Genomic DNA, 52448 nt, shown 5'->3' with positions numbered 1-52448 from the left:
TCAATTTCCGTCGATTCACGTCGATCCGCCCACCCATTTTCGACACCTCCCACACCATCGTATTCCTTGCATCGTTCCGAGTTCTCTGGTGATCTCGGTGTCTCCGTCGTCGTCGGCGTATGGAGGGGTAAGAAAGTTAAAGTTTTCGATGTTCAGGAATCGAGCTCTCCGCCGTTCACAATTGTGAACCGAGCTTGGTAAGTGTCTCAAAATGCCATAAAATAATTTTTAGAAAATTTTCCGGTATTTATAGGGGATCCGAAGACGCCGCACGCACCGCACGCGCCTCCCCCTGCGCGTAGGGATTGTTCTGTACCGATTAAAAGGAAGAAAAAAAAGAACTCTGGTGCTAGTTTTGTAAATATTTTTAAAATGGTACCTAATATATAATTAATTTCTATTAGGGTGATATTTGTGTAAAACCGTTGACCGTCGTAGACCACCGTTAACCTTCGTTGACCAGAACTTTTACATGCGTTGACCGGTCATTAAACGACCGTTAACTTTTTTTGGGTATACTTATCCTGATGTTTTTTGACGTTCTGAATCCGTTTTTGGGGTCCGTTTCACCAAATTCGAACCCGATAAGTTGTTTTTCACTGATTTATCACATGATTCGATCCGTTTTTCAGAATTAAACTCCATTTTTTTTGTAATTTCTGTTAACATGTATATGAGGAATTATTGGGAGATGATTTCAAGATAGAGGACATTTGAATGGAATTTTTATGGTCGATCAGTATGGCATGAAAATCGAGGTAATATATTATTATCTCTTTATGCTTTATGGAACATGTTGATAATGGATAAATGCATTGATATATATATATATATATATATATATATATATATATATATATGATTGGTCTATTAAGCCTGCTTGATTATGGATGGATTCGAACCGAATACAGATTAAGTGATAAATTATGAAAATACCCTTATGTTGTATAATGATAAGAATTGTCCCTGAAGTTAATTAATAACTCTGAAAAGGCGTATTGATCTGATAAATTTACAGATGTGCATAAGAAATGCTAGTTTTGCTTAAAAAATTTGGATAACCGATTTTTAACCCTAATAGGGTTAATGCAAAATATTAGAAGTCAGTTAAAGAACATTTCAAAATTAGAGAATTTTCGGGAAAGCAATTAACCATAAGATAGTTAAATTATAGTTATTTTCGTTAAGAGTTAATACCGAAATTATTTGGTTAAGAAATTACAAAAATACCCTTGGAAGGTAAAAATAGTCTGAGTTGACCATGAACGAGAAGGTACTTTGAGGATTCGTTTTTAACTCGATAAATTACAGAATTCATTATTAAAATCCTATATTGGTATAGAAAATTCCTGGTAACCGGTTGTAACATCTGAGAAGGCACTTGACCCGAAAATCTCTGAGTTATGAATAAATACATGAATAATAATTTATCGAGGGTGATATTTTGTCAGAATAGTTCGAAGGGACTGATATAAATGATAAGTTTGAATTTAATAATAAGATCAGAAGAAAGGATAAGAATGAATTATTGTAATACTCTGGATCTGTAAATTGAGCAAAATACCCCTGTAATGGGAATGAACAAGAATATCACCAAACTCAGGAATGATTGGATATCCTCAAGCTCTGAAATTAATGGAATAAAATTGAGAACCAAAATGACCAAAATACCCTTATGGCCTAGACTAAGTATATGTTTTGGATTAATGAAGAAATCCAAGTAAATATGGGTGTTGTACTACCTTTAAAAAGTTATGGAAAACAATTTAAGTGAGCCAATCAACCCTAATGATATATCAGTACCTGAACGGTATACACTTGAATGAGCATTCGTCTTCTCAAGTTTGACTCGATTATAATTTTGGAAGTATTCAACCCAGCTCAATTCTAGATCGCATTCTATACTAAGAAGGGAATATTCGTTAGACAAATCAACCATGAAGACCAAATTGATCTGAAAGGAAGTACAATATGTATCTGAAATTCAAAAACGTCTGAATTACTCTGGAAAACTCTGAACTAACTGGGATAGACTTGAATTCTAAATGAATAAAGTAAACTTAATGACGAAAAATTTAGTAAGTAATTGGATGAGTCTTGGAAGACCAAATGAACTTGTATGATGTACGATCCCTATGGGTTATGAACCAAGAATCAAATACATCATCAATTCTTGATATTGTTGTAATATGGAAAGAAAGTAAAGATTATGGTGATACATGTTCGATTCCTTAAGGTATATTCAGCGATGACTCTGAAGATGATCAATGGACAAGAATTGTTAGTATTAAAGAGTGAATACCCTGGAAGGGCATTGAATGGACTTGTCGATATGCATTAGTCTGGGAGTTGTGTAACTCAAGTTGTTTGATAATCCGATCGATCAGCATAAATTGTAAATGTCTTGAATCTTCGTTTCTATATCTTCATCTGAAATCACTTCGGTTAGGTCTGAACACGTAAGTAACGTTGAAGGAAAAGATTATGAATACCTCATTTGGTTCATTTGGGCTGAAATCTTATGAATTCAAAGTATATTTCTAAATACCCCTGATTGTTTGGGTAATAGAATCACACTCAGTAAATTTGAATATAGAATTATTATGTATAAAGGTTCCTGAACGTTTTCCTGATGCACATAAAAACATAGTGGAATTCTAAAGTATCAATCTGAAATGTTTGATTAGATCGGTTAGAAATTGATTCTATTCAATAAGGTATTGTTCTTGTAATTCGATCAAATTGCATAAGTTTTCTGTTATCCATACTGATGACTACAAAATGTCTCTGAATAATACATGGATTCTTTAGTGTGTTCCCTATATATTAATAAATTGTTTTAACATGGGGTATACTAAAATCTATGGTTACTGTTTTATGGATGCACCGACTTAATGGTGATGGCTTATGGATTTGTATCACGGTATAAATTGTATCTTGGAGATACTGATTTGTAAAGTACAACTCTGATTAAGCTGGAAATATTTTATGGACCTAATGTGACTCTTAGATAGGCTCTGCGGCCTTGAGATCATTCTCGGGTAGGCCTTGCGGCCCTAAGATGTGTTCTTAGGTAGGCCCCAAACTTTCTTGGATAAGCTCTCAGGCCCTAAGATGTTCCCTTAGGTTAATTATTTATACGATGGTTTTAAAATACGAGTTTAAAAAGCTCCACTACAGTATGGTTTATGAGATTTACTTAAATATCATTTGATTAGTGTACCTATTATGATTTTATCGTACTGATGGAACACACTAGACATCCTAGTCGATCTCTTGAAAAGGTGATACTATGAATGCTTCCTATGAACTGAAATATTCATGGATTCTATTCGATGAACTACCAGTGGAAACCTCAGATTATCCCGAAAATTTGTATATGTCAGATTAAATAAGAAATGATACGGCTTTCCATTTATCAACATGTCTTGCAGTATCATCTGGTAGTTCTGTATTACTGAGCTTTTTGAAGCTCACTCTATTACTCACCATTGCAGGTTAAAATAATTGTACCAGTGCAGTTATCAACTTCAGTAAGGGAATGCTTCCGGCATTGTTTGCAGAGTATGGTACATGTAATTAGGAGGCATGCAATTGTATTTTGTTTTAAATTTAAGTCTGAAAATATGTTTTAATTCTGCATACCGATTAATGATTTTATAAGTTTACATGTTTTAATAAAAGTTTTAAATTTTCTGAGATTTTTACAGTGGGTACACTCCGGTGGCCCTAATATGACACTCCATATCAAATCGACTATCTATATCGGTCTGAGGGGGTTACATTTAGTGGTATCAGATCTTTAGGTTGAGTCAAATATTATTTTAAATAGATCAACCGGTCGAATTTCAAAAGATGTCTGATCAGTACATGCCCCTAGACTACAATCATACTTCTCTGAGCCGGAACTCCAAGGTTGAGTCCCTATCTGTAATGAGCAAACCTAAGTTTTCATCCGTTAGAACTCTATCGTTTTATAAAGGAATACGAGTAACGTTTGTCTAAATTCTAAAAAGTACCACACGAGACATGTGAGAGTTACTTATATGAGAAATTCCGATCCGACTCTAGAAATAAAATTGGGATATGTTATCGCTCTATGAGTCTAGTTTTGTAACTAAGGCTGAATTGTTTCCGCAAGAATAAATTTTTTCTGATTATTTATTGGACTGAGGGAGAGTTTTGATGAGAATGTATACTCAGCTGGTTAAGAATTTGTAGAGGATGCGTACTTTTGGCAAAAACATTCTGAAACTATGAAAGAACTGATGGAAGTTTCATTTATGCAATATTGAGATATGAATGAATTTCAAGGACGAAAACGGTGAACTCGGAACGATGCAAGGAACACGATGGTGTGGGAGGTGTCGAAAATGGGTGGCCGGATCGACGTGAATTGACGGAAAACCAACGGAAATCGAGTTAAAACCGACGATACTTCCAACTGAAATTAACGACAAAACGACAAGATGTTTAAGGGGATTTGTTCATTGGTCGACAACGAACACAATGGTGGTTTCGGTTCGTCGAACGGAGGCCGGACGATGAGTAGATTGGACATCAAAGTTTTTGACCGGGGAGACGAAAAATGAGAATTTTCTCTGCAGAATTACACGGGGAAGATAATTATAATTGTCTCAAAAATAAAAAATGGTTAAACTATGAGTTTAGCCACTGAATTTCCTGTACTTTATAAAACGGTCTGCCAACTTTGAAATTTTTCAATTTTATCCTCAATTTTCTTCCCAAAATACCAATTAAATCTACCACTTTATAATTCTAAAATTTAACCTTAATTTGGGGTGATACATATTCGATTCCTTAAGGTATATTCAACGATGACTCTGAAGATGGTCAATGGACAAGAATTGTTAGTATTAAAGAGTGAATACCCTGGAAGGGCATTGAATGAACTTGTCGATATGCATTAGTCTGAGAGTTGTGTAACTCAAGTTGTTTGATAATCCGATCGATCAGCATAAATTGTAAATGTCTTGAATCTTCATTTCTATATCTTCATCTTAAATCACTTCGGTTAGGTCTGAACACGCAAGTAACGTTGAAGGAAAAGATTATGAATACCCATTTGGTTCATTTGGGCTGAAATCTTATGAATTCAAAGTATATTCCTGAATACTCTTGATTGTTTGGGTAATGGAATCACACTCAGTAAATCTGAATATAGAATTATTATGTATAACAATTCTTGAACGTTTTCCTGATGCACATGAAAACATAGTGGAATTATAAAGTATCAATATGAAATGTTTGATTAGATCGGTTAGAAATCAATTCTCTTTAATAAGGTATTGTTCCTGTAATTCGATCAAATTGCATAAGTTTTTTGTTATCCATACTGATGACTACAAAATGTCTCTGAATAATACTTGGATTCTCAAGTGTGTTCCCTATATATTAATAAATTGTTTTATTGTTTTAACACGGGGTACACTAAAATCTATGGTTACTATTTTATGGATGCACCGACTTAATGGTGCTGGCTTATGGATTTGTATCACGATATAAATTGTATCTTGGAGATACTGATTTGTAACGTACAACTCTGATCAAGCTGGAAAATTTTTATGGACCTAATGTGACTCTTAGGTAGGCTCTGCGGCCCTAAGATCATTCCCGGGTAGGCCCTACGGCCCTAAGATGTGTTCTTAGGTAGGCTCCGTGGCCCCGAACTTTCTTGGGTAGACTCTCAGGCCCTAAGATGTTCCCTTAGGTTAACTATTTATACGATGGTTTTAAAATACGAGTTTAAAAAGCTCCACTACAGTATGGTTTATGAGATTTAATGAACTATCATTTGATTAGTGTACCTATTATGATTTTATCGTACTGATGGAACACACTAGACATCCTAGTCGATCTCCTGAAAAGGTGAATGCTTCCTATGAACTGAAATATTTAATGGATTCTATTCGATGAACTACTAGTGGAAACCTCAGATTATCCCAAAAATTTGTATATATATCTGATTAAATAAGAAATGATACGACTTTCCATTTATCAGCATGTCTTGCAGCATCATCTGGTAGTTCTGTATTACTGAGCTTTTCGAAGCTCACTCTATTACTCACCATTGCAGGTTAAAATAATTGTATCAGTGCAATTATCAACTTCAGTAAGGGAATGCTTCCGGCGTTGTTTACAGAGTATGATACATGTGATTAGGGGGCATGTAATTGTATTTTGTTTTATATTTGAGTCTGAAATTCTGTTTTAATTCTGCATACCGATTAATGATTTTATAAGTTTACATGTTTTAATAAAAGTTTTAAATTTTTTGAGATTTTTATAGTGGGTCGCTCCGGTGGCCCTAATGTGACACTCCAGATCGGATCGGGCTATCTGCATCGGTCTGAGGGGGTTACATTTAGTGGTATCAGAGCTTTAGATTGAGTCAAATATTTTTTTAAAATAGACCAGATGGTTGAATTTTAAAAGATGTATGATCAATACATGCCCCTAGACTACAATCGTACTTCTCTGAGTCGGAACTCTAAGGTTGATTTATTTTTGGTATGTATTAGTTAATTTAAATAAATTAGTTTTTAGAATGTATTTACAGATTTGATTTATTGATTTGATAATGTATTGATTTAATATTTATATATTTATAGATTCTAATTCCTTGATTTTGTTTCCTAAAATAATCCATGATTTAGGTTTGGCACTAATATATTTATATGTCTATTATTTTGATAAAGTCATTATAGATTTAAATTCTTTGAAGGTAAACTTAAACCAAATCGAGAGAAATAAGAATTACAAGACTCAATTGCAAATAATTTTTTGATTTGAGGACCTAATCGAAAGGTTTTAGAAAGCATGATGTGTGCTTGAATAATTTATCCTAAATTAATGGAAAAGTGCCGATCTAAAGGGATTATATGGGTTGGTTTGGATAGTTATTCGGGTAAGTATATACATAAATTTTTTACCTAAATTTCATTTTAGGTCATTCTATTGTTTAGCCACCTTTATAATTTTTCTAAATCCTCTAAAATTCCAACCATGATTGTATGATCAGCTGTGACGGCAGTCGGATCGTCTTTCGAGATTAACACGGTCGCTTCAAATTTTGTACACCCGAAACTGGTGTGGACTGCTGGCGGTATTACACTTCTGATTGGAAAGTGTAGAGAGAACAACTTTAGAAATAATAATAGAGAGTTGTTGAGTGAGTTATGAAGCTGAATTCAATTCTCTATTTATAGGCTAGAAATAAGGGTATAATCATCCAACAAAAAATCATATTAATATCTAATTTTAATTATGGAATTAAACCCTATTATAACTGCTAAAATATACTGATTAATCTGAATCAGATCAATATTCAGTTGTTATAACTCCTGAAATTAAATCATGTAACTCCTGATATTAACAGCTTGTCTCTCCTTTGAACAAAGCTGGAAATCAGCCAGATACATCTTAACGTTCTGATTTAATTTAGGAAGATAACTGTTAAATTTACTTAATTTTACTTAGTTTCAGACAGCTAATTAATATGCTATTATCATCTGAAATATTTGAATTTAAATAGTCATCAGTAGCCTATAAATATTATATGATATTATCTGTGTGGACGTGGCTTCGGCACGTACTACCACGAGACGGACGGACGGCGGTGGCCGTGCTCGATAGTCTCCTTGTTCTCTATCATGCAACAAGGGAGTAGAGAATGCAAGCCTTAAATACTCATCCTCAATAGTGTTTCCAACTCTATGTAGGATTGGACATTACCAACATCCTGGAAAATTGATGTACTTCATTGCAACTTCACGAAAATATAATCAATTTTTTTATAAAAAAAAATTTGTAAATTTGAAAGTTTAATCTAAATGTTGTATTTGAGATTTGGTTTGTCCATTATGGTATTCTCGAAGAATTAGAATACTCAAATTGTGAAATAAGTTCTCATTACTTTATCTTCCCCGTTGCAACTTCAAGGATCTGAGAATAAAAAAATAGTCTGTTCTACCACAATTTTGAAAAAAAGAGACATTATCTTTTGTCGATTCTGGCACAAATTCAGAGAAATGAGACTAAAAGATTTTCGTCTGCTCTATCATGGAGAGGCAAGATTATGTTGATGAACTTTACCTTAACTTTGGAGATATTGGACCTGCAAAACCTTTTTTTCTTTCTAATGGTGATCCACGATGAAAAATTAAAATGTTTGGATCCGAAATAACATCCAAAAGAGAGGGTAAAAAGGGTGATCACGTATGCAATGGTATCATAAAAAGAAGAGTTGCAACAATTATTTTCGTTACGTTTCATAGATGAAAACACTCTGATTACATTAACATGCATAATCAGAACAACAACATTGGTAGAAACGATTATTCATGATTGCGGGACAGTCGAGACCTACACCAATTTTAATAGATCAGAGGGCACCTGTAGGTTTTGGTTGTTGGAATTTTACAGTAATTTTTTAGCAGTTCGTTAAGATAAGCGTTAACATTGAGGCTACGGAAACCAAAGACTTGGAACTTGACCATACCACAAAGGCAAATTTGCGCATCAGCAGCGACCAGGTTTGAAAGGAGGTTGCAACATGGGCTACCCTGACCTCCCTCGAGAATCTCCAAGGGCAATGTTGAAAGTAATCAAAGGTGGGGCTCAACTGAATTGTTTCTCAGCAGAATTTTTAAAATTGGGGGCACCGCACATTCTCATTGACAAAAGGGGCACCGAATTCGGTGTCCCAATATTAAATTAAAATAAAAAATGGTTAAATCACACATTTAGCCACTGCACATTTTAGGGTATTTATAAGATTAGTCTTAAGTTCCAACTATAAATACCCTAGCCCATTTAGCTTCAAAATCATCCCAAAACATTTCTTTCTTCCTATACTAGAGAGCTTTCTTGTGAGTAGTGAGTATTTTGATAAACACCTGCAAATTTTCTCTCTTAGTAAAAGATCTGCAGCAGCCCGGAGACGTAAGCACAATTGGCTGAACTCCGTTATCAATTTTCGGGTATTATTTTTCTGCTTTTATTTCGCATTCACACTAATCTGGTTATAGGGAAATTACTTGTACTCGGTTTATTTCCTACCAACTAGTAATCAGAGCTTTTGGTTGTGAATTTTGTCAATTTTTCTGCAAGGTTACTATTCATGTGAATAGTGATTTTCGTGAATAGTGAAATTCGGTCGGCGATACGAGTTTGTCGACGGAGGTGTTCTAATACACGGCGGTTCGCAAAAATTGTCAGAAACGATCCAAACGAAGCCAGATTCGAGTGGGAGCGATGGCTGCAGACGAAGGGAAGGTGAAAATTGAAAAGTTCGATGGTGCGGACTTTGGATTTTGGAAGATGCAAATTGAAGATTTTCTATACCAGAAAAATCTATATCAACCCCTCTCAGGAAAACAACCAGAGGGCATGAAGAATGAAGACTGGGCTCTTCTCGACAGACAAGCTCTCGGAGTTATCCGACTGACGTTATCCCGCAATGTTGCTTTCAACATAGCAAAGGAAAAGACCACGGCGGGTCTTATGATGGCTCTCTCCAGTATGTATGAGAAGCCATCGGCCTCAAACAAAGTTCATTTGATGAGGCGATTATTCAATTTGCGGATGACGGAAGGGGCATCAGTGGCTCAACACCTGAATGAACTCAACACAATCACAACCCAGTTGAGTTCCGTGGAAATTGAGTTCGATGATGAAGTTCGAGCTTTAATTCTCTTATCATCTCTACCAGATAGTTGGAATGCTACTGTTACAGCAGTAAGCAGCTCGTCGGGAAACAGCAAATTAAAATTCGACGATGTTCGTGATCTGGTATTGAGTGAAGAAATTCGACGAAGAGAAGCAGGTGAAGCATCAACCTCCTCAGCCTTGCACACGGAGTCTAGAGGGAGAACTTCAGAAAGAAATTCAAATCGTGGCAGATCCAAATCCAGACGGGGAAAATCAAGAACATGTAATAAAGATTTTACCTGTTATAATTGCGGAAAGAAGGGTCACTTCAAAAGAGATTGCCGAGCACCGAAGAAAAATACCGGCGCACAGGAATCTGCTAACATGACAGAGGAGACAGGTGATGCCATGATTCTAAGCGACAACAGTCCGATTGAATCATGGATCTTGGATTCAGGGGCATCTTTCCACTCCACCCTATGCCGAGAAATCATGGAGAACTATGTCAGTGGTGATTTTGGGAAGGTTCATCTAGCTGATGAAGAAACCTTGAAGATCGTCGGAAAAGGAGACATCCGACTAAAGCTGCCAAATCAGACCACCAGGAAGCTGACAGGAGTGAGACATATTCCTGGCCTAAAAAGAAATCTGATTTCTGTTGGACAACTTGATGGAGAAGGTTATAGTACAACCTTTTCAGGCTGTGAATGGAAGATTACCAAATGAGCACTCGTCATTGCTCGTGGTGAGAAGACTGGTACTCTCTATGTAACCTCGAATTTAGAGAATATCATTGCAGTAGCAGATGCTGACGGAAAATCAAACCTATGGCACCAAAGGCTTGGTCATATGAGCGAGAAAGGGATGAAGACCCTTTTGTCAAAAGGGAAGCTGCCGGATCTAAAGAATATAGATGCCAGACTATGCGAGGATTGCATCTTTGGCAAACAAAACAAAGTCAGCTTTACAAAGATTGGCAAGACTCCAAAGGCAGAAAGGTTAGAATTAGTTCATACTGATGTATGGGGACCATCCCCAGTTCCATCTCTTACAGGCTCACTATATTATGTCACCTTCATCGATGATTCAACAAGGAAGGTGTGTGTTTATTTTCTGAAGAAGAAATCAGAAGTCTTTGATACCTTCAGAAAATGGAAGGCCATGGTGGAAAATGAGACTGGTTTGAAAGTCAATCGGTTGAGGTCTGACAATGGAGGAGAGTACAAAGACAATAGATTCAGAGATTTCTGCGCAAACAATGGGATCAAGATGGAGACAACAGTTCCCATAACTCTGAATGAACGTGCCAGAAGCATGAGGATACATGCCGGATTGCCCAAATTTCTATGGGCTGAAGCTATCAACACTGCAGCTTACCTGATCAACCGTGGGACCTCAGTTCCTTTGTATGGCGAAATACCAGAGGAAGCTTGGAGCAAGAAAGAAATAAACCTTTCACACTTAAGAGTATTTGGTTGTATTTCTTATGTACACATAAACTCTGCTGAAAGTAGTAAACTTGATGCCAAGTCCAACAAATGCGTCTTTGTTGGTTACGGTGGTGATGAGTTCGGTTACCTGTTTTGGGACTACAAAAATCGAAAGATCATCAGAAGCAGAGACATCATTTTCAATGAAAATGTGATGTACAAAGACAGGTCAACCGCAGAATCAAGTAATAACGAAGCTAAAACAAAGGAATTTGTTGAGTTCGAGGAGATTTCTGGAAATGATGTTCAGATCAGTCTTGAAGCAGTTCAAGAGGAAGAACCAGGCACACCAGAACTGAGACGCTCCTCCAGAATTCCTAAACCAACCCAACGGTATTCGCCTTCTTTGCACTACTTGTTGCTGACTGACAATGGTGAACCAGAGTGCTATGATGAAGCGATGCAGGTAGATGATTCAGTCAAGTGGGAGTCTTCCATGAAAGATGAGATGGACTCGCTTATGTCAAATCAGACGTGGGAATTAGCTGAATTACCACCAGGCAAGAAAGCGCTCCACAACAAGTGGATTTACAGGATCAAAGAAGAGCACGATGAGAGCAAACGCTACAAAGCAAGATTGGTAGTAAAAGGTTTTCAGCAAAAAGAAGGTATTGACTACAATGAAATTTTCTCTCCAATAGTAAAACTGTCTACAATCAGACTGGTGTTGAAAATTGTAGCTGTAGAGAATTTACATCTTGAGCAGTTAGATGTAAAGACAGCTTTTCTTCATGGTGATTTGGAGGAAGAAATCTATATGAGGCAGCCAGAAGGCTTCATAGAGGCAGACAAGAAAAACCTGGTATGCAGGTTGAAGAAGAGCTTGTATGGTTTAAAACAAGCTCCTAGACAGTGGTACAAGAAGTTCGATAGTTTCATGGGTAGCAGTGGTTTTACCAGATGCCAAGCAGATCATTGTTGCTACATCAAGAGGTTCGACAATAGCTTCATTATTTTATTGTTGTACGTTGATGACATGCTCGTTGCAGGCTCAAACATGCAAGAGATTATACACTTGAAGCAAAAATGTCGAAGCAGTTTGCTATGAAGGATCTGGGCGCTGCAAAGCAGATTCTTGGGATGAGGATCAAAAGAGACACAAAGTCGGGGACTTTGATGTTATCACAGGCTGAGTACATCAACAAAGTACTTTCCAGGTTCAACATGCAAGATGCTAAACCAGTAAGTACACCTTTAAGTGTTCATTTCAGACTCTCCAAAGACCAATCACCAAAGACGGAGGAAGAACGTGCACACATGGTGAAGGTACCGTATGCCTCAGCAATTGGAAGTCTGATGTATGCCATGGTTTGTACTAGACCAGATATTGCTCATACAGTGGGAGCTGTTAGCAGGTACATGAATAATCCAGGCAAGGTACACTGGGAAGTAGTCAAATGGATCCTCAGATATCTACGGGGTACCACAAACAAAGCACTTTGTTTTAAAGGTGGAGATACGATACTGACAGGCTATGTAGATGCTGACTTAGCCGGAAATGTTGACATCAGAAGGAGCACTACATGGTATGTTTATACTCTAGGAGGTACTGCAGTGAGTTGGGTTTCTCAACTACAGAAGATAGTTGCTCTCTCCACAACTGAAGCAGAATATGTCGCTGTTACGGAAGCCAGCAAGGAGATGGTTTGGCTCCAAAGTTTCTTGGAAGAGTTAGGCAAGAAACAAGAAAACAATGTCTTGTATTGCGACAGTCAAAGTGCTATCCATCTAGCAAAGAATCCGTCTTTTCATTCCAGGACGAAGTACATACAATTGAGATATCATTTTATCAGGTCTCTTCTGGAAGATGAGATTTTGAAACTTGAAAAGATCAGTGGAGCTCAAAATCTGGCAGACATGTTGACAAAGACGGTGACTACAGACAAACTGAAGTTGTGTTCAGCTTCAGTTAGCATGCTAGATTAAAAGAACAGAAATACTGCTGCATCGATCGAGTGAAGACAGATTAAAATCAATCTTCAAGTGGGAGATTATTGAAAGTAATAAAAGGTGGGGCCAGCTGAATTGTTTCTCAGCAGAATTTTCAAAATTGGGGGGGGGGCACCGCACATTCTCATTGACAAAAGGGGCACCGAATTCGATGCCCCAATATTAAATTAAAATAAAAAATGGTTAAATCACACATTTAACCACTGCACACTTTAGGGTATTTACAAGATTAGTCCTAAGTTTCAACTATAAATACCCTAGCCCATTTAGCTTCAAAATCATCCCAAAACATTTCTTTCTTCCTATACTAGAGAGCTTTCTTGTGAGTAGTGAGTGTTTTGATAAACACCTGTAAATTTTCTCTCTTAGTAAAAGATCTGCAGCAGCCCAGAGACGTAAGCACAATTGGCTGAACTCCGTTATCAATTTTCGGGTATTATTTTTCTGCTTTTATTTCGTATTCACACTAATCTGGTTATAGGGAAATTACGTGTACTCGGTTTATTTCCTAACAGGCAATGCGTCCACGCAAACAGTCAAGTCAGTGCCGGGGCATTGGGTAAGTGTACCTGTCACGGCAGCGTCAGCCATTGAGAAAAACAACAGGTTGAGGGAGAGAAGAAGGGGAATTGCTGCTGAAGCCTTGGAAGCCATTGGAAACAGAAATTTAACTTAATCTGTGTTGAGAATATTATAAAGCCTAGTCGAGTTGATGAAAAATGTTTGGAAGAGGCTTTTTATAAATGTGAGTGCTAGAAATTAAAGTTGTTTTTTTAATGAAGAATTAAATGTAAGTTTAATTAATTAAACGTATGAATTTTGTTGAGTTCAAAAACTCACTTTATTAATTAGGAGATTTATTAATATTATAGAAAACTATGACCACTTAGTTATGTATAGATTCTAATTTGACTATCGGTTTTTTTAATTTTGTCAATTAGATCATTTAACTATTTAAATAACGTCAACAATTTTTACACGTTTAGTCCTCAATACTTACACGTTCTATCAATTTAATCATAATTTAATTAAATTAAATATAGCATATTGAGCATAAAATTTAGAACATCATTTAACAATGTACATATACAAACACATGTAATATGCACTAACCAAACTAACGGCGTGCGTTGCAATTCTTCGTCATTCATTTATAGACTGATGGTTAAATAGTAGCTATGGGTAGGGATGGCAACGGGCCGGGTTCGGGCCGGGTATTGGTCCCCCGTCCCCGTCCCTGTTTAAAAAACCGGTACCCGTCCCCGTTTAAAAAACCGCGGGGATTTAAACGGGGATCCCCGTCGGGTAATCGGGGAAAACCGCGGGGAAACGGGTATCCCCGTTTAGCACAAACGATTATTTAAACGGGTATTGGGCCAGGTATTGGGTCGGGTATTGGGTCGGTATTGGGCTGGGAATCTGGCCGGGTATATATATATATTTAAATTAAATATATATTTTTTATTTAAATTAAATTTATTAATATTATATATATATATATATATAAATAATTATTTTTAATATTTATCGGGTCGGGTATCGGGGCGGGTAATCGGGGCGGGTAATCGGGTAATCGGGGCGGGGATTACCAAACCCGTCCCCGTCCCCGTTTAAAATAAATGGGTTTTCCCCGTCCCCGTCCCCGTCCCCGTTTATCATCCCCGAACCCGACCCGTTTAATTCGGTTTTCGGTTTTCCCCGTCGAGTTCGGGTTTTTTTGCCATCCCTAGCTATGGGTATTCGGATCTCATCTCTTCACCACGTATCTGTAAATGATACAAAATCAATATACATTCATCCTCTTCACCAAGACCGAAGTCTAAATACACAACATTCCTTCTCATAGTCAAGATCTAAGTCTTAAATTATTTGTGCACAAACACTATAGACTCTAAGACGTACCACGAAACTCACTTACACAAATTCAAATGAACAAAAATACCAAATACAATAGCAATGAACTTATGTAGCCAACATCTTATTCTCAAATAAGCCTTTAGTATGTTTTCATACCCAAACATGGTATATAATCGGATTAATAAGGAAAACACTACATGTTCATAAATCATACCTACTCAAACATATCAAAATATACTTAAAAATACCTTAGCAACTTGGTTCCTAATCAAATGCTCAGATTGAGCCAATTATGCATAATTTATCAATTACAAAATATTACTTACATATATCAAAATTGAACAATATAACCATATATATATATATATATATATATATATATATATATCAATTACACAATATTACTTGCAACATGAATTTCACTTACTAAATTTGATCCATTAAACATCAATTCAAAGGCTTAAAAAATAATAAATTTAATCTTTAGAATGAATTTTTAGTCACCAAACTAAAAAAATCGATTCAAAATTTCGATGTGCTATTATGATTATCATAAGGATTTAAATAACTAGTTCTAATAATATTTGAATTTAAATACAAGGTAAGCCTATTATTTTTAAATGAACAAAAATATCATAATTTGTCATTAAAGAAATAGAAACTATATTCCACCCAAATTTCTTCTAAATCCAAATAAAAATTAATTCTTAATAACAACTTAAATTGTCCAACTTCTTCAACTTTCATCGATTTTCTTTTGTCCAAAAAATGTGTCTTTCACCGTTATTTGGTTATCGGTAGCTCGGACAATCCTACATAGAAATATTTATATGAATAGTAGCACTAGAATCCATCTATCAAAATTCTAAGTATTGAAGTTAAATTAATTTTAGAAAATACCAAAATAAGAATTATACATTTCTTTACACATCAAACGTGATATTTGATACATTCTTTTTTGGGTAAACTACACGGGAGACCACTAAACTATGATAAAAAATTAATGTGACCACCAAACTTTCAATTGAATCAATTAGACCATCCAACTATTTAATTGATTCAATCAAACCACCGGCCGTTAATTTTTAACAGAGGTGGTGACATGTCTGTTAATAAAATTGGCATAATTATCTATTTGGTCCTTAATATTTACACATTCTGTCAATTTAGTTACTATTTTAATTCAATTAAATAAATATAACTATCCAATTAAAATGTGACGCATGTCAATACATGATTGAAATATTGTATTTATAAATTTTAAATTATTTAATTAAATATTTTTTATATCCAATCAGGTGGTGACACGTGTCATCACCCAATTGAAATGAAAATAAAGAGACTAATATGCTTGCAAGGGGAATTAAACCTGTGTCAAGAGGGAAAAACTACCCGACGCCTAAACCATTGGGCCAAAAGTCTACAACGGTTTAAACTTACAACAATTTATATTTGACTTGTAAAAGTTTGATAATAATAAAATATTAAACAAATTATTATTTAAATTAATTGTAAATTGCTTTTTTGAATTAAAAATATTTAATTTTTATATAAATTAGAAAATAAAAAAAATTGGTTAATTAAAAAATTGACCAAATTAGCCGAAATTTGTTAGGTTCGGTTAATAATTTCCAAATAAATTTCGGTTCGATTAATGATTAAAGAAAAAAATTCATTAATTCGGTTTGATTAATAATTTTCAAATTAATTGGGTAACACGTTGATGCAAACATTCAGGTCAGTGCCGGGACATTGGGTAAGTGTACCTGTAATGACAGCGTCAGTCATTGAGAAAACAACAAGTTGAGGGAGAGAAAAAGGGCAATTGTTGCTAAAGCCTTTGAAGCCATTTCTCAAAGGAAACAGAAATTTAATTTGTGATAGAGAATATTATAAAGCCTGGTGGAGTTGATGAAAAACGTTAGAGTTGAGAAGGCTTTTTATAGATGGGAGGTGGGGAACAGTTTCGGTATTAAAACACAAAAAGGTGATCCAATTTGGAGTGCCAAATGGGAATTTATATATATTCTAAAGTCAAATGGGATTCTATAACAATATCGTTCATCAACTATATTCATATGTTTTCTGATAAATGTATAAACTTATGAGATCAAAATTTATTATAATGCAATAGTTATTCTATAACAATCTCGTCCATCAATTATATCCATATAGGATTAAAGCAGCCTTTGTCATACAAATCATGACTAGACCCATCAATGGTCACGTATACAAACACAGTCACATGACATAAATCAAATCATGGAACGTAACCTGGAAAATTACATGCAATGTGAACTGTACATGTCTATTTCCAACTGGTCATCTTTAGTGATATCAAATTTTACTAAAACCAAAATGTGGATAAACCAAAACAAACTTTATTTCTGCAGAAAATAATCTTAAAATAAATATTCTTAAACTGAAGTAACTGAAACTGTGTTTATAACCAACAAGCATTTAAATTACAAACTCCCAATAAAACTGAATATCCTTAAATGATATTGCATCCACATAAGTAGTGTGCTCATTAAAGACCTAGGGTGACAGTTCCTTAATAAGTGTGCAATAATAAATTTGTACCAATATGATCTATAAACACAATCACTATGTATTTTCTTTAACAATCCGAAATATATTGTCTATATGCTTAGACTTTAAGTTATTTATGTTGTATATGGAATAAAGGATTGTAACTTTCTTGTCACAAAATAATTCAAGTGATTTTTCTTATCGATCCATAATTAGAAGTTCATGTGACAAAATTTTGTATTCATATTCCAATAAATCGAAGTCCATAAACTTGATCTCTTACTTACTTGACCTCCGATATGTGAGCATGTAATATTTTTGTTCTTAAATGTATCATATGAATTAATTTGGCTTCTATCTTGTGATTCATGTCCTAATTACTTAAATATATGTTTAATATCCCAAAATCATACGCTATGATTGAATGCGTACAAACCTGAGTATATATTAAAATATTTCTGAAGCATAAGAAACCTTTTTGCAATTTTTTTAGTTTCAAAATCATTTTTAGGGCACCGATCAAGACTAAACAAAAATGACTTAATAGCAACTTTTAATAATTATGTGCCTTGGAATCTCTTGTCAACTTCTCATTCAATGTTTTTATGAGGTATTGTTACCTATGGAAAGAAAAATAATTGAGGCATAAAGGGGAGGAATGATAGTTAACAAAACTATTATAGAAGCCAAGGATTTAATCAATGTCATGGTAGAAAATTATCAATAATTTGATTCACATCAGGATATTATCTTTAGATGAGTAAAGGAGGTAAGAATTTCAACCCTTCAAAATCATATTTCTAATCTTACCTCTCTTGTACAACAAATATTAACATGTGATAAACAACAAGTAAAGGCTTGTGGCATTTGCGAAGCAATAGGAATTCAAATGATATGTGCATAACACTCTAAGAGGCACATAATTGAAATCGCGAAGGACATTGGTGGATTCTAAAACTAAACTCAAAGGAAGTATGATCCCCACTTGAATTCTTACAATCTAGAGTGGAAAAATCACCCAAATTTCAATTATGGAATATAACCATACAATCCTATATATTACCAAAGCCAACAGCTCACACCTTATGTATGGACTCACCCAACAACAACAAAGTCAAACTCGTGTTTAGAGGAAATCATTTGATCCCTTGTCATAAACATGCAACAATTTTAGCAAGAGACTAAAATAAGTATATTTTTTTTTTCGGGAAAATCATATAAATCAACTCGCCTCATCTCTTAGCCAATTAGAATCTCAAGGTAAATTATCTTCACAAACCATTGTGAATCCAACACAAGACGTAAACGCTATTACTTTGAGGACTGATATGAAATTGTATGAAACAGAAACAACAATTGACTAAAAGGAAACCGAGAAGAAAGTGTAAAATATTGATAAACCCACAAAATCGTTGGTATTCTCACCTAATTTCCCTCAAAGGTTAGCACTGACAAAAAAAAAAAGTTTCTCGGGACTTTTTTACAATATAGAGATGAATATTCTATTACTCTGTCATCAAATTAATCTTTTGCTATGCAAATTTTCTTAGGAATTGTTCATAAATAAGAGAAAACTAAATGATAATGAAAAGTTAAAAATAAGTAAGAATATCTCTACAGTCCTTCAAAAGAAACTTTCTTAAAAAATACAAGAATCCAAGTATGTTCTTTATGCCATGTCAACCAGTGGCAGATGCACTAAGCCCCCATAAGAGTCAAGTGCATTCCCATTATTTTGGAAAAGTGGTTAAATTTATCTTAATGTGTCAAGGAAAAAAGAAAAAAATTACAATTTTTGCATACCCATTATTTTTAAGAAAAAGAATTAAAATTTTAGACCAATTCTTAAATTTCTGGATCCGCCACTGATGTCAGCTCGATATTGTTGAAATTAAACATACCATATTAAATTTAGCAGAAACCATTAATGTTATGTCTCTACAGTCACGTCTAAGTAGAAGCGTTTCATGTTAGGCAATCCATTTTATTTTTTATGTTTCATTTCATATTTTAAGTAAGAGTATGAATGATAAGAGTTGTAGGCGATCATAAACAAAATGCCTTTTCTAATATCCCATTTTATTATATACATTTTTCTCCTTTTTCTTTGCCTTTTATAGCTCTCTTTTTTCCTTTGTATCATAGATAACCTCTGCATTAATTCTTTCATAGCTCTCAGTTTTGTAGCAAACTCCTCCCCCGTGATTATTTCTTTTCGATCTTTCCTAACTTTCTTTCTTCAATAATTGATCTCTCTATTTTCCTTAGCTAATCCCTTCTTTCTCCGTTTATTTACAGCTTCTGTTCATGGAGGCCAAAATCTCGAATATCATAGCAGTAGATTTGGGGTTTTGATCCGATTTTAGACCTTGATGTGGGGCTTGTTTTGATTTGATCTAGACGTTTGAGTAAATTTGGGTCTAGGCCTAAGTTTGGAAATAGAATAAATGAATTTGAGTTCGAACAAAAATCAATGTCTACACAATTTATATATACTTCGTGTAAATTTTTTTTTACATATATTATTTATTTTTATAATTTTAAATTATTTTTTAATATGATATACAAAATAAGTAGTGTCATATTAACATGAATTACGTGTATATTCTACAATGTGGTTTGGTACCTCAAAGTTGATAGAAGTTTAATGTTTTGCCAAAAAAAAATTGATTTGATTTTCTCTTTAATCTGAGTTCGCAGCATGTTCTGTTTAAGCTCTCTTCAATCGTTTGTTTATTTTTTTCTTTGATCAGTAGACGAAGATATTAGTTTTAGTGTTAGTTGTCGACAGTCTATATTCTTTGTTTTTTTATATCACATTGTTTTTTCTATTTTATTTATTTAGTTTTTAATAATTATATTTTTATTGTATTTTTTTTTTCTATTTTTATGACACATTTTCTTCTGTCTTTTGGCACATTATTGATCATTTAGTCATTATTTTCATTTATCTTTTTTTAGGGTTAAATTCAACATCGCGTCGACTGATAAAGATAGCTCTTGTTAGTTATCCTAATAATGTTCCTTGTTGACCCTCGAATTGAATTTTGATATGTGATACGCGTTTGTGGATATTTTTCTCATGTCGTTCAACTGTAATTTGCAATTTGTCAGTGATCTTTAAATAGTTTGACACTCTTTTGTGGTTGGGTTTATATTTATCTTTTGTTCGAGTTTTTTGTTAGATTTTTAACATTTTCATTGTTAGGTCCTTTTTTTTGAAATATGATACTTTGTATTAAAGAGAGTAACAAAGTGGTTAGTTTCTTGCATTAATGATTATAGGAAGAGTGTTGGTTTTTGGCAAATATCCCACGTTGGTTTTTGGCAAATATCCCACATTGGTTTTGTATAAGGAGGAGGGGAAATTCTTTTGTTATAAATAGAGCCCTCCTCCTCCTTAGTTTAGTATCCCACAAATATAAGCCTTCTTCTATATTAAAGGCTATTTGTATTCTTTATTTCTCTTTGTAATATTTCCTCTACTAGTGAAATATTATTTTAGTAGTGTTCGAGGATGTAGGCATAATTTTGGCCTAATCTCGTTAAATTTTGGTGTTCTCTTTATGTCTATTTAATAGCTATTGTCGGGTATAGTTGTTGTTAATTATTGTCCTATTAAAATTATTTGTCTTGGTAGTTATGTCTAAGGAAAGTGGATTTTAAGAGGGACTATTGTGACCCCTCCTCTTTCTTAGGAATCTACCTTGGGGTGATTTTTAGTACAATCGTTTTCACACTAGTCACCTAGATAATATTTTTCAAGGTGAATTTATTATTATTGGTGGAAATTAACCCGAATTCCACAACAATTGGTATCAGAGCTCTTGGTTTATTTTAGTATGCTCTGTGGTTGCGGCTTAGGCTGATCTTTCACATCAGAAAAAAAAATTCCTTGAGATAATTGACATTCCGCATTGACAGCTATTAAATAGAATTTGTAGCAGAAATGGCAGACTCAACAAAAACATCCACATCGTCATCAATAGCTGTGAAAAATGTTAGATTTGCAGTGGAGATTTTTTATGGCACCAGTCATTTCGGCATGTGGTAAAGTGAGGTTCTAGATGCCCTATTTCAGCAGGGTCTAGACATTGCTATTGAAGGAGAGAAAATAGATGATGTTGAGGAGAAAGAATGGAAGAGGATCAATAGATTGGAATGTGGTACTATTCGATCGTGTCTTTCTAGAGAGCAGAAGTATGCATTTTCTAAGGAAACTTCTGCAAGTGGAAGACACTGGATGAGAAATTTTTGAAGAAAAGCGGTCAGAACAAGCTCTACATGAAAAAAAGATTGTTCTGCTTCAACTATGTACCAAGTACCACTATGAATGATCACATTACTAGCTTTAATCAGCTGATGACTGATCTGATGAATATGAACGTGACTTTTGAAGAAGAAGATCTGGCTTTGATGTTAATGGGATCACTTTCTGATGAGTTTGAGTATATTAAAACTACTCTACTTCATGGGAAAGTTGATGTGTCTCTCAGTGAAGTAACTGTTGCCTTGTATAGTTATGAATTGAGAAAGAAAGACAAATAAGAAAACACAAGTGTCGAAGCAGAAGCTCTTGTTGTTAGAGGCCGTTCGAAGAGTCAGAATAAAGGAAGGAGAGGGAGATCGAAGTCAAAGTCCAGATTGAGCAAAGATGAATGTGCCTTTTGTCGAGAAAAAGGGAACTGGAAGAAAGAATGTCCCATGCTAAAGAACAAAGACAAACCTGAAAGGGGAAAGGCTGTCTCAGAATAAAATGTGGTCGAGTATGATGATGCAGATTCATATTTCGCATTCGCTGCTACGCCATCAACCAGCTGTTCCAGTTCATGGCTGTTAGATTCAGCTTGTAGCCACCATATGACCCCCAATAGAGAATGGTTCTTTGATTTTAAAGAACTAAAAGGTGGAATTATCTACACATCAAATAATTCCCCTCTTGACACACTTGGGATTAGTTCAATTCGCTTGAGGAATCAGGATGGATCAATCAGAATCTTAACAGGTGTCCATTATGTACCAGATTTAATGAGAAATCTCATCTCTGTGGGAACCTTAGAGTCACAAGGTTTAGAAGTGAGGGCAAAAGATGGGATTATGAGGATTATCTCTGGTGCACTGGTGATAATGAAGGGAATCCGAAAAAGAAACAATGTGTATTACTTTCTGGGTAGTACAATTGTTGGGACAGCAGCAGTGGTAGCTTCTACTGATGAACAGGAGTCAGAAGCAACCAAGTTATGGCATATGCGCTTGGGGCATGTTGGTGAAAAATCCTTGAAATTACTGATAGATCAAGGATTATTGAAGGGTGCTCGGGCTTGCAAATTAGCTTTTTGTGAGCATTGCATCAAAGGGAAGAAGACGAGGGTGAAATTTGGAACAGCAATCCATGATACTAAAGGTATTTTGGATTATGTTCATTCAGATGTATGGGGGCCTTCCAAGACAACTTCATTGGGAGGAACACACTATTATGTCACCTTTGTTGATGATTTTTCCCGGAGAGTTTGGGTGTATACAATGAAGACAAAGGATGAGGTGCTAGGATTTTCCTTAAATGGAAAAAGATGGTGGAGATTCAAACAGGCAGAAAAATCAAACGTCTCCGTACAGACAATGGTGGAGAGTACAAAAATGATCAATTTCTGAAAGTCTGTGAAGAATAAGGTATTGTCAGGCACTTCACTGTTAGAAGTACACCACAACAGAATGGGGTGGCAAAGCGTATGAACCGTACATTAGTGGAGAATGTTCGGTGTATGTTGTTTAATGCTGGGTTAGGCAAAGAATTTTGGGCTAAGGCTTTGGTCTATGCTTGTTATCTTGTCAACCGCTTACCATCGACTGCTATTGGTGGTAAAACACTATTAGAGAAATGGTTTGGAGAACCTGCTACAGATTATGATTCCTTACATGTGTTTGGTTCCACTGCATACTACCATGTTAAGGAGTCAAAGCTGGATCCAAGAGCAAAGAAGGCAATCTTTATGGGGATCACCTCTGGTGTGAAAGGCTATCGTCTTTGGTGTCCAGAAAAAAAGGAAATAATCTTTAGCAGAGATATTACCTTTGATGAATCTACCATGTTGAGAAAGGTGACTTCAGAAAAATTGGAGCAGACAGATGGAACTCCCAAACAGGTATAGTTTGAAGGAAGCAGAATTGACCCAGCCAGTAAAGAAACTGATGTTGACTCTCCTATGGTAGAAGAAGAGTCAGATGAAGAAAAGGTTCAGACCCAAGAACCTCCACAGAAACATGAATCAATTGCACTCAGAAAGGGAAAGAGGACCATTAGACAACCTGCTAGTTATGCTGATATGGTCTCTTTTGCATCACCAATTGCAATTGATGACGTTCCTGCCACTTTTAATGAAGCAGTACAAAGTTCAGAACATAAAAAGTGGAGGATCGCCATGAATGAAGAAATGCAATCCCTTCAAAAGAATCAGACGTAGAAACTAGCTAGTCTTCCGAAGGGAAAGAAGGCAATTGGGTGCAAGTGGGTATATGCAAAGAAAGATGGATTTCCTGACAAGAATAACATCCGCTACAAAGCAAGATTGGTGGCTAAAGGCTACGCTCAAACGGAGGGAGTTGATTATAATGAAGTATTTTCTCCAGTTGTAAAACATTCCTCCATCAGAATTTTGTTGGCTTTGGTAGCACAGTTGGATTTGGAACTAGTTCAAATGGATGTAAAAACTGCATTTTTACATGGAGACTTGGATGAGGAAATCTACATGACTCAGCCAGATGGATTCAAAGTTGCTGAAAAAGAAGAGATGGTGTGCAAATTAGAAAAATCGATATACGGATTGAAGCAATCTCCAAGGCAGTGGTACAAGCAATTTGACAAGTTTATGATAGGGCAGAAGTACACAAGAAGCAAATATGATCATTGTGTGTATTTACGCAAGCTACAAGACGGATCCTATATATATCTTCTTCTTTATGTTGATGATATGCTGATAGATTTCAGGAGTGAGACAGAAATTGCGAAACTAAAGACTCAATTGAACAGGGAGTTTGAGATGAAGGATCTTGGTGAAGCAAAGAAGATTCTAGGCATGGAGATATCAAGGGATAAAAAATTTGGGAGGCTTTGTTTGTCTCAGAAAGAATAACTAAGGAAGGTACTAAAACGTTTTGGCATGAATGAGAAGTCAAAACCAGTTAGTACACCACTTGCTCCTCATTTCAAGCTCGGTGCATCCATGTCACCTAAGGATGATGCAGAACGGGAATACATGTCAAAGGTTCCGTATACAAGTGTTGTTGGTAGCTTAATGTATGCAATGGTGTGTACGAGACCCGATATTTCACAGGTAGTTGGGGTTGTGAGCAGGTATATGCATGATCCTAGAAAGGAGTATTGGGAAGCTGTGAAATGGATTCTGCGGTATATTCTGAACACCGTAGATGTTGGTTTGGTCTTTCAGTAGGACAAACAAGATGGTCAGTGTGTAGTTGGGTATTGTGATTCAGACTATGCAGGTGATTTGGACAAGCGTCGATTAACTACTGGTTATGTGTTTACATTTGCAAAAGCACCAGTCAGTTGGAAGTCCACCTTACAGTCAACAATGGCTTTGTCCACTATAGAGGCAGAGTATATGACAGTTACAGAGGCTGTGAAGGAGGCAATTTGGCTTCAAGGGTTGTTTGGTGAATTGGGAAAGGAACAAAAGCACATCAAAGTGCACTGTGACAGTCAGAGTGCTATTCATTTAGCAAAGAACCAAGTTTACCATGCAAGGACGAAGCACATCGATGTTCGATATCACTTTGTACGAGAGATTCTAGAAGAATGTGGAGTCATAATCCAGAAGATTCGGACCACTGAGAATCCTGCTGATATGTGGACAAAAGTGGTAACTGCAATCAAGTTTAAGCATTGTTTAGACTTGGCCAATATTGTTACAAATTGAAAGATGAATTTGCAGACACTACTGAAGATTGGATTTTTTGAGAGACGTGTGTGGAATTTTCCAAGGTGGAGATGTAACATCCTCAATACCGGGTTAGTGACCAAATTATAAAGTTTCAGAAATTGGTGATTAAAGTAGGATAATTGAATAGTGCAATGATTTATTGGAAATATGATGAAGGTTATTCAGTAATTATTAAAGGAAATAAAGGGTAAATTGGTCATTTGACCAAAAAGATTTTTTATCTTTCTTTTAAGGGTTATAAAACACGTGGGATATGAGATAATTATCCAGTGTCTTCTTCTCCAGCTTCTTCTTCTCCCCGTAAGCCTCATTTAAAGGTGAGTTTAATTTAAGCTGTTTAATTCTTGGATTTATAAGTTGATTTTGATTCTTGGAGTATTATATAAGCTTAAGGAAAGCTTATATAAGCTTAAAACATCAAGAAGAGAGAATGAGAAAGGAATTTCTATTAAAAGATTAGAAATGAACTTTTGATATAGAAAGGTTTTTGAAATTCTAAGGATGAATTTGACTTGTCAATGGTTAAATTAAGAGATTTGGAGTGATAGAATTGGATTTAGAACATATAGAAAATTTGGTATGATTCTTAAATCTCATAAAGAAGATAGGATTTTGAGGTTAAAGATGATTTGCATGGATATAAGTTGGTTCAAGTTATAGTAGTTGAGTTTAATGTTAAAATAGGGGCTTAAAATAGAAGAATTAAGGGAAGAATTGATGATTTACGTGCTAAAATGTCAGTTCTGGGCAATGTGCATCGATGCACATTCATTGTGCACCGATGCATCGATGATAAATACCAGAAATTGTTTAAGGTGCATCGATGCACATGCAGTGCATCGATGCATGAATTTAAATAGAAAACATCGAATGCATTTTATGCACCGATGCACAAGTAGTGCATCGATGCATACATTCATTGAAAGAGGAAATGGGTTTTTCTCTTAGCCTAAGAAGTGACAGTTTAGAATATATCAATTGGAATATTGATATGAATCTGTGTATTGTTATGTAGAGATAGAAAGTGATCCGTTTCAGGACAATTGAGGAATTAGAATCGAATCAAAGCAAAGCTAAGGTGAGTGCATATTAATTAGTTTATGGTGCTAAATGGAAACAAGACTTGCGACAAGTCTATTTCCTATGTTAGAATGCATGAATATATGATTATACGTATATGAATGACATGAATTGTATGTATGCATGATTATATGTGTTGACATGCTTTTGAATGTAATGTTATGAGAAGTATGTGCTATGTAATGTATATATATGAACATATGTGAAACTGAACTATGTGACTGCATGAGAAAGATATAAGCCATATGACATGATATATGTGAACATGAGAAAACAAAGTATAAGATATGAACTATGTGATCCTATGAGAATATTAAAAGAAGCTATGTGACTACATGTATATGTGAAAGAAGCTATGAGCTTATATGGCATGTGATATGAAAGTGTATATGTGAAATGATATAAGTGAAAATGCCCATGTTATATGATACGAGAGCTATAGGTATAGTTGGCATGCCAAGAGTCGAGGGTTTTACCTATGTCTTTCGAGACATATGGACAGTATACCTATGTTCTAAGGACATATGGACAGTTTACCTAGGTTCTTTGGGACCTATGGACAGTTGCCGAGGTTCTTTATGACCTCTGGATAGTTACCGGGGTCTGTGTGACCTCTGGATAGGTCCTTCGGGACATTTATACGAGTTGTGGTGACATCATTAGTGCACAACCTCAATGTACTCACATACCTCTATTCTCAATAATATACATGGGCAATGAAATTGAAAGACAAATGAAAGTGAAAGTGATAAAAGAAGGTAAGTTGCATGTGTGCATGACTTGATTGTTTATTGTTATCATACCATAGATTCATGCATATTGATATGTAGTGATTCAATGATATGAATGCACATACATGAATTATATGTGTTATATGATGAGTATATGGTAAGTGGAAAGGATTATTGATAGTGTTTGTATATGTATGTCTTTTATTTATATGAAATGATATATGGTTATATTATATGTTTTATATGCCTCACTAAGTCTATGACTTAGCGTGTAAGTGATTTACACGTAGGTACCAAGAACGAGAAGTGAAAGAATAGAAGTGGCAAAGACAGTATCACTACTAAAAGATCAGATCAGAAGTATTTGACAAAGTATGTATTTGGTTATGTATAAAGTGTTGGCATGTAATAAGTCATTTAGTACGAGCACTCTGATCAAGTCTGTATTTTGTTTTAAATAAAGTTTTAAATTTCCCGGGATTTTTCTTAAGAGTCAAGATTTGAAAAGTCAATATGACACGCCGGACTCGTATCCGGGTCGGGTACGGGTTGGGGTGTTACATTTAATGGTATCAGAGCTAAGGTTTAGCCGATTCTAGGCTTAAACCGAAGTCAAAGGAGGTTTAAAAATGTGTACATGCCAACTAAAGGTGAAAATTTCTGATCTGATAGTGTAAGGAGTATACTGTCTTGCTAATAGAATAAGATTTGTATGAGATAGTAAGAATTGATTATAGAAATTGTCAAAGTAAAGTAAATCGATAACTGACAAATCTGATGGTGATAGCAATTCACCTGCCCTGGCCAGGCAAGATGAAGAGTAGAAACCTCAGAAAGTGTCTATAAGATTAAAGGTTGATTTCAGAAGATTGAAATCATATTAGAATAGTGATAGAAGATCTTCATGGTTTTGAATCGTAAAAACGATATGGATTAGTTTTGTTAGGACGTGGATAAGATAGAATATGGTGAACAAGTGTCACCATAAGAGCGTTAAAAGATCAAATGATGCAGTGAGAATTGCAAAAGAGTTCCAGGATAAGTGCATCAGTGACAAGTGTATAAGGTATATGAAGCTAGAGTTTATGAGTTTGATACAGGGGGAAATCGTAATGTGTATAGACAAGAGTACAATTTGATGAGTAGAGTGAAAGGTTGTGAAGCTAATTTAAATGAAAATGATGCATGCAAGTGATGTGTAGAGGGCTGGTGCCTGGATTTAAAGAAGTGTTGTAGGTGTTGAAATGGGTCCCTTTTCAAAAAGTGGTTATTGTGTTAAGGTTTTGGAGAAAACTCAGAATGATTAAGGGAACTGGTATTTCATAAATTAGCACTACCAAAGAGAGATAGAGATAATGATTATCAACTACAAACTTGATTGGAATTGGTGGTATTTCAAGATAAAAGATCAATTGGAGGAAAGTCAGACTCATTTAAGTAGTAGAATCTGGTTCTGGATAAGTGAATGAAAAGTTAAAGATATATATATATATATGAAAGTGGAGGAATGAATTCAGAGTTTTGCTAGAAATTATATATAAAGTGAAGAACAAGAAGTATTTTAAATGGATCAAGTGATGTAGATACTGTTTTGCATTCTAGAAGGAAAAAGTTAGCGTTGGCTAACAAGAATATGCGATGGGAATGTACGGGAAGTATAAGAATGTAAGATATTGTCGGGATATGATAATCAAATATGGAATGGATCTGGATACAATTGTATATTTGAGTAAAGCTCAGGATTAATAAGAAGAGTTTAAGAATGGGTATATCGATGATCAATTTATAAGACAAAGGAAGTCAGAACGTTTAGTTTGAATAACGAAAAGTACAGGATGTATGAGAATGGAGGTGGAATTGACAAGTTAAATAAATGAATTTTAAGATAATTTCGATTTGAAAGGATGTATGTGTTTGGTTGATTAGGGTTTGTACCCTATATTGAACATATGTTATTGACTAGTTGTCAGAGTAAAGGTGATAGAGTTATAAGATTGAGGGAAAAGAAAAAGTTGAGTTAATTGATTATGATGTGAATTTGAATATAGTTGTATATTCTGAGCAGATAGCTATGATGTAGAAACAGAGATAAGTATTTGCATGGAACCTTCAGGAAGGAAATACAAGTATAAGAAATGATAAAGAATGAAGTTATGTATAAGAAATGGGTTATCAGAGTAATGAGGATGCAATGAAGATTGGTACATAAAGATGAGTATAAGTGATAAGACAAGAGTATGTGAATATGAAAAGAAAGATACGATTTGTGTATAAGGAATAAATAAAGGAGAAATAAAATAAAGAAAGGAAATGGATTGAGGTTATGAGTTACTGTGTTTATGATAAGTAACAGAAAATAAATGTATAAAAGAAAAAGACAATTGAAGAAATACAGGAAGGAAAAAAATAAGTAAATGAGGTATCATGAGAACAATAGAAGATATGTTCTTATTGATTTGTTCAGTGAAAATTCGAGGACGAATTTTCTTTAAAGGAGGGGAGATTTGTAACATCCTCAATACCGGGTTAGTGACCAAATTATAAAGTTTCAGAAATTGGTGATTAAAGTAGGATAATTGAATAGTGCAATGATTTATTGGAAATATGATTAAGGTTATTCAGTAATTATTAAAGGAAATAAAGGGTAAATTGGTCATTTGACCAGAAATATTTTTATCTTTCTTTTAAGGGTTATAAAACACGTGGGATATGAGATAATTATCCAGTGTCTTCTTCTCCAGCTTCTTCTTCTCCCCGTAAGCCTCGTTTAAAGGTGAGCTTAATTTAAGCTGTTTAATTCTTGGATTTATAAGTTGATTTTGATTCTTGGAGTATTATATAAGCTTAAGGAAAGCTTATATAAGCTTAAAACATCAAGAAGAGAGAATGAGAAAGGAATTTCTATTAAAAGATTAGAAATGAACTTTTGATATAGAAAGGTTTTTGAAATTCTAAGGATGAATTTGACTTGTCAATGGTTAAATTAAGAGATTTGGAGTGATATAATTGGATTTAGAACATATAGAAAATTTGGTATGATTCTTAAATCTCATAAAGAAGATAGGATTTTGAGGTTAAAGATGATTTGCATGGATATAAGTTGGTTCAAGTTATAGTAGTTGAGTTTAATGTCAAAATAGGGGCTTAAAATAGAAGAATTAAGGGAAGAGTTGATGATTTACGTGCTAAAATGTCAGTTCTGGGCAATGTGCATCGATGCACATTCATTGTGCACCGATGCATCGATGATAAATACCAGAAATTGTTTAAGGTGCATCGATGCACATGCAGTGCATCGATGCATGAATTTAAATAAAAAACATCGAATGCATTTTATGCACCGATGCACAAGTAGTGCATCGATGCATACATTCATTGAAAGAGGAAATGGGCTTTTCTCTTAGCCTAAGAAGTGACAGTTTAGAATATATCAATTGGAATATTGATATGAATCTGTGTATTGTTATGTAGAGATAGAAAGTGATCCGTTTCAGGACAATTGAGGAATTAGAATCGAATCAAAGCAAAGCTAAGGTGAGTGCATATTAATTAGTTTATGGTGCTAAATGGAAACAAGACTTGTGACAAGTCTATTTCCTATGATAGAATGCATGAATATATGATTATACGTATATGAATGACATGAATTGTATGTATGCATGATTATATGTGTTGACATGCTTTTGAATGTAATGTTATGAGAAGTATGTGCTATGTAATGTATATATATGAACATATGTGAAACTGAACTATGTGACTGCATGAGAAAGATATGAGCCATATGACATGATATATGTGAACATGAGAAAACAAAGTATAAGATATGAACTATGTGATCCTATGAGAATATGAAAAGAAGCTATGTGACTACATGTATATGTGAAAGAAGCTATGAGCTTATATGGCATGTGATATGAAAGTGTATATGTGAAATGATATAAGTGAAAATGCCCATGTTATATGATACGAGAGCTATAGATATAGTTGGCATGCCAAGATTCGAGGGTTTTACCTATGTCTTTCGAGACATATGGACAGTATACCTATGTTCTAAGGAACATATGGACAGTTTACCTAGGTTCTTTGGGACCTATGGACAGTTGCCGAGGTTCTTTATGACCTCTGGATAGTTACCGGGGTCTGTGTGACCTCTGGATAGGTCCTTCGGGACATTTATACGAGCTGTGGTGACAACATTAGTGCACAACCTCAATGTACTCACATACCTCTATTCTCAATAATATACATGGGCAATGAAATTGAAAGACAAATGAAAGTGAAAGTGATAAAAGAAGGTAAGTTGCATGTGTGCATGACCTGATTGTATATTGTTATCATACCATAGATTCATGCATATTGATATGTAGTGATTCAATGATATGAATGCACATACATGAATTATATGTGTTATATGATGAGTATATGGTAAGTGGAAAGGATTATTGATAGTGTTTGTATATGTATGTCTTTTATTTATATGAAATGATATATGGTTATATTATATGTTTTATATGCCTCACTAAGTTTATGACTTAGCGTGTAAGTGATTTACACGTAGGTACCAAGAACGAGAAGTGAAAGAATAGAAGTGGCAAAGACAGTATCACTACTAAAAGATCAGATCAGAAGTATTTGACAAAGTATGTATTTGGTTATGTATAAAGTGTTGGCATGTAATAAGTCATTTAGTACGAGCACTCTGATCAAGTCTGTATTTTGTTTTAAATAAAGTTTTAAATTTCCCGGGATTTTTCTTAAGAGTCAAGATTTGAAAAGTCAATGTGACACGTCGGACTCGTATCCGGGTCGGGTACGGGTTGGGGGTGTTACAGGAGATTTGTTGGTTTTTGGCAAATATCCCACATTGGTTTTGTATAAGGAGGAGGGGAAATTCTTTTGTTATAAATAGAGCCCTCCTCCTCCTTAGTTTAGTATCCCACAAATATAAGCCTTCTTCTATATTAAAGGCTATTTGTATTCTTTCTTTCTCTTTGTAATATTTCCTCTACTAGTGAAATATTATTTTAGTAGTGTTCGAGGAGGTAGGCATAATTTTGGCCTAACCTTGTTAAATTTTGGTGTTCTCTTTATGTCTATTTAATAGCTATTGTCGGGTATAGTTGTTGTTAATTATTGTCCTATTAAAACTACTTGTCTTGGTAGTTATGTCTAAGGAAAGTGGATTTTAAGAGGGACCATTGTGACCCCTCCTCTTTCCTGGGAATCTACCTTGGGGTGATTTTTAGTACAATCGTTTTCACACTAGTCACCTAGATAATAGTTTTCAAGGTGAATTTGTTATTATTGGTGGAAATTAACCCAAATTCCATAACAAAGATGTCTTATTATACTTTTAGTTTACGATGATGATTATAAACCTTCATCAAATATACATATTATATATTTTTTTTAAAAAACTAGCCACTTTCTAGTTTCGAAAAAAAATAACTCAGAGAAATATATTTGATAAAAAAAAGTAATCTCTCTCTCTAATATTAAGTATAAGTACACCATGCATGTTAGAAAAAAAGGCTTTAGTATATAAAAGGTCCCAACCTATGCTAGTTTTTCCAGTTTAGCGTCTAATGTCTATTTTGTTTAAGTTTGATGTCTAACATTTCATTCCTTTATTCAAAATGTGTCAAGCTGTGAAGGACTGTTAGTTTTCTCCGTTAAGTGACATGTGTCAGAATCTCGTAATTAAATATTAAAAATATTATTATATTTATTAAAAAACCCCTTATTTCTTTTAAATTACAAAAAGCCTCAAAATCCCAAAAATCCTCAAATCCTAACACTAACACTAACTCGTCACCGCCGCCGACGTAGTCATTGTCATCATCCTAGTTATAAGTCGCCGTAGCTGTCATAGATTGACCGTTGAAATCGCTTGGGATTGCAATTTTCATCCTAGGGTTCGCGGGGTATAAAATGACGATTCGCCATCGATCAACCGTTGATCAGTTACAATTTCATAGGGGTTTTGGTCGCCGGGGGGAGGTGATGTTGGATGGAGCTTTGTCGACGGTGAAGGGCGGCGGTCGGCGTGGGTTTAGGGTTGAAATGAAAGTTTTCAAAGATTTGGGGCTATTTAGAATTTTATGTGTTTTCTTTTTAAAAAATATATATAATTTTTAAATTTTGTATAAAATTTTTAAAATTATCAGATTGTGACATATGTCATTTAACGAAGGAAATGAATGCCCGTTGACAGCTTGACCCATTTTGAGTGACGGAATGAAACGTTAGACACCAAACTAAAACGAAATAAACGTTAGGCACTAAATTAAAAAAATGGGCATATATTGGGCACCTTTTGTATAATTAAGCCTAAAAATTATAATTTTAATGAATTAAGTTACGAATACTACAGAAAAACCACCAACTAATTAATGTTCTAATTCGAGAAAGCAATTGCTGGAAATTTGAAATAAATGATAACATCGTAGATCATCAATTATATGAAACGATGAATGAAGTTTCACATGTTCGATTAGTGAAAGTAACGAAGAGGGGAAAAATACACACTACAACAGCAAAATGCAAAACCCTACCTACCTCATCGATGAATTCTGCTGACACAGTCACTTTCTGTACCATCCACTGATCTTACAACTAAGCAAAGCAGAAATAATAGAGGATGTGGGGCAGTAAAATATTCAGTTCGAAAGATCGTGGAGATTCTGGAGAATCGTTTTTTCTTTTCTCAGCAGAATCATTTGTAAATTAGAAGATATATATCAAAAAAAGGAAATTGCAGAAGTAACCCAAGAAAGAACTAAAACCTAATGGCCAAAAGCGTACAAAACGATGAAAAAGAAAAGAAAATGAAGATGGGAAAGAAACAAACAAAGAATAGGTCATTGAAATCTGCGAAACTGAACCTGCTGCTGCTTGGAAATTAAACACTTATTCACGGATTCGAACTTAGCTCAATAGTCACGGATAGGACATTGTAGTTTGCAAAACAACCTACACGGTTCCAAAATCTTCAATTTATTTTTCAACTTCATCTCTAGGAAATCGTATCCTCCATATTTTTTATTCACCAGGTACAGCTGTAATGGACTAGTTGTTAACACACTTATACGTAAAGTTCAGCTATATATAGTTTGCTTTGATCCAAACCCTGTTAAGACTCAAGGGGGAACAATCTTGAAACTCTAAGTCATGGCTTGGAAGATTACAGCCATGTTTTTCATCTTGTTGATTTTCTTGTTTGTGTCGTTACCACCCATTTATGCTTGTACGCCATGCACGCAACCACAACCTCCCCCATACCACCGTCCAAAATACCCCGGTAACCCTAAAATAAAACATCCACCGAGACATGGAGGCGCCCCAAAGGTAAAGCCGCCAAGGCCACCTGTTATTCTTCCACCAATAACGAACCCTCCCGTTACAATCCGACCACCTTCTTCTCCTTATCCACCATACGCCGGCAGTCCACCCTCTGGAGGAGGCGGTGGTAGCGGTGGTGGTGGTGGTGGCGGTGGCGGAGGTGGGGGTAGCATTCCTGCTCCACCAACTACACAACCAACATGCCCGGTTAATGCACTTAAGCTAGGACTGTGCGTGGATGTGCTTGGAGGATTGGTGCATATTGGATTAGGAAACCCAGTTGAGAACTCTTGCTGCCCAGTGCTGGGTGGTTTACTAGAGCTTGAAGCAGCCGTTTGTCTTTGCACTGCTATAAGGCTTAAGCTCCTCAACCTTAACATCTTCATCCCCCTCGCTCTTCAAGCTTTAATAACGTGTGGGAAAAACCCTCCACCTGGTTTCATTTGTCCTCCTCTTTAATGGCCGCCATTCATCCAAAAACGAGGTGATCGAATAAACTTTCTCCGGACGCACAAGTAACAAAATAATCAGATCGTGAGCTCAGTTTCTAGGCAGGGTTGCCACCTTGGCCACCCATGCTGACTGTTTCATTAATTAACTACAAATTTTTTTTTTGAAAATAATGTGTACTTTTCCATTATTAGGTTTGATTAGGTCGGTTTGTCCTAGGGTTTCACCATTGTTGTATTTTCAATTGATTTAGAATTTGTTTTTCTTTAACCTTCGGTAGAACTTTTTCTTTAATCATTGTTGTATTTTAATTATATTATGGTAGTATACGTGTTCCATGCATGTGTCGTGGAGAGTGTGGAAACTTGATAATTGGATTATGATGGGTCATAATAGGCGACAAAAATGGTTCACAGGATTGAATTAGTGCTTAAGTGGGACAATGCAATTAAGCTGCTCTTTCTTTAGAAGATGATCACCAACATTAATTATCCTGAATTCTTTTGGATATTGTGGTTAGTGGAAATCCAACGGCAATGCCAAGGAATCTTTTGCTTTTTTTTTTTTGGCAGTGAGGGATGTTGAAGTGAAATCAACCTTCTTTTCCTTTCTTTCCCCTATTTGGGAATCCATTCATATTAGTCACGGACTTCATACTGTGCTTCATTAGTTGCTCTATGGCTCTCAAAACCATGAGCCATGGGCCACCACACCGACCTGAAACCACTGCATGGTTATCTAAAAAAAAGTCTGACACCTATATCTCTATTTTTCCCTAATACTCTAAGCAATAAACGACATGAAAAACGTAAGAACGACATGAAAAACGTAAGAACGACAGAGATAGCTCGCAGTAATCCGACTACCGTTTACACTTGTTGTGCCTTGCATGAATATCTGCATGGATATGCGACCACGTTCCTGTTAGATTTGTCTAGAAATTAAGTTGACAAGTTAAAAAATTTCATCTTAATTGGTGGCCAACTTATTGGAAATTTCATATTGGTTGGTGGCCAAACTTTGAACATGTGAATTTCATATTTAGTGGCTAACTTGTACACATTGAAAAATTCTTTGGTAGGTGGTCAAACTTTGAACATATTGTTTTTGAAACCCAACTATAAATAGGCCTAAGTATTTCCATTAGAAATTATCCCAAAAACAAGTTCTCTCTTCCTCTTGTATTCTTCATTCTCCCACTTTGGGAATTCTAAAGAATTCCATTTATTGTAATATTGGCGATATAGTGAAGTTATCATCCGGTGTGGTGCCCGAGGAGTAGACGATATTCTTGTCGAACCTCGTAAATTTGGTGTGTTCTCTCCTTTATTGTTTTTTATTCGGTTCTTTTCCATTGTGTTTCAATATTCAATAGTTTGACAGGTTTATCCGCTGTGCAACCTTTGGTGGTTTTAATCTTGACATTTTAGGTCAATTTTAAAACTACGTTCGTGTGGGAAATAACCCGTTTCCCCCCAACAATTGGCATCAGAGCTTCGGTTGAGGTTATCTTGGTGGTTCCGTTGCTGAAAAGATACAGTTCGTTATATTGAATATTGTTCGTTAGAATTAAAATGCCAAAATACGGATCAGTTGAGACATCAAGCTCTTCATCTGGACCGGTGAGGAGGGTGATGTCAAATGCAAATTTCTCGGTGGAGTTGTTCGATGGATCCGGTCATTTTGGCATGTGGCAAGGCGAGGTGTTAGACGCTTTATTCCAACAAGGTCTAGACATCGCCATTGAGGAAGAAAAGCCCGAATATATGGAGGAGAAAGAATGGGGAACAATCAATCGTTTGGCGTGCAACACGATTCGATCTTGTCTTTCCATGGAGCAGAAGTACGGCTACAAGAACGAGACTTCTGCAAGTAAGATGTGGAAAGCTTTGGAGGAAAAATTCCTGAAGAAAAGCTCTCAGAATCGTCTCCACATGAAGAAAAGATTGTTCAGATTTGATTATCAACCAGGCACCAGTATGAATGAACACATCACTGCGTTCAATGAGCTAGTGGAAGACTTATTGGGCATGGATGAAACCTTCAAAGATGAAGATTTGGCTTTGATGTTGTTGTCATCTCTTCCAGATGAATTTGAGCACCTTGAGACAACGTTACTTCATGGTAAGGATAATGTTACCCTTAAAGATGTAACTGCTGCTTTGTATAGTTATGAACTCTGGAAGAAAACCAAGAAGGAGAGCAAGTACGAAGCAGCAGAGGCCATGGTGGCAAGAGGTCGCTCGAAAAGTCAAAAGCCAAAGTGGAGTGGGAGATCAAAGTCGAAGTCCAGACTGGGAAAAGATAAATGTGCCTTTTGTCATGAGAAAGGCCATTGGAAGAAAGATTATCCGAAGCTGAAGAAGAAAGGAAAAGCTGCTCCAGATGCATGTATTGCAGAGAATGATGCACATGACTCTGACATATCATTGGTTTCTTCATCAACAACATTCCATTCCGATGAGTGGATATTAGATTCGGGTTGCACCTATCATATGTCCCCTAATCGGGAGTGGTTCTCCGATTTAGTGGAACTAAATGCATGAGTTGTTTATATGGGCAATGACAATGCCTGTAAAACTGTTGGGATATGTTCAATTCGATTGAAGAATCAAGATGGATCAACCAGAGTTCTGACGGATGTCCGATACGTGCCCAGTTTGAAGAAAAATATCATCTCGTTGGGAACCTTAGAATCCAAAGGCTCAGTAGTCACTATGAGATGGAGTTTTAAAAGTCACATATGGCGCACTTGTGATGATGAAGGGCATCAGGAAAAATAATTTGTATTACTACCAAGGTAGTACAATTATTGGAGCAGTTGCAGCAGCTTCTGGAGGTGATGATTTGGACGCAACCCAGTTGTGGCATATGCGGTTGGGACATGCTGGAGAGAAATCCTTGCAAATTCTGGCAAGGAAAGGATTGTTGAAAGGTGAAAAGGCTTGTAAATTGAACTTTTACGAGCATTGTGTTCTGGGAAAGCAGAAGAGAGTGAAGTTTGGCACCACTATACATAATACAAAAGGTATTGTAGATTATATTCACTCAGATGTATGGGGTCCTTCAAAGGCATCGTCTTTGGGAGGAAACCATTATTTTGTAACTTTTGTAGATGACTTTTCCAGAAGAGTTTGGGTGTATCCGATGAAGTCTAAAGATGAAGTGCTTCAAATTTTCCTAAAATGGAAAAATATGATCGAGAACCAGACTGGTAGAAAGATTAAACGTCTTAGGACGGACAATGGAAGGGAATATAAAAGTGACCCATTCTTTGACGTTTGCCATGAGTATGGTATTGTTTGACACTTCACTGTTAGACATACACCACAACAAAATGGGGTGGCAGAGCTTATGAATCGAACACTATTGGAGAAAGTTCGATGTATGTTGTCTAATGCTGGGTTAGGCAAGGCATTTTGGGCTGAGGCTGTGACATATGCTGGCCATCTCATTAATCGTCTGCCGTCATCAGCGATAGGAGGGAAAACACCATTGGAGGTATGGTCTGGAAAACCTGCTACTGATTATGATTCCTTACATGTATTTGGATCCACTGCTTATTATCATGTGAAGGAATCCAAGCTTGATCCGAGAGCAAAGAAGGCTCTCTTTATGGGAATCACCCATGGAGTGAAGGGATTCCGCCTTTAGTGTTTAGACACCAAAAAGGTAATTTGTAGCAGAGATGTTACCTTTGATGAATCTGCCCTAGTAAAGAAGGTAACAAGTGAAGCTGTCCAGACAAGTAGTACTCCGCAGCAGGTGGAGCATACTCCAAAACAGGTGGAGTTTCAGCAGTTGATGATCCCAGAAGTTGATGCAGCTGATTCTTCAACTCCAATAGAAGAATCAGAAGATGAAGAGGTTCAAACCCAAGAACCATTGGAGACACCAGAAACACTTGCAGTTACAAGGCCAAGGAGAGAAATTTGTAGACCTGCTCGATTTGTTGATATGGTGGCCTATGCTCTTCCAGTTGTTGATGATGATATCCCTATCACTTACCAAGAAGCAATACAAAGCTTGGAAAGTGATAAGTGGAAAAGTGCCATGGATGAAGAAATGCAATCTCTCCAAAAGAACAACACTTGGAAACTGGCACAATTACCGAAAGGTAAAAGAGCCATTGGATGCAAGTGGGTATTTGTAAAGAAAGATGGATCTCATAACAAGAAAGATGTTCGCTACAAGGCACGGTTGGTAGCTAAAGGCTACGCTCAAAAGGAGGGAATCGACTACAATGAAGTATTTCCCCCTGTTGTGAAGCATTCCTCCATTAGAATATTGTTGGCCTTGGTAGCACAGTTGAATTTGGAGCTAGCTCAACTTGATGTAAAGACGGCTTTCTTGCACGGTGATTTAGAAGAGGAGATCTATATGAATCAGCCAGAAGGATACAAAGATGGTGGTCGTGAGAAATGGGTTTGTAAGCTGAACAAATCGCTATATGAATTGAAGCAATCTTCGAGGCAGTGGTACAAGCGATTTGATAGCTTTATGAGGAGGCAAAAGTATACTAGAAGCAAATATGATCATTGTGTGTATTTGCAAAAGCTCAAAGATGGATATTTCATTTATCTTCTCTTGTACGATATGTTGATCGCTTCGAAGAGTCAAAAGGAGATAGACAAATTAAAGGCTCAGTTGAATCAAGAGTTTGAGATGAAATATCTAGGTGAGGCCAAGAAGATTCTTGGTATGGAGATAAGCAGAGATAGACAGAGAGGGAAGCTTTGTTTAACACAGAAGTAGTATCTGAGAAAGGTATTACAATGTTTTGGCATGAATGAAAATACCAAACATGTAAGTATCCCATTGGCTTCTCATTTGAAACTTAGTTCTTAATTATCTCCTAAAACTAACGAAGAACGAGTGTATATGGCAAAAGTTCCATATGCTAATGTAGTTGGGAGCTTGATGTATGCAATGGTGTGTACGCGTCTTGACATTTCACAAGCAGTTGGAGTTGTGAGCAGGTACATGCATGATCCTGGAGAAAGACATTGGCAAGCTGTGAAATGGATTCTACGGTATCTCCAACAAACCGTGGATGTTGGTTTAGTTTTTGAACAGGATGAAGCACTTGGTCAGTGTATGGTTGGATATGTTGATTCCGATTATGCTGGTGATTTGGATAAGCGTCGATCAACTACTGGGTATTTGTTTACTTTTGCTAAAGCCCCAGTAAGTTGGAAGTCTACATTGCAATCTACGGTGGCCTTGTCTACTACAGAGGCAGAATACATGGCAGTTTCAGAGGCTGTAAATGAAGCAATTTGGCTTAACGGGTTGATGGAAGACTTGGGAGTTGTTCAAAGTCACATTAGTCTCTATTGTGACAGTCAGAGCGCTATTCACTTAGCAAAAAATCAAGTCTACCATTCAAGGACTAAGCATATCGACGTGAGGTATCACTTTGTGCGGGAGATCTTTAAAGAAGGAAAGATTCTACTTCAGAAAATTGCGACATCAGAAAATCCTACAGATATGATGACCAAGGTGGTAACAGTAATCAAGTTCAATCATTGTTTGAACTTGATTAACATCCTGAAAGTATGAACACCTTCGGGTGTGTGGCGCTTGTGAGCGCAATTAGAGGCTTTACAAATTTGGGGAGTTGAAGAAGTTGAGTAGGCTTGGCAATTTCAAGCCAAGGTGGAGATTTGTTAGATTTGTCTAGAAATTAAGTTGACAAGTTGGAAATTTCATCTTGGTTGGTGGCCAACTTATTGGAAATTTCATCTTGGTTGGTGGCCAAACTTTGAACATGTGAATTTCATATTTGGTGGCTAACTTGTACACATTGGAAAATTTTTTGGTAGGTGGCCAAACTTTGAACATATTGTTATTGAAACTCAACTATAAATAGGCCTAAGTATTTCCATTAGAAATTATCCCAAAAACAAGTTCTCTCTTCCTCTTGTATTCTTCATTCTCCCACTTTGGGAATTCTAAAGAATTCTATTTGTTGTAATATTGGCGATATAGTGAAGTCATCATCCGGTGTGGTGCCCGAGGAGTAGACGATATTCTTGTCGAACCTCGTAAATTTGGTGTGTTCTCTCCTTTATTGTTTTTTATTCGGTTCTTTTCTATTGTGTTTCAATATTCAATAGTTTGACAGGTTTATCCGCTGTGCAACCTTTGGTGGTTTTAATCTTGATATTTTAGGTCAATTTTAAAACTACGTTCGTGTGGGAAATAACCTGTTTTCCCCCAACAGTTCCCTTCTCCAACTGCTTCATTAATTAGATTATATTTTGCATATCCTATTGCTTAATCAATAGGTTTTGGTAGTGTTTCATATTTATTGTGCTTTATGATTACATTCCGTTAGGTTCGGTGCACGCGATTCATTGCTCAAGGTTTAGCTCAAACCCTTTAATTTTTGGAAATGTTCTAAAGATTTTGGAGCTGTTTATGAAATATAAAATTTATAGTAACCTTGTAGTTAAAGTAAGTGTTATTTTTTTCTTGATATCCCAAGTTTAAGTAGTTGAATTTACATGATATATTCGCTTTGTCAAATATTAAAAAAATAATAAATAAATATTACTTTATAATCATTTTAAGTGGTGGTTTTATTAAAAGTTAGTGACCTTAAAAACCGATATGATGTATTTATTGCGTGTGCGCTACACTGGGCTTGCAGTAAGATAGTAAGAAGCGATAGAGACAAGGGTACAAAACCAGGCGATGTTTCAACCTGAAGATTTTAGAGCATCGAATAATAAATAAAAAGTTCACGGAAAGAAAGACTGTGGCATGAGAAAACTGAGAAATCCGACATGCTTCTACTCTGCAATAAAGAAAGATTGCCGGCTTCTTCAAATAAACAAGTTGAATTACACTAGTATTTCATTTCCCATAAATTAAGATACATAGATCCAAAGAAATTAAACACCTTTTTTTTATATAGTATTACATTTATTCGGTATCAATCCGAAAGGAAACAACCCTACAAGTACAGCAAGGTAATTAAACAACCAGTCACCAATAAAACATTGATGACTCCATGTTGGATGACATTAGAACATCAAAAACCACGCAACAAGACTAAGAAGAGAGAAAACTACTTAACGACATTGGAAACCGGGGGGAACTTTCTTTGAGCAGACGTTGAGAAGTAAACTCAGGGAAAGTGGGACATTAAGGTTGATGCCCAAAATATTAGCTTTGATAGCAGTGCAAAGGCAAACGGCGGCCTCAAGATCAGCAAGGCCTTGGATGAGGGTGCAACATGGCTCAACCGGAGGGGTACCAAGGGTGATGTTGAGCAACCCACCGAGCAGATCAGCACACACACCTAGTTTAAGGGCATCCGTGGGGCACTTGTCTCCTGCAGAAGGAGTGGGAGATGGGGTGGGTTTTGGCTTAGGTTTGTGTTTATGTTTATGTTTAGGCTTGGGGGAAGGGCAGGAACCACAAACACTGACTAGAGAAAAGAAGAGAATGTTGAGTGCAAAAAATAGGGCTACGGTAAGCTTCAAGTAGAAGTAATTGATAGGATAGAGTATAGGATGGAGGATTTGGAGCCAAGGGTGGGGGATTTTATAGCGGTTTGAAGAGAGTAAGTCGGTTGATCTTATGTACGTAGTAAAATATTTGTATCCATATATAGTCGAAGTTATCAGAATTTGATTAAATTTAATGAAATTAGATATAAAATACTACTTTATTAACAAACAATGGCCGACATCAGATTAATTTATCTTTTTTGTCATTTAGAGAGCGAATGAAACAATTCCATTTCGGTTCCTTTTTAGTTAGTGTAAACTAAGTAAATGGTCACTAATGTTTGAGTATGTTTTCGTTTTCACCACTGATGTTTCAAAAGTCATAAATCAGTCATTAATGTTATCGTTTGTTATAAATTGGTCACTCAATGTTAACAGTCGTTACAGCGGGTGACGGAAAGTTGACATAGCATGTTAACTGTTGATTTGACACTGTTTGATCGTTAATTTGACTTACCCTTCCCTTCAATCTCTACTCTCTCATCTCCATACTTCTTTTTAACTCAAAATCTACCATTTTCATTAGTCTTTCTTCTTCAATCTTCATCTTCACGCTCATCCCATGGCTCTCTTTGTCTCATGCAAAGCTCCCCTAAGAAGAGGAAATATCATGGTATGGCATGACAATAATCAGAATCGTTAGTTTTTAATTTTCATCCATGTTAAGAAGGTTTTTGCAGTGAAAATGACCCCCCAATATAAATATACCTACTCTACTACAATTACAAGCCTTTCAATTAGTATAATAAAGTATTCTTCTTCATGTTAATGTTCTTTCTTTTATTGAATTTTGAGGTTTCTCGTTAGCTTCGCTTGGATGAGGATGAGTGGAAGAAACATATACCCTTTTGCTGCTACTCAATTGAAAGAGCTTGAACATCAAGCTTTAATCTTCAAGTATATAGTCTCAGGCATTCCTATACCACATGATATCATCTTCTCCATAAAAAGAAGCTTCTTGGAGGAGTACTCCTCATTTTCTTCCAGGTTTTTCTCTTATCAGCCTCAACCAGTGACGGATGCACTAAGCCCCTATAGGGGCCAAGTGCATCCCTATTATTTTGGAAAAGTTGTTAAATTTAGCTTAATGTGTTAAGGAAAAAAGAAAAAAATTACAATTTTTGCACATTTTTAAGAAAAGAAAATTAAAATTTTGGACCCTCATTCTTAAATTTTTGGATCTGTCACTGGCCTCAACATGGTAAAAACTTGAAGCCTCAATTTTTTTTGTAATGAATTGTTGTTGTTTGGTTCTGGTTTTAACAATGGTGTTTCGTTGTTGTGTTTGGTACTTGGATGGAATTGTTTCAAGATGAGAAAAATGGACTCGGAGCCTGGGAGGTGTTGAAGAACCGATGGGAAAAAATGGAGATGCTCGAAACAAGCTACGAAAGGCACATGTATAGAGGCAAAAACTGTTCGAGAAAGCCTATGAAACCTAGTGCTACAACAATGACAAACACTCCGGCAACAATCCAAATCTTGTCCTTAAGCTTGTTTCCTCCGACAATGAAAACAACCACCATGGAATCGATTACACCGGTTTTCAATCACAACTCAATGACCGCTTCATGTATCCCCATGCCTCAAGAGCTCTTGGCATTGGGCTATCACTTTAAACACATGCCACTAAGCCTTCTAGGAGCTTCTCAGATTCATTAATGGAGGATTCATGGCAATTTATGCCATTAACAACGAGCTCATCTTCTTCAAACATATGACAACAATCCATCGTTTCTTTGATGGATGGCCACCAAAACATCAAGACTCATCATGGTTTCTTTGCACAAGACAAAGAGAGTTGTGGGATGAGCTTGAAGATGAACATTGAAGAAGAAAGACTAATAAAAATGGTGGGTGGGTTTTGAGTTAAAAATAAGTATGGAGATGAGAGAGTGAAGATGGAAGAGAATGGTAGGTCAAAACAATGGTCAAATGATGTCAAATCAACAATTAACACACCGTGTCAGCTTTTCGTCACCCACAGTAACGGTTATTAATCTCGAGTGACCAATTTGTAATAAAGTATAACGTTAGTAACTGATTTGTGACTTTCAAAACATCAATAATAAGAATAAAAACTTACTCAAATATTAGTGACCATTTGTGTAGTTTACCCTTTTAGTTAATTGAAATCAATGAAGGCAAACCCACCTTATAAGGGCCCATGATTTGCCCAAGAGAGATTCCTCTAGCCCAAACTCGGTATGAAAAACGTAAATAATATATAAAACGATAAATAAAATTGTGCTATACAATATTTTAAATATGAAAGATGGTAAAAATATATTATATGGGTCAAAGATACCAAAAAAAAACCCCATTTGAAGGAATGAAAAATAATTTATGGGTTGGACCGTGAAGCGACAACGTGGGAGTCTTTCACCCTCGTTCTTTTACGTATTCACTGGTCTTCATGTTTGCATTATTAATTGTTGGTTTCAAATCCCATGAGGGCTGATGAGGTGTTGCCCTATTTGTGAAGTGAGAACTCCACAGACTTTCATTCTCTATTTTCCACTTGCAATGTGAAGCGAAAACTCGAGATTTATGGACTTCATTATACTTTTCTCTCTTAATTAATATTCATGGCTGTGAAGTGAAAACTCGAGCAGTGAATTTATATTAAAGATTTGATGAATTAGATTGATTGATGTTGAGTAAAAAGGTTTTCTTTTTCATATTTGTATTATAACTCTATCAACAAATGGATAATAGCTTTTAAAAAACTGAAAATACCCTCTGATTCTATTATTTAAAAATTGGTCATCCCTATCACGTTTATCACATTTTCCATAAATTTATATGTTATATATAAATTCTAGGGAAAAGTAAACAAATGATCCACCATTATAGGACATTGATTTATTGAGTCTATTAATTATTAAAAATTACAAAAGTATCCCTCGACTATAGAGTGTTATTCTATTAGTCCCTAGACCGTTAAAAGTTATAAAATGATCATCCGACTATTCACATGTTTTTAAACTCATCATTTTCATTAAAAATTTGACAAATGTCTGAGCTAGATGTTAACTTACTGAATGTGATATGATAAAATTATATTTTAATGATGTATATTGCTATTTTCGTTGCTTTCAAACACTAACTTGACGTCATAATATTTTAAGCATTGACTTGACGATATAATACAAATAGAGACTGATATACAACATATAGCTCAAACGATTCGAGGACCATATTTTATCATTCTCTAATGAGTAGGTTAACGTCCAACTCAGACGATCATTAATTTTTTAACGAAAAAGAACAAGTTTGGAACATATGAATAATCAGGTGACTATTTTATAACTTTTAATAGCCATGGGACTCAATAAAGCAACATCTTATAATTAAAAGATCATTTTACAACTTTAAATAGTTGAAGGAATTAACAAATTAGCAACGCCTGAAAACCATTTGTATACCTTACCCCAAATTCTATTACTCAATATAAATTCTTTACGTTCGACGGGATGTAACGAAATTCTTTACTAAATAAATATCTCACCACTATAAAATACAAAACACTTCTTTACTAAATAAATTCTTCACGTTCGACGGGATGTAACGAACTGAACGTTTAGTGAACCGTTCGACGGGAAGTTCGTTTATGTTCATTTATTTATTAAACGAACGAACATGAACAATATTTTGTGTTTGTTTAATTAAATGAACGAACATGAACAAAGGGCTCTTTCGTTCATTTACATTCATGAACGTTCGGTAATATGTTCATTTATGTTCATTTATGTTCGTTCGTTTATGTTTGTTTATGTGTGTTCATTTATGTTTATTCAAATCTCTTTAGATCTATTAAAAATATTAAAGCCCAATAAATTTTAATATGATACCCATAAATATTTTAAAATTTAATTAATTTTAAATACAAATAAAAAAGCTCAAAATAATTAAATAAAATATAATCCTAAAATTGTTAGGAAAGAAAAAAAAATATTTTCATTTATGTTCATTTACGTTCGTTTAGGTCCGTTTATTATGTTTGTTTATGTTCGTTCATTTGTGTTCGTTTATCATTTAAATGAACGAACACGAACAAGCTATATTCCTTAACGAACGAGCACGAACAAGAAATTTTTTGTTTGTTTATGTTCGTGTTCATTCATTTATTTGGTTAAAGTTAAACGAACGAACATGAACATACTCCGTTTGTGTTCATTCTGTTGGTTTACAGGCATAACGCCACTTTCTTTTAACTCCATTCCCAATTCATCTGTACGGGATTAATTAGCAACACGATGGGATCAACTTATCCAAAACTTCTCATAATATAATTTAAAGAATGAAAAATGGATCTGAATCCAAAAAGTTTAAAAAAGAAAAAAGAAAAATGGTACATTCTAAACACATGGAATCATCTTTAATCATAAAGAAATTGAATTGTTTCTGGCGCAGATTATTATTGTTGTCGACACTTCCCCCAGTTGTGGACTTCCTTAGGTAGTATCTCCCATTGCTGTAGTTATTTTAATTCACTAATCAAATCCCTTTCTACCATCTGTCTAGTATCAGGGTTCCTGGAACCTACAACATTATTTCCATTCTTTTTTTCTTTTAAAGAGTCGTAATTTCCCAGCAATTAAACTTTATTAGAGTATTTGATAATTATACCTTCTTCCAATTTATATAAATAATCCATTCTTTCACAAATGGAATGTTCATCTATATAAATTAAAGTAATGAAGACACCAGATTTTGTCCTGTCAACCGAAGAGTCTTCATGTAACCAAAAAAGAAGAGTTGGATTAAGACTCAAATACTAGTCTAAAATAGAGTTGGATTAGGACTCAAATACTAGTCTAAAATAGGGTTTTTAGTACTATAAATAAGCATTGTAATTACCACACTAGGGGACACGATTATCATACGGGATTACGCACACAAATAAATACTCAAAGCAAATATGCAATAAACCCCAAAGATTCGCTTGTAATTTTCAACAGAGAAATAAAAGAGATATTTTTACCTATATTGCTTCGATTCTCGCTTGCATGTGGCTTGTTTCACTTATTCTTTTCCGTTTTTACTTTGAAAGGGCCGATGAACACAAGGGAACCGAGATCTTTTCTCTTAGATCTACGCTTCTTCGAGGCTTATTTTGAAAAACCGGTTTGATTTTCGGTTAAAGGAGGGAAAGAGCTTTTTAAAAATCTATATTAGTCCCTTTATTTATTATATGGATATTTTATTCATTTATTTTTATTATTCATGTTATTATTATACGTGTATATATATATTTTAAATTATTTTCATTTGATTTTTTACTATATTTTATTATTATTATATATATATATATATATTTCTTTAATATTTTACTTATAAGTCTATTATTACTATATATATTGTAATTATCTTTATTTAGTTATATATTTTTTTATACTTTTAATAGTTTATTTATATACCTATTATTAATATATATATTCTTAATTATTTTTATTTAATTATTTCTTTATTTACGTAATATATCTTATAACTTTATATATATATATTATTTTTTATTATTTTTGTTTTTTTATTCATTATTATATTATTTTTTAAAAACTCTTGTGTCTTTATCATCATTATTATTAAACATTATATTATATACTACTAACTTAGAGGGCCCATTTTTTTTTTATTTCTAACTAAAGTCTCTCCACTTTTCTCTTTTTATCTTATTTCTGACTAAAGCCCCCCACTTTCGGTGAAGTGAGATGTTAGCTTTTCTATTTTTAAATATTTGTTGTATATATATATAGCTTATTTATTTTATTAATACTTTGATGTATATATATATATATATATTTTTCCTTTTTCAAATATTACTATATATAATTATTACTTTACTATTTTTTTCCTTATCTTATTTATTTATTTTATTTATTTTATTTTTTCCTTTTATTTTATTCTCTTTATCTTATTTGTTTTCTTTACCTTGTTTATCTAATACATTTCTCAATTTTTTAAGGATATTTTCAAATCAATATAAGGTAAGTAATCAGGATCAAATTTTACCTTTTTATTTAAAATTACAATTTTCTTAATTTAAGGCAACTAAAAATTATGTGGTACCGAAAGGGCGGTTCAAGGGTGCTAATCCTTCCTTGATCGTAACCGACTCCCAAACTCGACACGTTTCTGGTACAACGCAGATCAGGTAAAATGGTGTCCGACCCACCTAAATTCGTTTTAAAGTGGTCGGTGGCGACTCCAATCCACATTTTCCTAAGTCGAAACCCAATTCCGGGGCCCAACTGAAAGACGGTTACGACAGCTTGGCGACTCCGCTGGGGACAGGTAAACGAGTCAGGCTAAGGTAATTTCCAGTTGTCTTTTTAATGAAAAGGGTAAGTTTAAATTTTAAGGTAACATTTCGATCCTTATTGCTTACTTTTGATTATATTTTTCCGAGTAAATAGTTGACTGACCGTTTTCTAATGATTTCAGCTTCCCGAACTTTTTTTTCATCTAAAGGCTCTATACCCGAGCTCCGAACCCGTTTTAAGTGGGGGTGAAAGCGACGCATTCGTGTGAATTTATTCACCGCATATGCTAGCAAGTAGCCTTCGGGATTCATACACCTTATGTCTTCGTGTGAATTTATTCTCCGCATAGACATAAGGGAATGTGTCCTCTCGAGTTTAACTTAGTCCACAAAAGCCTGTGATGAGTTTAGGACTAAGGGTCTAGTAAGCCCAGGGGGCGCCAGCAAGGAGAACTCGGGTACCGTTTTTAGAACTTAAACCGGGAGACTTTGAAGAAATAGAGCCTACCCCAAAACCACATTCCAAAACCTATGACATTTCTTTCCTAACCATGTTTTTTTCCTTATGTTTTTTTCTATTGACATTTTTTTTATTCATTTCTATTTTTTTTTATTTTACTAACTGTTTGCCTTTGTATTTTTTTTTAGCATTTGTATCATAACAAGAGGTCATTGATCCCTAAAAGGTGTTTGTTACACATAATAATTTGAATTAATGGATAGAAGTGTTGTAATACAAGAGATTAAAAACCCCGAGGTACGACTATAGTCCGAGAAGACTCAGAAGGAAAAGGGAGACAATCTTCAAGGAAGCTATGTGTCAGAACTGGTTAGCTACGCCTCTATTAGCCTAAAGCAGAATGACGTGCAAGAGCTTCGGGACATCTGGGGCAGTTGGAAGAATGATCAGAAACAGAAGTTCAACCAACGGTACGGTGACATTGCATTGTTGCTTCATATCAAGACTGATGAGCCCTTAATCAGAGCCTTGGTTCAGTTCTGGAACCCGGGATACAGTTGTTTCACTTTTAATCAGGAGAACATGGTACCCACCATTGAAGAGTACACTACACTGTTGCACTGTGAAAATATCAAACTGGAGCGAGCTTATATTAAACACATCAAGAGTCAGTCTTTCAAGATTGCACCAGCCAAGGTTGTCGGGGTTGACGAAAGATGGGTAACAGATCGAGCTCAATGTAAAGGCAGTGGGGAAGGAATTGCCTGGCTTCATATCAAGCAACTGATGAAGGACCATCCCGATGAGTGGAAGGCAATAGACCTGTTTGCACTGGGTCTGTATGGTCTGATTATATTCCCGAAGACTTTGGGATACATTGATGCTGCTGTGGTGGAACTATTTGAGCAACTTCCGAAGCGAGTAAACCCAGTACCAACCATCTTACTCGAGACCTTTCGTTCTCTTAATTATTGCAGAAGAGCTGGTGGAGGAATATTCATTGGGTGTGTTCAGCTTCTTCAAGTCTGGATACACAACCACTTTTGGAAGACTAACAAGGTTGCCTACCGTCAATTTAGCACTAGATATTTCCCTTTGAGAGAGTTCATCACCATGAAATGGCATGAAGGTGCTTCAAAAGAGAAGTGAATGAAAGTGTTCACTCATCTTTAGGACCGAGATATTGCCTGGAGAGCCCCCTGGTTATTCCTCAGTGATGTTCTTTTTCAATGTGGGGACTCTGACACCATGACCTTACTTGGACTTTGGGGTGCAGTTGGGTGTGCTCCATTGTTAGCACTTAGACAGTATGGGGCACGTCAGTTTGTCCCAGCAACTTGCGGACTAGCTATGGCAGAGTTTGGGTATCATGGTAACAGCTATAAGAAGCTGATCAAAGAAGCAGTCGATTCATGGAAGAAAGTATTCCAGATGGATGTTGTAGCTGCTAGAAACATGCTTACTCCGGATTATGTGGAGTGGCGAAGATTGAGGAAAAATGACAATATTCCGGTGCTAGACTGTAAGAACACCCGGACCATGGAAGAACATCTCAGGTCTGTCCCTTCTGAAATCGAGATAGCCATGACAGAGTTTGAAGCTGTGAATAATTAACTGAGGCAGAAGATAAAGGAACTTGAAGCTGAGCGCTATCAGTGGAAGCTAGATGCCGACTCTCAGAAAGATCTAGCAGACCAACTAGAAAGAGAACATAAAAGAGTCCGTTTTGATCTCGAAGACTTGAGAAAGGGGTATCAAGATACGGTCAAGGATAAATCCAAGTTGAAGGTGTCTTATGAGTACTGGAAAGATGAAGCTCATAGCTTGAAAAGAAAGTTCGAGGGGCCTGATGAGAGAGCCTGGAAAGAACAGATAAAAACTGCCCAGAGGCGCTTAGTAGACAGCCAGCATCAAAACCAATGCTTGAAAATCCAGATGGCTAATCTGGAGAAACAACATGAGAGAGATGGCAAAAAATAGCTGAGTTAGAAGCTATTATAGATGGGTTCAAGAAGAAAGCAAGCGAGCTTCAGATAGTGCCCTTCGACGGAGGTTTACAGTGGCGTTTCCGTTGGGAGCAAGCACAACAAATGGTGAAGGCCAGAGACACAGTCATCCGAGACTTCCTGGATCAAGTACAGAAGGCAGCTCGCCATCTACACGGCCTGGCAAGGGAAGCTGGAGTGGTTCGACAAGGTATACAACCAGTGACAGATGAAAGAAGAAGACTTGCTAACCTACTAGAAGTTGTTCGGGGTTTAGAGGATTTAGTCCGAATGTACCTTTGATTGTTTTTATATCTCTTACAAGATAAAACATTTTTGTCTAAACAAAGATTATTTATAATAATGAACACTTTTCTGGATCAGTGCCTCTAAATTGCATACATCATGAATTGCATACTTTGCATTTTATATTTCATGTTTATTTTTATATTTTCCATGTTTTTACATTCATATTGACTAATAGAACATGTCTCAGAAAGAGAGAGCAAACACCAAGTTTACCACCGCCAACATTAAATTCGCATCATCCACATAATACTCGAGCAAAGAAGAGACAAATGGAGGCCAGAATGGAAAAACTCAATGAGAACATGACAAGACTGCATAAAGAACTGGAAGATAAGATGGCTCAAAACAGTCAGAGCACTCTGGAGTCCATCAAGAAAAACCAGGAGTCTTTGGTCGACCAAATCGTGGCCAAGTTATCGGGTTTACAGCAAGCTAGTGCAGTAGGGGGAAGTCCCTCCGAGGGGGTAAACATATCACCAACCCCACAGGTGGTTATTTCACCCGAGATCTTACCTAGACCACAAGAAAACTCTTATGCTGTCAAAGGAAAAGCATCATCTGCTGTAAAGGTGCAAACTTCCATAACTAATCCTGATAACCATCCGGATGATTATAATATCCCGGATTTCAATGAAGATGACAAAGCAAGACAGATGGAAGAGAAGATCAGGATGTTAGAAGATCGAATGAAGATGGTTCAAGGGGACTATGATTATTATAGAGTAGACGCAAGGGAGTTGAGTCTGGTTCCGGATTTGGTGCTTCCACCAAAGTTTAAACTTCTTGAGTTTGAGAAGTTCGATGGGAACAACTGCCCATCATCCCATATCACTATGTTCTGTCGAAAG

General features: G+C 35.5%; 2 protein-coding genes across 2 annotated transcripts; one reads left to right on the top strand and one right to left on the bottom strand.

The window, feature by feature from the left end:
* Positions 1 to 32731: 32731 nt before the first annotated feature.
* Positions 32732 to 44107, bottom strand: LOC120155273 (14 kDa proline-rich protein DC2.15-like). The gene is made up of 3 exons (XM_039166845.1): positions 43998 to 44107; positions 42141 to 42648; positions 32732 to 32751 (listed from the first exon to the last, which is right to left on the bottom strand). The coding sequence occupies exons 1-2, from the start codon at positions 44105 to 44107 to the stop codon at positions 42141 to 42143; spliced, it is 618 nt and encodes a 205-aa protein (XP_039022776.1). The 3' UTR covers positions 32732 to 32751.
* On the top strand, positions 34370 to 35331 carry LOC120155263 (36.4 kDa proline-rich protein). Its single transcript, XM_039166838.1, has one exon. It carries the CDS (start codon positions 34441 to 34443, stop codon positions 35068 to 35070), a length of 630 nt encoding a protein of 209 aa, XP_039022769.1. The 5' UTR covers positions 34370 to 34440; the 3' UTR covers positions 35071 to 35331.
* Positions 44108 to 52448: the final 8341 nt, after the last annotated feature.

The sequence above is a fragment of the Hibiscus syriacus genome, unplaced genomic scaffold (genome assembly GCF_006381635.1).
Source record: "Hibiscus syriacus cultivar Baekdansim isolate YM2019G1 unplaced genomic scaffold, ASM638163v2 tig00111166_pilon, whole genome shotgun sequence".
In the NCBI taxonomy this organism is placed as follows: Eukaryota; Viridiplantae; Streptophyta; class Magnoliopsida; order Malvales; family Malvaceae; genus Hibiscus; species Hibiscus syriacus.
This window is presented reverse-complemented; position numbering and strand designations above follow the sequence as displayed.

Bases quoted from the DNA above. Each gene is read 5' to 3' on its own strand.
- LOC120155263 (XM_039166838.1), top strand. From the start codon at position 34,441: ATGGCTTGGAAGATTACAGCCATGTTTTTCATCTTGTTGATTTTCTTG.
- LOC120155273 (XM_039166845.1), bottom strand. From the start codon at position 44,107: ATGGTGGTTGTTTTCATTGTCGGAGGAAACAAGCTTAAGGACAAGATT. The intron at 42,649-43,997 runs GTTTTTGCCTCT...TACGTACATAAG, and splicing joins TTCATAGGCTTTCTCGAACA to ATCAACCGACTTACTCTCTT.